A 72,089-nucleotide genomic window follows, 5' to 3' on the forward strand; every position below is an offset into this window, starting at 1 on the left:
CAATAGTTATAATTTCACTGGGCTCTGGGGCATAGGGCTGTTTTTAGTTGTCTGGTTCATGGCCCTGGGGTGATGAGGGCACAGTGACAGTGGCCCAGTGTAAGAGCCTGAAGGAGGTGGTGGTTGGGGATAGGGGCTTGGGATTGGCTGGTTTGCAGATGGAAGGTGCACTTGCAGGTGAGTCCCTTACTGTCTCTAGGAACTGGCTCCCCCCGGGTGGAGCAGTCTCTCCAGGATCAGCAAGGGCACAGCTGTCAAAACATCAGGAAATATAGGAAATGAAAAAGCATGATGAAAACACTCAGGGTGCTCTTGAAGGCATCAACCCGTGGCACGTATGTGGCTGGCAATACTGAGGGCCATGGGGACAGCACCAACAGTGTCTGCTGCACTATTCTTGTTTGAGAAAGAGTCTCCCTCGGTCACCCAAGCTGGAATGCAATGGTGCAATCTTGGCTCACTACCCCCTCTGCCTCCCAGGTTTGAGCAATTCTCCTGGCTCAGCTTCCCGGGACTACAAGCACACATCACCACGCATGGCTTATTTCTGTATTTTTAGAAGAGATAGGGTTTCACTATGTTAGCCAGACTGGTTTTGAACTCCTGAGCTCAGAAGTTCCTCTCACCTTAGCCTCCCAAAGTGCTGGGATTACAGGCGTGAGCCACCACGCCCGGCTTGCTACACTATTCTTGGCCCCTCAATGACTACATGAATTTTAGGATCAGCCTGTCAAGTTACACAAATGATTCTGTTGAAATTTGGGAATTGCTTGAATTTATAGATTAATTCAGTGGAATATGTTTATAGCATCGAGTCCTACCATTCATAATATATATGATAATTTCCATAGAGTCTGTTCTTCCTGTAAGTCCCTGGGTAATCTTTCTATTTGTCTTAGTCTTTTTGTAGTGCTGTAACAAAACACCTGAGACTGAGTAATTTACACACAACAGAAGTTCATCCTCTCAGTTCTGGAGGTTGGGAAGATGATCAAGGCTCCAGCAGGTACAGTGTCTAGTGAGGGCCTGGTCTCTGCTTCCAAGATAGTACCTTGAATGCTGGTTCCTCTGGAGAAGACAAATGCTATGTTCTCATGAGGCAGAAGGACCAGATTTACCAACTCCTCAAGCCCTTTATAAGGCACTAATGTCATGCATGGGAGCTCGTCTAATGACTTACTCTCTTCTTAAAGGCCCCACTTCCTAATACGATCATCCTGGCAATTAAGTTTTTTTTTTTCATTTATTTATTATTTTATTTTATCTGCAATTAAGTTTTAACAGGAATTTGGGGAGACACATTCCAGCTATAGCAGTACTCCTCATGAAAGGTCTGTGTACACTTTGCTAGATATATTCTCAGGGTTTTGTTCCTATTGTGAATAGAATCTCTTTTCTATTACATTTTCTAATTTGTTATTCCTGATGTACATGAATGCTAATAGTTTTTTAAAGTTAATCTTGAATTCAACAACCTTCCTAATTTTTTTACTAGGCTTATAGTTTATCTGTGTATTCTTCGGGATTTTTTTGTGAAGACATTCATATGGTCTATAAATACAGATAGTTCTTTACAATTTAAAATTTTTATTTTCATCGTATCTTTTTAAAAAAGTTTTATTACTTTATTTTGAAACACAGTCTTGCTCTGTCACCAAGATGGAGGGCAGTGGTGCGAACTCAGCCACTTTTTTAGTAGAGACGGCGTGCCACCATTTTGGCCAGGCTGGTCTCCAAATTCTGACCTCAGGTGATCTGCCCACCTCGGCCTCCCAAAGTGCTGGAGTACAGGCCTGAGCCACTGCGCCTGGCTGATTTATTTATTTATTTCAAGATGGGGTCTCACTCTGTCACCCAGGCTGGAGTGCAGTGGCATGATCTCCCCTCACTGCAACCTCCACCTCCTGGGTTCAAGTGATTCTCCTGCCTCAGCCTCCATGTAGCTGGGACTACAGGTGTTTGCGACCACACTCGGCTGATTATTGTATTTTTAGTAGAGATGAGGTTTCGCCATGTTGGCCAGGCTGGTCTCGAACTTCTAATCGTGGGTGATCCATCTGCCTCGGCCTCCCAAAGTGCTGGGATGACAGGAATGAGCCATCTGGCTCAGCTCACTGATTTCTATTACAGGTTGGATCACATACGTTTCTATGTTTGGCATCTCATAACCTAAAAAAAGAAATGGCAATTTTAATACGTATCAGCCAAATGCATTGCATAGGACCTTCAGGGCCATGTTCAATAGAGACAGTGATCGAAGCTACCCTTGTCTACATGCTAGGTTTGATGAAAATTGCTTCTAAAATTTTCCCATTAAGTATGATAATTACTACACATTCAGGAAGATAGGGCCAGGTGTGGTGGCGCACACCTGTAATCCCAACACTTCGGAAGGCTGTGGGGGGAGGACAATCACTTGAGCCAGGGAGGTGGAGGTTGCAGGGAGCCCAGATCTTGACATTGCACTTCAGCCTGGGTGACAGTAAGATCTCGTCTCAAGGAAAAAAAAAAAAAAAAAAAAGCTAGCTTGCTGGCAGTGCATTATCTGATGTCGACCCTGCCCTTGCTTTACTGTAATACAGTCTAATTCACCACGATGCATTATTTGTGTGTGTGAGTGTACATTGCTGTATTCAACTTGGTATTATTTTATATAAAATTTTGGAATTCACGTTCATAAAAATTAATAATAGCTAACATCTATTTGGTTTTCTGTGTTTTGGATATTGATAAGTTACTTTCCTTGAATAATTTCATTTCATCCTAGAAGGCTTATTGTAAAGGTTATTTCCCCTTTATATATGAGGAGGTTCAGGCGCAGTGAAGGCAAGTCATTTTCCCTGAGGTCACAGGGAAGCTAAGTAGTGGCAGCAGAAACAGAAATCCGGATTGCCTGGCTCCAGAGGCCGTCACTAAGCACTGCCCTGCGCCCTCTCCCTGTGACAAAGACCCATCATTCAGACTGTCCTATTGTGAACTTGCCTTGTACATCCTTGTTCCAGTTTTCTACCAAGATTATATCATTCTTGATAATTACATAGCTCTTCTTTTTTTTTTTACAAAAATACTCATCGAACTTTTATAAAAAACCTATTTCATCCTCTCACCTTTGCTAGTGTGACTTCTACAGTTTTTCAGTGGCCTCCAGGTTTTACGGTATTTGCAAGCTCCTGTCCTGGGGATACTGGGGAGGTATACACCCCATAAAGCCAGGGATACTGACCACGGATCAGCAGTCCTTTCTTTTCTTTCTTTCTTTTTTTTTTTTTTTCTGAGATAGAGTCTTGCTCTTGTTACCCAGGCTGTAGTGCAGTGGCACAATCTTGGTTCACTGCAACCTCAGCCTTTGGGGTTCAAGTGATTCTCCTGCCTCAGCCTCCTGAGTAGCTGGGACTGCGGGCATGTGCCACCACACCTAGATTAAATTTTTGTATTTTTAGTAGAGACAGGGTTTTGCCATGTTGGCCAGGCTGGTCTCAAACTCCTGGCCTCAGGTGATGTGTCTGTCTCAGCCTCTCAAAGTGCTGGGATTACAGGCATAAGCCATCAGGCCCAGTCTTTATTTACTTTATATATCTCACCTATTATTGCTACAGTCTGCACAGGAGAGGATGCCCTCAAACCTAACTTCTCCAAACTGTCCCCAAAGGGAAGTCTGCCCCACATCATCACTGTTGCTATTTATTTATCTATTTATTTATTTATTTATTGGAGACAGTTTCGCTCTTGTTACCCAGGCTGGAGTGCAATGGCGCGATCTCGGCTCACCGCAACCTCCGCCTCCTGGGTTCAGGCAATTCTCCTGCCTCAGCCTCCTGAGTAGCTGGGATTACAGGCACGCGCCACCATGCCCAGCTAATGTTTTGTATTTTTTTTAGTAGAGACGGGGTTTCACCATGTTGACCAGGTTGGTCTCGATCTCTCGACCTTGTGATCCACCCGCCTCGGCCTCCCAAAGTGCTGGGATTACAGGCTTGAGCCACCGCGCCCGGCCGACTGTTGCTATTTTTAAAGACCACATTTCAACATGTCAGATTCGAGCAAAGGGATGTGGAGGGAGCACTACGAGTCCTGGACAGAAGGTGGCAGAGTTGCCCTTTGAAGATGGTGACTCCCTCAGACCCTGCCCTTTCTGCCTGGTTCCTCCAGGTGTCAGAATTGCCTGTCGGGGCTCACACGGGGGAGGAGGGGGCTGGACTGAGATGGAGAAGCTGCCAGAGGCCCTTTTGGATCCAGAATTGAGGCAGCAGTTCAGCCAGGTCTAGAGGTGGGGGCTGCCCCCCAAACCCCCAGGGAATGAACTGATTCCAAAATGTGGCCAGAACTCCTGGCTGGGAGAGCAATGTGCTTGCTCCCTTGAATCACCTGAGCCCAGGCTGGAAGGCCCAAGTTGGAGGATGAGGCCAGCCCACTCCAGCCCCATCCCCTCCCTTTAACCCTGAGCTAGTCACCCTCCCAGACTCCACTCCTTTCCTGACTGCCCCCACTGCCAAGTCTGCAGAGAGCAGCGCCCCCTCGCGCCGGCTCACCCCGCACTGCCCTTTCATTCAGTGACCTTCCATGGTATCAATGTGAGATCATTTTCCTAAAAGCCTCTTTGGGGTGAGGGAAGGTGTGGGTGGCTCTGTGAGGTTTGGAGTGGGGGCCAGGGCCACTCTGGGATGGGGTCTGCGGGCTGGGCAACAGCGCTAGATAGCTCCGGCTTTGCAGGTCTGGGAGGCTGGGGGTGCATCGGCTCCCGCTCCTGACAGGGCCTAGGCTCCTAAGAGGTGATGTTCTTGAAGAGTGGGTGCAGAGGAGCCGCAACCTGGGAGGGTAGTCACCCAGGAGCGAATCTATGGCTCAGTCTCAGAGAGAAGTCTCCTCCAACACAGCTTTTGTTCAGGTGGGGAAATCGGCCACGAAGGAAAGGGCTTGCCCAAATACGCAGCCCTGGAACGTCTAGGCTTTGGGGGTGGATCTCCCAGCATATGCATTTTATGGCACTGCCTCCTCTGAGCACATCAGGTGGGCCTGGAACTGGAACGTGAGCCCCAGAGCCTGCAGAGCAGCCCAGACTCGAGAGCCCTCTTGCACCAGCCCAGTGGGACTTCAGAGATGTGGGGTGTGGAGGGCCCCGACAGCCAGCTAGACTGAAGACCAGGCCGGTGAAGTTGAACCTACCACTCAGGAAGGAGACCCAGCTCTTCTCCAGACAGAGTTCAAGCGTGAGTACTGCCTTCTTTGGGCCTCAGTTTCCCCACCTGAATTCCAAGGACCCTTCTAGCTCCTACACTCTGGGCCAAGCTTCTTCTCTGAGCCCGCATCAGCCTAGAGGACCAGGGCCACGTCTTCCTTGGACAGAGACCCACCATCGGGCATCAGGAGCTGGGGTGAGGTAGGCAAGGTTCCTGTAGGAAGGCAGAGCTGCGGGTGTATCGTGGCTCCATTGCTACTTGTCAGGTGACCCCGTGCCATTTCTTTGCCCACTCTGGACCTCAGTTTCCCCATCTGTTCTATGGAGATAACATGCCCGCCTACATATTTGGGGACTTGGATGCGTGCCAGCCAGTTGCAGTGTTTCTTAGGTGTGGTCCTGGGGCAGCCTGCACCGCCCTGTACAGATTTCTGGCCCCGCCCTAGGCTCACAGGATCAGAATCTCTGGGAATGAAGCCTGGGAATCTGCATTTACACACAGGCATCTGGGTGATGCAGACGTGACTGAAGCAGCACTGATAGTATATGGTGAGCTCTCTATAAAAGGTGAATTCATTACTGCCTTTTCACAAACATAAATTTCATCTTCCTTTCCTCGGTGGAGGACACACACCCCTGGTGAAAACCACTCTGCCTTTCCAGATGCAGAATCTTACCTTTCCAATGAGATTCTGTTCTTTCTGTATTTTGTTACTTTCTGTATTTTGTATTCCCAAACACTGGGAGTATCTTTCCATTTTTCAATGCAACTGTTTAGGTTAAATTTTCTTTTTAAAACTGGACACACACTCACACAATTTAGAATTTCAGCTATGGCTTCCTCTCACGCTCTTTTTGCCAGGGAGCAGTTTTTCCCAGACAAGACTCTGGACAGAGGCTGGTGGGGGCCCCTCCTTATCGGAATCGCTGGAACATGATTGACCCCTGGAGGCGGCTTCTCTGCTTTACTGTCAGCTCATGGGTTGGGATGTAACACCCCAAAGCTGCTGCAGTAAGCTTCCACCTGTCCTGGGCCACCCCTGCCATCTGTGGGGAAAAGACCCGTACCTTGTCTTCTTAGCCCAGCCAGTCTCACAGGCATTCAGCAGATTAAAAACTCTAAGCATGTGCTATCCTCGGCTAAGCTCCCGCAAGTCTTTTTTGGGGCATGAGCCGGAGTGCATTCCAGTCCCCAGCATCCCTGCACTTTATTCCCGCTAAAGAGGGCTCAGCAGTCAGGAAGGACCTCTGTAGGAAAGAGGTTCCTAGACCCGGTTCTGCCTCTGACTTGCTGGGAGTCCATGAGAAATTTGCTTCCGCCCTTCGGTCCCAGTTTCCCCAGCTGAGAAATGGGGGGTTGAGCCAAATGGTCTAAGGTTCTGGTGGTCAGGATGAGGGAGAGGCCCTCGGGGTGAGCCGAATACCTGAGAGGCAGGACAGGCCCTAAGCCTGAGCACATCAGGTGGGCCTGGAGCTGGAGCGTGAGCCCCACAGCCTGCAGAGCAGCCCTGGGCTCGGGAGCCCGCTCACACCAGCCCAGTGGGACTTCAGAGATGTGGGGTCCAGGCTTTGCTAATGTTGCAGGGCTGGGGGCTGGGAGCTGCAGATTCTGACCCCACAGCTGCTTTAGACATGCCAGATGAGCTGGGGCAAGACACACTCCTCTCTATGAAACGAGCAGTCAGTCCAAATAGATACATCATGAAGGGCTGTGGAAGGGACCCAGCTGTACCCTGGGGATAGACTGGCTTCCCGGGTACTCAAGCAGCTGGCTTCTGGGGGAGGGGCTCCAGGTATGAGAGGCAGGGCTCAAAATCTAGGCCCAGCCTCCACAGGAACCCCCTCTGGAGAGCCCAGGGCAGTACCGGAGGCACAGCAGGCAGCAGGTGCACTAGGAGCATGCGTGACCAGGCACCCAATATTGCATCTGCTCAGAGAGGGAGCCAGCTGGAAAGTGGGTGCAGTAGGCAGGGTGGCAACTGCTCCCCATGGCCAGGAGTCCAGCCCAGCACCCACCCAAGTCTGCCTCAGGCCTGCTCAATTGGGTCATCTGTGCTCTGGACCCTCTGGTCGCAGCCACAGAAAGAAGGCTTTGGAGCAACCAGGTGAGCTGACCCTTTAGGGAGGATGTAACCGACTCCTGAGCCTGGACAGCCAGGCAGCCCCTCGACAGCAGCCCCACTCTGCAGCCCCCTCATTCCCCAATCCTCCCACCTGCTCCCCTGCCCCGGCACGGGCCTCCGCTCACTCTCATCTTTTTTCCTGCTCCCAGGCTCTCTGCTGACATGTCCTGGATTCTCCGGTGAGTGTCTCTGTCCAAGCCACCGCCTCTACGTGACAGTCTCCCCGAAGCCACCAGAGTACACAAGCTCAAGCCCCTGCACTTCACCTTTACTCCCAGATATGGGAGATGACGTGAAGACCCAAACGCCGCTTGGCAAAAGATCTGGAGTATACAGAGGGGCAGATCTGAGACTGTGGAAGCTCTGGGGGTTCCCTGCAGGAGGCTGCATTTAAGCTGCCTCTTGAATGTGGCTCTGAACTGAGAACCCATCCTGAAGTGCCAGACCAGGAGAAAGCTGCCAGCTGGACCCCTCTATTTGGTGTCTCAGAGAAACCTTGTACTCCGGAGGTCTCTGAACCCAGAAAATCCCCTCGCAGCCATTTCTTCTTAGGGAAACCACCACCTCATACCCAGTTCTGCACCAAACCCACATTTCAGTAACAGGCTCCTACCCTGCACTGTGAGCGCTCTGCGTGAGCCAGTGCCCAGGGGGAAAGAGGTCTGAATGCCAAGCCAACACATGTGAGGCTTAACTCCACCTCCAGCTCCCAGAACTGTGAGTAGTGAAGGGCCCTAAACCAGTCTGCTGAAAGACCAGCCTGCCACTGTATGGTACATGGATGGCAGGGGCAGAGTATGGATGGAGAGATCAGAAGGTGGGCAGGGCTGGGGAGGTAGGGACATGGGTGTAGCGGTGGAGATGGGAGGACAGAGAGGACTCAGATGAACCACGGAAGGGGTCAGGACGAGACACTCAGTTTTGTACCAGATGTGTAGAGCGTGGCATGCCATTCATTGCTCAAGGGAAGAGAAGGAGAAAGAGCTATGGCATGGGAGGGTAGAGGTGAGCTGTGTCTTAAATGTCATTTGAAGTCCCCAGGGGGAGCCAGGCCTGCCAGTCCCTTCACTGCTCCCGCCCGCCCTCAGGGCACCTGTGCTACCTGGCCCTCTGGGCTCTCCCTTCGTAGCTGTCAGCTGCAGTGGGGTCAGTTGCAGGTGACAGCTATGAAGAGCCTACAGGTGACCTTACAGGCAGTCCCCTGGAAAAATAGACACAGGTCTGTTTTTCCAGGGGACCGACACGTGGCCAAAGCCAAGAAACTGATGGACAACCTTCTGAACAAAACCTGTTACCACCACCTGACCTTCCCAGCCACCAGCTCCTCACAGCTCGGCTCCATCGAGATGGAGCTCTCCCTGGCCCAGCGCATCAGCGTGGTAGGTGCAGAGGGCAGCTGTGGCCGACAGGCGAAGAGGCAGCTCATGCCCAAGCCCTAAGCAATCATTGTCCAGAGGAATGAAATGACCAGAGTTGACTTAGACTTACCGATACATGGCAGGGAGACGGCAGGACAGTCCATGAAGCTTGTAGGTGTCCAATATTTAATGAAGTCATGGTTTTATTAACAAAGAAGAAATGAGGGTGGGAGCGGGATGGCCACTGGGTGGGCAGCCAATGGGCCTGCACAGACTCCGCTCAGCTGAGTCTCCAGCACGACCATCAGCTTCTCATCCTCACAGCCCCACCCTATGCTGTCCTCCAGCTTGCAACACGTGACCTTACAGGCTCCCAACTTGTCGGAGAAAAAGACTGGGGAAACGGATGGATACAGAGGCCCAGGTGTAGGGGCAGGACCAGAGGCAGCGCAGCGCCTACTGAGACAGGTAGGTGAGGGTCTGGACGGTGGGCATGGCTGCTGCAGGCATGAAATGGACGCGCAGACGGCAGCACTCCCAGGGACCAATGTCAGGGTCTCCATATGTGGGTGTGTGCAGAGGTGGGGTGCTGAGGGCGGAGGTGCAGGGAATTTCTCCTCTCTAATGACTCTGAGTTGGAGATGTCCGAGGGACCCATGGCCCACTGTCAATTAACACAATGTCCCCACCCACAGGGTTAGAACCCCACCCCCGGACGCAGTTCTGAGGGGAGCACTGATATGGGGAGAGTGCAGGATCTGTGTCCAGAAGGGAGAAGGTCACCAAGGAGGCTGACCCTGCTCTGGCCAGGTGGCTGCCTTCTGACACACCAGCCTCTCTGTAGCACAGTGGGCCCATACACACCCAGCCTGTCAAACTACAGCCCTCAAGAAGGCTTTGGCCAAATTAATGAGCAGCGCCCTCTCCCGGGAGGAAGCACAGCTGACGTTTGGGGCGGGCAGTAGAGCTGTGTACACTCAGCTCCCTCTCGCCATGGTCAGGCAGGAAGGCAGGTGGCCTTCAGCCAGGCTCCCCCAGGCCGGGGTCTAAGTGTCAGTGTCTCGCCAAGGGCTCTGGCTTAAGGAGGGAGCCCAGCTGCTGCCATGCAGCTGCCACCCTAGTGAGGGTGAAGGAGCAGGAGGCTCCGCTGCACCTCCAGGCTCAGGCTGCCTGGCCAGATCTGGTCTGTGGGCCCTGTAGGCTGGTGGAAGCCATCAGGAGAAGGAGGGGATGCAGCTGCCAGGCCCCACCCCTGCGAGTTGAATTGTATTTCTGAAAGCTTGGGTATACAGTGAGCATTAGGCTGTGGGATGCTGGGCCGGGAAGGAGTGTTTGTTTTTCAGGGGTCATCTACTGAATTGATGGAGGAGGATTATAGGCACAACCAGCTGAGAGCTGGACAATTTGAGACAGCAGGCAGAAATGGAATTTAGCGCTGGGGAAGGAAGCAGGCTTGTGAAAGCAGCTCTCCTGGGGAGGCCAGAGTCCTGTGTCAGTGTCCTCAGCATGTTCAGCAGCTGCTGGGGGAGTGCAGGACAGGATTGAAGCCCAGGAGAACTTTCTGGATGATAGAAATATTCTATATCTTGAAAGGAGATGGGCTATATGATTAATGCATTTGTCAAAACTGATCCAAATGTATACTTCAGATCGAGGCATTTGTCTTAAAAACATTTTTTAAAAGACAGATGGGCCGCATGCAGTGGCACACACCTGTAATCCCAGCCCTTTTCGGCGGCTGAGGCAGGGAGATCACCTGAGAAGCTCGAGACCAGCCTGGCCAACATGGTGAAATCCCGTCTCTACTGAAAATGCAAAAATTAGCCAGGCATGGTGGCACACGCCTGTAATCCCAGCTACTTGGGAGGCTGAGGCAGAACCACTTGAACTCCAGGAGGCGGAGGTTACAGTGAGCTGAGATCACAACATTGTACTTGAGCCTGGGCTAAGCCTCCATCTCAAAAACAAAAGACACATGAAAGTTTTCAACTTTGATTAAAGGCAGAGTAGCTGGTTATGGATTAGCCTCCCCACAAGAACAGTCAGAAAAACTGGACAAAACTGTGCCACCCCCCGCCACCCAAAAACAATTGTTGGAAGTTAACTGGAGATCATGGCCAGGCCTAGAAGGTGACCCCAACAGTCTGTAGGGGTTTTCCCCACATTTGGTGATTGGTAAACAGCATAGGGCTAAGAAGCTAAGGAACTGACTATGAAGGGATAGTAAGAGGCTGGAAGGCCGAGCTGAATGTTTGGCACTTTCACAGGGCTGAAATGACATCATGAGAATTTGGGCCCCAGTAAAGAGATGAGACCTAGGTGGGGACCCTGGAAGGGCCACCCCTAGGAGTCCAAATAAAGAGACCAGCTGTCACAAAACCTAAAACCTGCTTTGAACCAGCTTAGTCCCAAACTCGATGATGGTGATCTGCCCTGACTCCGACTGTGTGCCACAGGGTCAAAGTCAATACTCTCTGGAGGCAGACACAGGTTTACTAGGCATGACATCAGACCAGACTAAAGGAGAAAGACTGAGAGAAAAAAAGACAATAGAAACCCACACAGATATGAGAGTCCTCAGGTAGAAACTTTAAAATAACTTTTATTGTCATAGTAAATTTTAACTATTTTACCATTATTATTATTATTATTATTATTATTTAAGACAATCTCTGTTGCCTAGGCTGAAGTGCAGTGGTGCGATCCCAGCTCATTTCAACCTCAGCCTTCAGGGTTCAAGCAATTCTCCTGCCTCAGTGATCACCCTACCTCAGCCTCCCAAAGTGCTGGGATTACAGGCATGAGCCACCACACCCAGCCAGTATTTTATAACAACTTAAATATTTTTTTCTTTTCAGGTTGGTGCTTGGAGCATATTTACAGTCCCATGGTGGCTTATAAATCTCTGGGCCTTGGTGACAGTACCTGCTTTTAGATGTTAATCATCTTGATCTTCCCGGCTCCATAGAAGAATGGCAGGCAGGGGTTGCTGCCTAAGCCTGCTTGCTCCTGAGGGTTCCGGATGGCAGCTTCCGCGTGCTCCTAAGGGGTCAGGAAAGAGAGTGAGAAGGTAGGAGGTTGCCAGGCTGCCCCCCTCAGGGCCCTGCCTTCAGCAACTCCCTCATTTAGGTCTCCTGCAACTGTTGGTGCCACCTTGGCCAGCGCTTTGCCCTGAGCTTCCTGCTGCTGCAGCTGGTCCACAAGCTGAACCTGCGGCAGTCACTGGCTGCGCAGCACCTCCCTGTCAAAGGTCAGCTGCTGAGAGGTGGCCACGAACTGCTGCAGGAGATGCAGGAACTAGTCTGGCTTCTGCTGATGTAGACTCTGAGCCTCTTCAGCTCCACCAACAGGATAGGCATCAGGGCAGGTAGTGGCTAGCTTCCAGATTCTGGGCCCATAACATAGCCACAACACTGTGGGGCTCTGTCACCTACACAAGCCCCTAGCCCAGGGGTGCCCAAACTTTTTACACAGGGGGCCAGTTCACTGTCCCTCAGACCGTTGGAGGGCCGGACTATGCAAGGTGTGACACCCTTCACAGCCAGCGCTGCTGCCTCCACTGTCCCAGACAGCGGTGTACAGTGTCACAGGCCCAGCACCGCCTCCAGTGCTGTATACAGGGATGGCGGTGATCAGCCTGTGACACTGTGTATACAGCGTCCTGGACATCTGCAGCAGCGGTGGGCCTCTTCTGTGGGAAGCCCACTGCTGCATGTTTCCCCCATTATAAGACACCTCCTAAAAATAAGACAGGCCCCATCTTTTGGGGGTAAAATTAATATAAGACAGGGTCCTATAATAGGGGAAACACGGTGTGTAGCAATGTGGGGGGAGACTTTTGGGCAAAGGGCGGTTATAGGGGCCATTATGTTGTTGTACATTTGGGGGAGTATGGGGCCATTATACTGTGTAGTAATGGTTATAGTGCTTTGCCTTTCTTCCTACTTCTGCTGTTATTTCACACTGCTTCCGGTGATGTGGGGGTGCCGCAGACCGGATGTGCGTCATGTGACGCGCTTCCGGAGCCGTGACGCGTGCGTCCTGCGTCACCGGAAGTAGTACTGTACATGAGTGACGCTGCCCCATCCTGTGCTCCTCTCACTGACCACCAACGCAAAGAGGTGCTCCTTCCTGAAGTGAGGCGGGGGCCGGATAAATGGCCTCAGGGGGCCGCAGTTTGGGGACCCCTGCCCTAGCCCCTTGCTCCAGGACCAAGTGACTCCCTCCCTTGCCTAGAGCACCGTCCCTTCCCAGGCTCAAATCTCACGCCCTTCTTCCCACCATTTAAACTGTAGGCCGCAGACTGGTGGAAAAGCAGAGGGAGCCAGCCACCACCTGCCAAGTTGTGATGAGGTCGACCTGCATGGTCTCCAGGGTTTGCACACGCCTGTGCCTGCTGCCTAGAGCTCGGCCTTCCACCGCAGTTCCCACAGCGTCTCCTTCAACTCCCGTAGCCTCACCTCCTGCTCCCGGATCTTCTGCTGCTGCTCCAGCGTCTTGTGCTCCTGTTCCTGCATCTTGTGCCCCTGCTCACCGATTTTGTGCTCCTGTTCCTGGATCTTTCCCTGCTGCTCCAGAATCCTGTACTCCTGGTACAGGCGCCTCCAGCATTTACTTTTATCCAGCTGGGTTTGGAGTTCTCCTGCCACTCTCTCAACCTCCTGTCTCAGGTGGCCTGCCTACTCCTGTAGCTGCTGCTGAAATAAATAGTGAAAGTGTTGGTTTAAACCTTAGAAGGAAATCGACTCATGAGCTAGTGATAGAAATGTCATCTATACAATAATGATTTTCATCCATGATGCTTAAAAAACTTTTTTTTCTAAGTCCTAACCCTGAGATTCTGAGTCCCCAGGCAGGGCTACAATTTGTAGATTTTTAGCACACTCTAGAGAATTCTATGGTGGGACCAGCACCAGGACCCAGATTTTCCAGCTCTGGGCTGCAGCCTCCCCATACCCGGCATGATCCCTAGACCATGGCCCCAGAAGCTTGGCCCTAGCCAGCTTTCTTTGCAGCTCCTGTACATTGAGCTGGACGCTGGACTTTTCAAACTGTAGGAGTTTAAGTTTTTCTTCCAGTTCGGTGTTTTTCCTCTGCAGCTCCTCAGTGATTATACTATGGCCAGAGGCAGTAGAGAAAGGCATGAACGAAGAACAGAAAGGACCGCTTTGCTCATCAACCCTCTACCCTCACCCCACAACCACCAAAGAACTGTGGCATTGGAAGGGACCCCAGGAATTAAAAGTCATAGGTGGCAGGCCAGAGAGAAGACATGAGTTGCCCGAGGCTACCCCATGAGTCAGTGGCACAGCCGGCACTAGAGCTTTGCTGGGCACACATGCAAACCTCTATGACCCCCTCACCATGCTCATCTGTACCCACCTCCCAGTACTCCACCCACGCTAAGGGCCCCCAGACTTCCCATCCTACCTTCCCCGGTCCTACGTGTTCCTGCACAGTTTCAGACTCGGGCCGTCCCTCTCCTTTGTTAATTCCCCGTTGCACTGCAAATACAGAAAGGTTAAGTCAGGATGCAGCAGACAGAGCAGCCGCCGGCCGACAGGAACAACGGCTGCAGTGACTACTCCACAGCAACACCTCCTCGCTCTCAGTCACACCTGGCACGTTCCCAAGGCATGCCCATGGTCTCCTTTGTTTTTCTTTTCTTTTTTGAGATGGAGTTTCGCTCTTGTTGCCCAGGCTGGAGGGCAATGGCGTGATCTCGGTTCACCACAACCTCCACCTGCCAGGTTCAAGTGATTCTCCTGCCTCAGCCTCCTGCCATGCACCATCATGCCTGGCTAATTTTGTATTTTTAGGAGAGACAGGGTTTCTCCATGTCGTTCAGGCTGGTCTCGAACTCCCAACCTCAGGTGATCTGCCCATCTCAGTCTCCCAAAGTGCTGGGATTACAGGTGTAAGCCAATGAGCCTGGCCCTCATTTGTGTTTCAAAGAACTCAGTAAGGATGGAAGGGACAGGGAAAGAGATTGAATTTACAGCTGGCTAATGATCCTGGAGAGATCAGATAATATTGCTATTGTTATGACTGTTATTATTACCACTGCTGGAATCTTCACTGAGTGCTTTACCAGGCACTATGCTAACAATCCCATTTAATCCTTACAACCACCAGGAGACGGTTACTATTATTACCTCTATCCCTCTATCATGCAGATGAAAAACATGGTGTATTAAAGGTTAAGTGCTTGCCTAAGATCACTGAGAGCGAGCTGGGATTTCAACCCCCAGGTATCTCTGATTCTCTAAGCCCATTCTTTCCTGGGGGTGGGGGCACAGATAAGGAGGAGGAAATTAATCTTGCTGACTTTTTGAAAGGACAGTATGTTCATATAGTCCAAAACTCAGAAGGTACAAAAGGGAAATATCTCCCACTCACTGTTCCCTTCTCCTCAGTTTTTAATGAATCCCTACAAACATGTTTTATGTATCTTACCATAATACACACACACACAAACACGTTACCTCTCTCTACACAAATGGTAACATACTACAGATACTCTTCCGCACCTTCATGGTACAAGTACCCTAACCCCCACCTAGGATTTGGCCAAGCCCACAGCCAGGTACGGGCAGGACGGGCACTTGGCCACCGAGCTCTGTGTCCTGTGCTCACTCCCTACAGCACCCGCAACTCACCCACAGCCTGCCTCTAACAACCACACACAAAAGCACCAAGAAATGGCCCGTGGTGCCTTCTGGGAAGGATGCTCCATCCTGCAGAAGGGACCTTTAGACTCACTCCTCCATCTGGGAAGCTGGGTTGCCAGGGGATGGGGCAGGTGGTTGGACTTACCCTGTCCGCCGCCTTTTTCTGTGTGGCGGTATCAGACAGAGCCCGCTTTAAGTCCTCCACGTGTTGGGAGGCACATTGCAGGAGTTCGGAGAGGTAACTGCCGTCTTCTGGAAGAAGAGAGGTTGAGAGGAGGCCCAAGGGACTCCCCCTAAAAGCCTGTCCAAGTGCCAGGTTGAAGGATGATGGGGTGCCCAGATTCCTACCTTCTAGCCACCTGGACACACTCTCCGTGAAATATACTTCTCTCTCCAGGGCACTGATTTTGTGAGCCTGAACCTGTGGGAGAAGAGCCAAAAACGTGCTGAAAGAGAAGCAAAGAAACCTTCTCCAGAGGACAGGTGGGAACTCCACACCCTCCACTCACCTCTCCCTGCCTCCTGAGCGCTGCCTGATGGTGGTGGCTGAGCTTGTTTTCCTACAGAAAGAGGAAGACAGAGCTCTTACTAGGGGGTAACAGAAATGGCACAGGGAGACATGCCCCCAAAATGCCACCAATGCCCCAGGACAGGACCACCCATGGGACCAGGTTATCAGGGACCCTGTGGGATGGGGTGGAATCTGGGAGGTGAGTCGTCTTCCCCAGGATCGGAGTGGGCGAGACAAGGCTGGGGCCTCTATATCTCAGTGCGACCCCAAACCCAGCAGTCATGTCAAGGGCAAATGATGAAATCACGTTACTTTATCCAGCTGAGCTCGGTTCTGTTGTTTCTATGGGGAGAGTCAAAGGAAGGTGACTGAGGGTGGCCCACTCGACTCTATTCCCCAGGTCAGGAAGCAGCAGGCAGGGGCCGGGAGTGGAGTTTAAAGTCAAAGTTCTCAGACCCAATGCGAACATAAACTAGTAAACTCTCCTCAAGCTCCCAAAGAAAGAGGATTTGGGTCTTTGTTGGTTTCACCCAGAGCCACAGAACTGAAAGTCTGAAACCAGATTCTCTCCGAAGGACAGTCACATCAATCTTCAGAGATGGAGCGTGAGAAAAGCCCACCCTTCTGCCAGCCTGTCATTTACAAAGGTGCATTCATTCAACAAACGCCGAGCACATACGGGTCAACTACGGCTCTTCAAGTGGGGATGTGGGACGGAAAAGGCAGGCAGGAGCCCTTGGCCCCGAGGTTTCCACCCTCATTGGCCTTGAAATCTTGGACTCTCAGAGCTAACAGAAACCTGCGATACTCTCTAACTCCACCTCCTCAGGAAACACAAGCCCAAGGAGGAGAGGTGTTCACAGCAGGCCCTGTACTAGGGATTAACATAAAAACAAGAACAAATCTCATAGAAACTTCACAAATGTTAAGTAAAACAATACCACCCCTATTTTACAGACATGAAAAGAGAGAGGCCCAAAGAGCTCAAGCAATTTGCCCTCAATCATATCCCTAGCAAATCTAGCAATAGGCTTTAAACCCAGGATTCTTAACCAGTACCCGGCAGTTCTTCCACAATCTTCACAGTTACCCTCTACTGTCCCTTGGACCCTCTGTCCCCTGGAGCCTGGCCAGGCAAGACTCACATCGTCAGGTGAGTGGCAGCCAGCAGAAGCAGTTCTCTCAGGGTCACCACCATTATTTATTTGCCTGTTGGTGTCAGTTACTCCTGGACCAATACCAGAGCTGTTGTGCTGATGATGATATTCTCTCAGCTGTGAAAAGAAGAGCAGTGATACTCATGAGAACTACAAGCCCCCACAGTCACATCCTACTTTACGGTTTTTGTTTTTTTTTTCTTGAAACAGAGTCTCACTCGTTCACCAGGCTGGAGTGCAGTGGTGCGATCTCGGCTCACTGCAACCTCCACCCCCGGATTCAAGTGATTCTCCTGCCTCAGCCTCCTTAGCTGGGACTACAGGTGCGTGCCACTGCACCTAGCTAATTTTTAGTTTTCGCAGACACCGAGTTTCATCATGTTGGCCAGGATGGTTTCGATCTCTTGACCTCATGATCTGCCCGCCTTGGCCTCCCAAAGTGCTGGGATTACAGGCGTGAGCCACTGCATCCGGCCCCTGCTTCACAGGTTTTACAAAATAATCTTATAGAGCATCTGATTTAATGCCACCAACAACTGTACGAGTGTTGTCTCAATCAGTGACTGAGAGGGACTGATACTGTGGCTAAAACCAAGGCAGTAACAGAACTTAAACTCAGTCTTCTGACTCCAGCCTCTGGGATTTTGCCACAAATCAGCAGCTGCCACAAACCAAAACCACAGAGGTAGAAAAGCAAATGTGACGGAGGCAGGAACGGTACACTGTGTGGTTCAGAGTCATACATCCTCACACGTCTGCTAGTGTTAAGAAGGCACCGGTACCTCTTCAACTTTTACATCACTGTATCCTCATGAGAGAAGGCAGCCTTTCTGCTAAACCTGAGAATGTAACAGAAGAAGTCAACCCAAGCCTCATTTCAGAGCGAAGTCTGGTATACTCTTAGAAATCGACGTGACTCTCATCCCTAAGTCCGTTAATGTTTTGTGTCTCTCAAGAGAATGAAGGGATACTGATGCTTCAGAAAGACGCCCCATATTTACCCTGCGGCACTCAAAGTACCCCAGCTTGAGATCAGATGAGGAAGATTCAAGCTGTCAACTTTAGTTTCTCAAGATCTGTTCACAGAAGAGAAGCAGATCTCACTCCAGAAACCACTGACTGGAAGGGCACTCTGGCCCCAGCACCATGGAGAATTCAAACGTGAGGTGGAGAACTCAGGAAAAATGTTAAAGTCTCTGGAGAGTAGAAGCCTAGGAGAAAACCAAACCAAACCAGTTCTCCCATTGCCACTCAGGGACACTGTCAACATTTTGAGCTCATGGGGGAGGTGTAGGCTTTTCACACTGTCAATGTCTGTGTTAAAAAGAGTAAGGCAGCCTGAAACCTTCACTCCTAGATCCAACGATCCCCATTTCTCTTTCAGCTGAAAATCTCTGCTGCAACCAGAGGAACCAGAAATAGGGCCAGAACACTGGGTCTTAACATCAAAGGCTGGTCTAGTGGCGGTAATGATAGTTCCTAGGGGGACTGTGGCATCACTACATCCCACTCCTCCATGGGGTGGTGGGAACACATCAGTGATGCCCGAGTTGCCACTTTGAGATGAAGGTGGTGCAGAGCCAGGACCCAGGTCCTTGGAGACACAAGCCCAAAGAGCCCAGGGAACTCAGGCATGGGGCAGCAGCAGGTGAGGGCCAAGTATTGAGTGGGGAGCCCCAAGAGTCACCTGCCCAAAGTTGCCCTAGGGAAACTGGTGAGGGCAGGCATTGGGGCACCCAGGTCCTTGGAGATGACAGTACAAAGAGCCCAGGGAGGTTGACCCTGGAGCAGCAGGAGGTGAGGGCAGAGTATGGAGTGAGGAGCCCCGGGAGTCACCCGGCTCAAAATCACCCTGGGGTGACTGGTGAGAGCAGGGGCAGGACTGCTAATGGGGTGGGGATGGCCGACAAGATTTTGGCGCACGGAGCCCAGAGGCACTGGGGGGGCCGGCCCGGTGTGTCTCAGAAGTGGAAAGGACTCTGGCAACAGTCCTGCCGTTACGGGGGGCCTGGGGCTGGGTTGGGGGTCCACCACCTGGTGTTTTACCTTTTCCTTGGTCCATTTGCGTTCTCTGCTTGCTTTGGACATCTCAGGGTGGGGAGGGAAGTGGGGTCGGGGAGGGACTTGGGGGTCAGACAGGGACATGGGCTTGGGGAGGGACGTGGGCTTGGGGGAGGGACATAGGATTGGGGAGGGACGTGGGCTTGGGGAGGGACGTAGGGTTGGGGAGGGAGGTAGGGTCAGGGAGGGACGTAGGGTTGGGGAGGGACTTGGGGGTCAGACAGGGATTCGAGGTCGGGGAGGGACGTGAGTTCGGGAAGGGACGCGGGATCGGGGAGGGACGCGGGGTCGGGGATGGACACGGGGTCGGGGAGGAACGAAGGGTTGGGGAGGGACACGGGATTGCGGGGGGACACGGGCTACGGGACGGACACAGGGTAGGGGCGGGACATCGGGTAGGGGAGGGATGTGGGGTGGGGAGGGACGGAGAGTTGGGGGAGGTGGGCTTGGGGAGGGAGGTAGGGTTGGGGAGGGACGGACACAGGGCTGGGGAGTGATGTAGGGTTGGGGAGGGAGGTAGGGTTGGGGAGGGACGCAGGCTTGGGGAGGGACGCAGGCTTGGGGAGGGAGGTAGGCTTGGGGAGGGAGGTAGGGTTGGGGAGGGACGTAGGGATGGGGAGGGACGTAGGGATGGGGAGGGACGTAGGGTTGGGGAGGGACGTAGGGTTGGGGAGGGACGTAGGGATGGGGAGGGACGTAGGGTTGGGGAGGGACGTAGGCTTGGGGAGGGACGTAGGCTTCGGGAGGGACGTAGGCTTGGGGAGGGACGTAGGCTTGGGGAGGGAGGTAGGCTTGAGGAGGGAGGTAGAGTTGGGGAGGGATGTAGGGTTGGGGAGGGATGTAGGGTTGGGGAGGGATGTAGGGTTGGGGAGGGATGTAGGGTTGGGGAGGGACGTGGGCTTGGGGCCACATCGTGGTGATAACAGAAGAGGACAGTGAGATGTGTCCTCTCACCTACCACGCAGCTGTGTGACTGAGCCAGAGGCAGCGTAACCAGGGCCTCACTAGAACAGAGAATAGGGGTGTGGCCTGAATGCTTCAAGCTCATTGGTCAATGAGAAAGATAAACGGGAATGGAGGCGTGGCCAGGCAGTGGTGTGTCCTGAGGGACCTGTGGTGTCACAATGAAAGCTGCCCATGTACCAGCTGCCCCCGGCCACTCCAGGAGAGGGGCAGGGCTGGGCTTCACTTGAGAAACTCTAAAACTTTATTACCTCAAATCTATAGCATGCTTGACGATGACCAGACTGTATTATCCAACATTCCAATGAGATGAAATAATCACAATGATTTTTTTATTTTGGAAAAGTTTCTTTTAGTCTCCTACAATTTTAAATTTTTTTTTTTTTTTTTTAAAAAAAGATACAAGTCTGCGGGGCCCAGTGGCTCACATCTGTAATCCCAGCACTTTGGGAGGCTGAGGTGGGAGAATAATGAGGTCAAGAGATTGAGACCATCCTGGCCAACATGGTGAAACCCCGTCTCTACTAAAATACAAAAATTAGCTGGGTGTGGTGGCACACACTTGTAGTCCCAGCTACTCGGGAGTCTGAGGCAGGAGAAATGCCTGAACCCAGGAGGCAGAGGTTGCAGTGAGCTAAGATTGCGCCACTGAACCCCAGCCTGGGGCCTAGTCACAGAGCAAGACTCTGTCTCAAAAAAAAAAAAAAAAAGTAAAGAAAGAAAAAAGAAAAAAAAGAAACACGTCTAACATCTTTAAAAACACAAAGCTTTTGAGCCGGGCATGGTGGCTCATGCCTGTAATCCCAGCACTTTGGGAGGCTGAGGTGTGTGGATCACCTGAGGTCAGGAGTTCAAGACCAGCCTGGCCAATATGATGAAACGCTATCTCTACTAAAAATAGAAAAACTAGGTGGGCATGGTGGCAGAAGCCTGTAATCCCAGCTGCTTGGGAGACTGAGGCAGGAGAACTGCTTGAACTCAAGAAGTGGGTGTTGCAGTGAGCCAAAATCGTGCCACTGCACTTCAGCCTGAGCAACAGAACGAGACTCTGTCTCAAAATAAATAAATACACAAAGCTTTCCACTGAATAAGTATTCAAAGCTCTTAACCAGTTTAAAACAAATACAAGACCCTCCTAAAGTGAGGCTGATTGCTAAGGAATGGGAGAGAGAAAAAGGACATAAATAACTCCTACTCTCATGCGGTTAATCACTAAATCCTATTTTTCCAGAATCACCTGGCCTAAGTCCTGTGAATAAACTGAATTTCTCACTTGATACTGGGCTATGACTTGCAATCATGAAAACCAAGAACTGTGTTATGTCACTGTATATTGCTTGTTACCTGAATTCCACATTAGGCTGGGATCAAGGGTTGACTTTTTCATGATTTGCTCCATTACCTGTGTGCTTTTATCCCAGACCAAACTAAGCTTTTTTCTGGAGTTCTATAATTTACAGCTAGTATCTAAGAGTGGTTCTCAAAAATGTAGACCAGCACCAGCAGCACCGGGGAACTTCTTAAAAATGCACATTCTCAGGCCCCACCCTAGACCTGATGAATTGCAAACTCTAAAGTAGGGCCCAGAAATCTGTGTTGCAATAGGCCCTCCAGGTGTTCAGGAACTGCTGGCATACAGCAGGTAGAAAACGGTGTTTCCTTCTGTAGATCCAAAGCCAGGGATACTGTATGTTCTGTCTCGGTATGAAACCATGACATAAAATGAAAAGACAGAAATCTCCTTCCTAGTCCCACACTCTAGCCAGTGTGTTTTATTTGTATGAATAAAATAAGAAAATGAGTAGCAATCAGCCTCATCTCACTGATTATCATTTACACCCTCTTACAGCTAAGGTTTTAGGAAAGGATCCTGACAATGGAAGACTCGGGCACACTAGGAGTTCTACCACAGAAGACCAAGGACATCTGAATGTCCAATCTTACTCGAGAAGAAAAGTGGAATCATTGCCTGTATTTCACACTGCATTGCCTATATATATCACACTGCATTCAACAGGAAATTGAAGTTTTAAATTTTTATCACCATCATTCTTCCCAGTTAATAGCATTAAACCAGAATACTCCATTCTTCCAAAGCCTCTAGCCAGGCAAAGTTTTACTGCATTGCTTCCTGCTTTTCAGTGGTTATAAAGCAGAGTCCCGGTAGGCACACTTTATGTACCTGCAAAGACCCAGAACTAAACAGTTCCATCTGTTCAAACAAAAGTCCCATAAACCTCAGATGGTGAGTGGAATACGTCAGCACTAGCACCAAGGCCTCAAATAGAAAAAGATACCAAGAACACCACCAGCGAACAGAAGCAAGCTCTCGGCTGGGAGCAGTAGTTCACACCTGTGAGCCCAGCACATTGGCAAGCTAAGCTGGGAGGATTACTCGAAGTCAGGAGTTCAAGACCAGCCTAGGCAGCAGAGAAAATTCACATCTCTATACAAATTTTTTTAAAGTAGCTGGGCGTGGCAGCACTCATCTGTAGTCCTAGCTACTTGGGAGGCTGAGGTGGGAAAAATCACTTGAGCCCAGGAGTTCGAGGTTGCAGTAGCTACGATCATGCCACTGCACTCCAGTCAGGGTGACAGAGCGAGACCTAGATCATTACATTCTGTCCTGCTCCACTAAAATCACTAAGTTAAAACACTTTCAGTCAGCAGGATAAAAATTAAGTGAAATGTGACTTCGGTGCTTGGCTAGCAAATCAATCAGTAAAAAAATAAAGCGAAATGAGAAATTCTCCCAATAAATAAAGTCTTTGTAACTTCAGTGACAAAGGGTTTCTATCCTTAGCCTGTAAAGAAATCTTTAAAATTTCTCAGAAAAGAATGAATTATTTCCAACAGAAAATAAGCAACAGAGAAATAGGCACTTCCCACAATAACATAAATGGCCAAAGAGTCATATGAAAAAGATTCAAAACCACTAGAAATCAAAGAAATGCAATGAAAACAGTGAAATTTTCTGCTTAAAGACCATCAAAGAGGACAATGGATAGGGGAGCCTGGAGCTCTGCCCCTGTTGGGGACAAACTGAACCCATTTTCCTCCTGGATAATTTGAACATTTCTATTAAAAAACCCCAAAGCTGTTTTATATTATTTTCCTCCAGAAATTCTACTTCTATGAATTCATTCCAGTAATACTTGCTCGAGTCCAATAAATGTATATAGAAAGAAATTCACCTCTGGGGTGGCAATGATTCACTACATATACATCCAACTATTAAAAATCATAATGTCGGGATTTATTTCTGCCATAAAAATATGCCCAAAATGTAGAAAGTGACAAAAGACTATATATTATGATTCTTTTTAAAATGTTTATATGCATAGAAGTGTAAAAAGCAAAAAACTATAATGTTTTGAGTGACAAAATTAGATTTTTCTTTATATTTTGTCATCCAAAATATTACAAAAGGAAGGTGATTTCCTTTCTAACCAGGGAGAAGTGTTCATTTCTTTTACTTATATTTATGTTTCTTTTCCTTCTCTTTTTTCTCCTGCACATATCCCATGTAGGCTAGAGAGCTTGAATCCCTGCTTCATAAGGTTAGTCAGCCCATTTTCAGGAGCTGCAGCACACAAAGGTGCCCCATCTTCTATTTTAGTTTTTTATTTTATTTTTTATTTATTTTATTTTATTTGAGATGGAGTTTTGCTCTTGTTGCCCAAGCTGAAATGCAATGCTGCAATCTTGGCTCAATGCAAACTCCGCCCCACCTCCTGGTTTCAGGCAATTCTCCTGCCTCAGCCTCCGAACTAGCTGGGATCACAGGCACCCACCACCACACCTTGCTAAGTGGAGCAAATTTATAGGTCAGTATATGACACACTTTGAATATTAACGGAAAACACATTGTATTATGTTTATACTGTATTTCTAATCTGGCAGCCCTGAGTTTAATTTAGAAAATGCCTCTATTTAAAATTCACCTTTGTTTTGATATATTTTACTACTAGGGATCACAGAAAGGATTCTCCTGTTTTTCTTCACTTCCTTGTCAACTACTATGTTTTTGAAAATTTCTCCTTAACTTCTAGTTTTAGGTAAATTCTGTTTTCTCTTTGCTTAACAAGCTCATTGACATTCTATTTGCAAGCACTATTCTCCCATCAAATGGAAGGTAACTAATGGAACCTATGTGTGTTGTGGTCAATATAGGAAAGCTTAGCAGAGTGATTACTTTTTTGATTTCTGTTAACGTCCATGCAGCTTTTCTGGGAATAAATGAAGTACAGGGGACAAAATCACTCTAATTAGAGATTTACCTGGAACCTTCAAACAAATTTTTATATGCAGGTCCTACTTCGCCTCACCCCTGCCCCCCATTTTCCTCGATGCACCACCAATGGAGAAAATCTGATGGGTTTATTAATTTAGTAAAAGAAAACCTTGTAAAACAAGGAGACAGAGAACTCACTTTAATGCAAAGTATAACACGCTATCTATGCTATCTAAAAATATGCTCTCCATGACTTTAACAGGCTCTATACAATTATTTCTTGTCTCGCTGTTTATAACATTATTTCTGGTCTAGTTGTTTTTTTTTTTTGTTGTTGTTGTTGTTTTTTAAATCTCACTGTTAGAGACAAAAACTCAAAATATGTGCACTGTGAATACAGTATAAACAAAATTTAAAGACCACTAAAGCTTATGAAGGATATTTTAAGAAAGATTTAACTTTAAAACAAATTGACAACTCAATATTCACGTCTAAACTGAAATGACAACTATTCTTATTGAATAGGCACATATAGGCACATATATCAGATTGTGTCGAGCATTAAGTATATAGTCTGAAGGTGTTTCAGAAATGGCAGGTCATGATCCTGATTGCATTTACCCAGTTGTAACAACAACTCTATCTATAAAGAGTTGCCTCAGTTCCTAACCTAAGACCATTGATTTCAAGTAAGTAGAGTGAGCCATTCACTAATATGCTGAACAAAAATCATCTTGATTCTGACTCCAAGATACCTAGGCCAAGTGCACAGGACACAAAGATTTTTGATTGAAGCACAGTATTAAGGATTCATTAAAAGATTTTGTATGCAGCATAATTTTTTTTTCACTATAACATAAACCAAAAACAAAAAAAAACAAATCAGGGTAAATATCAAAACATTATATAAAACTTCTTAAATGGCAATAAACACATTGAATTAAACTTAGCATTTTTCTTATGTATCTGTACAATGGAATTATAGGATTGTTGGGCTCTTGCCAGATTATATTGACTCTAAAAGTAATTACACATTTCAGATCAAAACTAGGTGAAAATTATCACAATAAATTTATAAATGGATCACACCTGTGCCTAATGGTACACTGGACAGGATAGTTACGGTGGCTTACACCTGTAATCCCAGCACTGTGAGAGGCTAAGGTGAGTGGATCACCTGAGGTCAGAAGTTCGAGACCAGCCTGGCCAACATGGTGAAAACCCTGTCTATACAAAAATCAGCTGGACGTGGTGGCGCACGGCTGTAGTCCTGGCTACTTGAGAGGCTGAGGCGGGAGAATAGCTTCAACTCAGGAGATGTAGGCTGCAGTGAGCTGAGACAGCGCCACTGCACTCCCGCCTGGAAGAAACAGAGAGACTCTGTCTCAAAAAAAAAAAAAAAAAAAAAAAAAAAAAGTACACAGGACACTGAATATTTCCATTCCAGAAACAACTTTAACTTAATAACCTCATTTCTCAATTTCGTTATTCTCTACAATTCTGTAAGAACAACCTAACCAAAACTGTACCCCAGTAAACATCAACAAGCCTCACAGTTCATTATTATACGTCTTCCTACTACTGGACAAGTACAAAGCCTTCAGGTTCTAGAGTCCATCTCCATGTTGATGAATCAAGTGAAAGAACACTGTCTGGATGTTAATAAAACTCAAACTCTCTTCCTCATCACCTCTATCAAGAAGAAAAAAAACCCTACAAAATATTACTTGAAGATGAGAAAATATTAAGCTTCCACAACTACACATATGAATGACATTTTAAGTTAGAGATCTAAAGAATGCCCATAACTGGCACCAAGCCATTTACTAAAGGAGTCCTCTTCTAGTAAAAATACACAATCTTTCTAAGAAGCCAAATCTAGGATTAATTTTTACCCCATAGGTACAACCAACCTATTATCTTAACTTCCAATTAATATACCATCAGCATTCTCTGTAGTGGTGCACATCTATCTACTAGGTCACAGATTTGTTTTTTACATAATAAATTTCACACAGCACAACACTCAAAAATGTCTATATCCTAAGCACAAACTCTTCCCACTTGTCCCCTAAACACGAAGTTTCCTCCTATTCATCCCCTTCCTCCACAAAAGTCAACCACTATTACGAATTTCTTGTATGTTCTTCTTTAAACAACAGTGTTCTCTGTGGGCGCACATGGAACTCCATCATGCCTACAAGGCGGCTCAGTTTAAGAAGACAAGATTTTGTCAACAGTGGGACTGCCAAAGCCTACCACTCCCTTAAAGACTGAGGAAAATGAAAAAGTATTCTAAGCTGCAAAAATCCCCAAAGGAAAACACCTATTTTCCTACTACCAAGCCCAAGGAACCTCAAAAGCATGCCTTGTTTCTGTGCTTTTCTATTTCCATGGTCCCCCGAATCCAGAAAACAAATAGAACGTAATTTTATGAGTCTTCCAGAAGAGTTTTTCCACCAGGAGATATTGGCCACAGGCTCTGTTTTGCCCTCTAGAAATAGTGGTCTTTGTTATTAGGGCTTATGGTGCATGGCCTCCTGGAACCAAAGTGTGAATTCATGTGGAATGGACATTAATCAGTAAATAAGGAAAGAGGCTGTTGCATTATTAGGATCTTACAAGTTTGATTTATCTTTATATTCTTTCTCCCGTTCCCATGTTTTGTCCCTCGTGTGCACATTGCTTCACCATTGGGCCACGAGGGTATTGTTCTGCAGCGTTGAAACAGAATGGAAATGACAGGAAATATCTGCAGTTATCCAGGAGAAAGTGTAACGGCAAAGCTGTCTGTTTATTTTGCGCTTGTTTTTAACATTTAATTTTAATAAACTCTCTGGTAGCAGCACTGCAGTAACAGGTGGTTGAGAGTTTGTCCCTAAAGCTATGGCATCAGTCTTCTAACGGACTCAGCCTGTATTCAGCCTGTGTAATCCTGGCAGATTCTTTCTCTATTTCAGAATGGGACAACAGAATAAGTGACTTGAGAGGAAGAGGAAGAAGCGGAGATGGCGGAAGTAGGTATTTTAGATAAGAATGACATTTCCTAAATATCTTCGTTTGTGAACATTTGAATAATTTTCTAATCTCCTTTGTAAACTGCTATTAATGTGGAACAATTGAAAGCACAGTGTATTTGGAACGGAATATAATTTCTCAACTCTGGCTTTACCTGACGACACACCTTTGAGCAAATTGCTTTATCTGAATTCTTTGGATTTGGTTTCCTGGCAAACAAGAGCTGTTTACTTTTAGCACCAACATGGTATTATATTTAATACTGATCAGTCTTTAACCTGGTTTTGGTTATTTTTTGTAAGAGGAACTGCTAAGTTTTAAAAATTTTATGTTTGCATAAAACAATTTGAGAAGATTTGAGGGACTACTCACCAGAAGTAGTGAAACTCCCTCTTGTTGAAAAATCATCAAGGAGTTTTATCTTAGTCTGTTTTACATTATGACAGAATACCAAAGACTGGGTAATTTATAAAGGACAGACATTTATTTTCTCACAGTTCTTGAGACTGGGAAGTCCAAGATGCAAATACCAGTATTTAGTGTCTGAGGGCCTTCTTGTATCCTTACATGGTAGAAGGCAGAAGGGCAGGAGAGCAAGAGGTGGGCAGATCACTTGAGATCAGGAGTTGGAGACCAGCCTGGCCAATATGGTGAAACCCCATCTCTACTAACAATACAAAAAAATTAGCTGGCATGTTGGTGGACGTGTGTAAATCCCAGCTACTTGGGAGACTGAGGCACAAGAATCACTTGAACCGGGGAGGCCGAGGTTGTAATGACTTGAGATCGTACCACTGTACTCCAGCCTGGGCAATGGAGACAGATTCCATGTGAGTGAATGAATGAATTAATGAATATATGTATGTTGGCTTATTTGGTAATGGGACTTCACAAAACTTTTAATCTGCTTTACCCAAACTCTAGCTTTTAAATACAAGATGGGATATAAAAGGAAGAAACCTCTTGAACTGAATGTGGGGGCTTTTTCTCTCCCCCATAGTACAGACATATTCTGGTTCTTGTATCCCACTGAGCCAAGAATAATTTAACTTTTGACTTAAGAAACTACGAAGAATAACACCTTTAACAAGGTAATATTTTTCTTCTTTTGAGCAGGATATAGAAGACTTAGATCACTATGATATGAAGGAAGAAGAGCCTGTTAGTGGGAAAAAGTCAGAGGATGGTGGACTTGAAAAAGAAAATTTAGCAATATTAGAAAAAATTAGGAAGACTCAGAGGCAAGACCCATTTAAATATGTGTGTGTGTAAATCTCTAGAACCTGGACTTTTGTGGTTATGTAATTATAGTTTATACCAGCAATTCATTAACATGCTGATCTCAGCTGCTCTTCTCCTCCATTCCTGCCTTAGTGGTGGATTCAGTCACGTTTGTTGGTATTGAGACAGGGTCTTTGCTCTGTCAACTGGACTAGAGTGCAGTAGCACAATCGTAATTCACTGTCTCCTAGGCCCCAAGGATCCTCCTAAGTGGCTTGGACTATAGGCATGTGCCACCACGCCAGGGTAATCTTTTTGATTTTTGGTAGATATGAGGGCTCACTATGTTTCCCAGGTTGATCTTGAACACCTGAGTTCTAGGGATCCTCCCATTACAGTGTGCCAAAGTGCTGGGATTACAGGCATGAGCCACCATGCATATGTAGCCTCAGTTATATGTTTCATTGTTCTAGATTACCTTTCCCATCAACTGATAGCCACTTTTTAACCCTGCTCATCAGCTCGTCACATCCTGGAACCACCTTTTGATTCTTGTGCCATCGTCAGAGGAAAAACTCTTGACTGTAACGTGATGGTCGAGAAAGTTTCAGAGGTAAAAAAGACTCTAATGTCATTTAAGGAAACTAGTTCTTCTGCCTCTATTCTTTGGAATATTTAGGGCTAAGTTCTTAGTTTCTGACATGATAAAAATTTGAAAGTATCCTGTTCTAGGAGCCATTTGAAAAAACTGACTAGAATTTAAGAGTGATTAGAGTAATAGCATTAGAATTTTTAAATTATCCGGTAGTCCACCGGATGGGGTGGCTCGCGCCTGTAATCCCAGCATTTTGGGAGGCCAAGGCCGGTGGATCACTTGAGGTCAGGAGTTTGAAACTAGCCTGGCCAACATAGTGAAACCCTGTGTCTACTAAAAATACAGCAATTAGACGGATGTGGTGCCATGTGCCTGTAATCCCAACTGCTCTGGAGGCTGAGGCAGGAGAATCCCCTGAACCTGGGTGGCAGAGGTTGCAGTGAGCCTAGATCGTGCCACTGCACTGCAGCCTGGGCAACAGAGTAAGACTCTACTAATAAAGAAATAACTTAATACATACCCATAGTCGTGTATCCCTCACAACTATTTTATGTTTGCATGTTCTCATCTTTACTTGTGTGCTTACTTTCTAGTAATGCCACTTAGAAATAGTTTCCAGAGAGATAATTCCTGAGAGAATTTTGTATGATTCCTTCTTTTTTTTAAGGTATGTATTGGGTAGAGGAGCATTTCATATGGAACTTCTAACAAAACAGGTGACGATTTTCTTAAAATTTTAAATTTTCACCCTTAATAATGTGTTTTGATGATGTAAGTCAGGTTGTAAGGAGAAAGTTCTTAAGTAATAGCTCCTACTCTTAAAGAAATTTTAGTTGCTTTTTTCTTTTAAATACCTCCTACTTTCAAAAATGAAAATGGTAAACCAGTAAAGTGGTTTTGTAGTTGGTGCTGAATCTATGCTAGTACACGCATTAAGAGTAACCTTTATTTGCCGGGCGCGGTGGCTCAAGCCTGTAATCCCAGCACTTTGGGAGGCCGAGGCGGGTGGATCACAAGGTCGAGAGATCGAGACCAACCTGGTCAACATGGTGAAACCCCGTCTCTACTAAAAATACAAAAAATTAGCTGGGCATGGTGGCGCGTGCCTATAATCCCAGCTACTCAGGAGGCTGAGGCAGGAGAATTGCCTGAACCCAGGAGGCGGAGGTTGCGGTGAGCCGAGATCGCGCCATTGCACTCCAGCCTGGGTAACAAGAGCGAAACTCCGTCTCGAAAAAAAAAAAAAAAAGAGTAACCTTTATTTAAGGTTCTAATTTGCTCATGTTAGGCACTTAGAACATAGGTTTGTTGTTCTTTGTGAGATTCTGGAAATGGTCCAGTTTTACCTTTCCCCGTGACTACAGACTTTTTAATACTGATTTGCTGCTGTTGAGTTATATGCCATTTTGTTAGGCCTTCCCAAGTGGGAATTAGGAACGTTGCTATATTCTAGAGATGTTTTGTTCTTCCTGTAGGGCTGGAGCAGTGCCTACTGAATGGAATGGGTCATGATGCAAATGAATGCCACCTTAGTTGAAGGCAAAATCAGAATGCAGTTTGGAGCAAATAAGGTAATTTTATTAAGAATTTTACCTAAACCCTAAAACATATTTTATATTACTTTATGAGCCTTCTTTTTGTCTTGACTTCTTTTTGAGAGAATGAATTTCATTTTCATTTGCTTTGTTTTCTTGTTACAAAAGTGATCTATAGAAAATACAGAAGTATAAGAAAATCAAAGATATGAATTAATTACCATTTAATGATTTAGGGTCTGTTTTTTTAGTCTGTGTTAGATGTACTGTAGATAAACATGTCTACTGCTGTATATTATTGGTATGTATCCTGCTGAGACCAGCTGGGGCGTGGAGTCCTATTCCTTTGGCGGTGCTGAAGGAGTTAAGGAACAGACAGTATAAAGCGCAAAAGTGGGATCAGAGTGGGATGTTAGGGGGCCAACAGCATTTCCCAGCTGAAAGCCCAGAGCAGACTCTGACCCACGTATTGATTCTTTGTGAACAAGTGATTCTCTTTAATAAGCAGGTGCTCAATGTTTCTTCATAGAATAAAGACACAGGCAGATAATGCCTGTTCACTAGTAAAATAGGAATAAGCTAGGAAGCACTCTTTGCAAGTCAGCGAGGGGGACAATGTCAGATATCCTGTGATTTGCAAACTGGTTTAACTAGTGCATAACCAATACATATTGTTTACAATTCTAGCAGTTTTCTCCCTGGGGATGGCTCAGTGTTCCTTCCCATTGCCTCTCAGCAAACAACATACTCCATCACACATGTGTCAAGACCTTCTCCCAGCAGTATACCCTAGTAAGTTAAAAATTACATGTACTTGGAAGTTTTGCAAAATTGAGTTTCTATATAGAACTAATAACAGGTGAGCTTTTATGTGCTAGGCTCTAGTCTTTAATTCATTTAACTTTTTTTTCTCTGTACCTATAGTTCTAGCTACTACAGGCATGCACTGAGGAGGCTGACGTGGGAGGATCACTTGAACCCAGGGGGCTGAAGCTGCACTAAGAAAGTTCGTGCCAGCCTGGGTGACAGTGAGACTCTGTCTTAATATAAAGTAAAATCAAATCAATACAAAATGTAATTGCTAAAATAAGAAACTCAGTAGATGGATTAGATATCAGAAGAGGGGATTAACTGATGAGACGATTATCTCCAAAAACATAAGGCAGAATGTTACACAGAGACAATGAGGATAGATGATAGGGCAGAAGTATGTGTGGTGGTGGGGAAGAGAGATCAAAATGAGGTCTAAAATATGTCTCAGTGGACCCAGAAGGAAATATTAAAATTATATTAGAAAGTGAGAGAAAGGCCGGACACAGTAGCTCACGCCTGTAATGCCAACACTTTCAGAGGCTGAGGCAGGTGGATCACTTGAGGCCAGGAGTTCGAGACTAGCCTGTCCAACATGGTGAAACCCTATCTCTACTAAAAATACAAAAATTAACTGGGCCCACTGGTGGCAGGCAGCTGTAATTCCAGCTACTGGGGAGGCTGAGGCATGAGAATTGCTTGAACCTGGGAGGTGGAGTTTGCAGTGAGCCGAGATCACCACTGCACTCCAGCTTGGGTAATAAGAGTGAAGCTCCATCTCAAAACCAAACAGAAACGCAAAGTGAGAGAAATAGAAGTTCTTAAGGTATAGAAGCCCTAAAAGTCATAGAAGCACTCCACATAAATCAATCATAACAAATATAAATGGACTAAAGTTACTCTGATTTAATTGATAAAATCCAGCTGTTTTAATCCATCATATATAAAGTATGAGGATATGAAAAGATGGAAAGTTTTTATAAAGGAGAGAGATTGATAAAGATATGCCAGTATACATTAAGCAAAAACAAGGGATCTGGCCAGGCACGGTGACTCACGCCTATAATCCCAGAGAGGGTGTCAGGGAGCTCACTTGAGGTGAGGCAGATCACTTGAGGTCAGGAGTTTGAGACCAGCCTGACTAACATGGTGAATGAAACCTTGTCTCTTCTAAAAGTACCGATATTAGCTGGGCATGGTGGCATGTGCCTGGAATTTCAACTACTGGGTAGGCTGAGGCAGGAGACTCCCTTGAACCCGTGAGGGGCAGGTTGCATTCAGCTGAGATCACACCACTGCACTCCAGGCTAAGCAACAGAGCGAGACTCCGTCTCAAACAAACAACTGATGTAGCTTTCTTATCAAAGAAACTAGGATTTTGAAACAGTGTCTGTAGCATGCATCTGTCTTCGAGGAAAAGCAGGGGACAGTGGCTCATAATAGTGTTTACTAGAATGCATGCTGACTCTGCTATAATTAAAAGAAAACACAGCTATGCTGACATCCACGGCCCTCATTAGCATGTGTTTCTTCCCCAAGGTTTTGTCAAACTTTCAAAAAACCCTTTTCCAAATAGTTATTCACAGCGAATTGCCCATCAGACCAAGGTCCGCAGGCTTTCAGAGACACTTCCATTGTGAAATGCACAGCGGCCCCCACCCTAGCCACCAGGCTACCCACCACTGGCCACGGAAGTGTGTGAGCAGCAGCGCCCCCACGTCTTTGCCACTGCCCTGCTGGTCTGAGTACACCCCTGAGGATTGACGGGCTCTCCCACAGACACTGCCCCACCATGAGCAGACCCAGGGCAGCCGGAGAGAAATGGACTCTCTTCTAGGGTGGCAGTAGGGGCGTCTTCTGTGAAACACCAGTGGCCCATCAGCCCTCGAAGAGACTTTACCCCTCAGTCTGAGGGGTAAGCATAAGAGTGGCCAGAGCATTCACACAACATGCTTCGTAACTGGACCAGTGAAGGGCTCGGCCACCATTAGAACTGCAAGGCACCCACCCCTGCCACCCCCTCGCTTCAGCATCTGCGAGGGCTGTACCAGGAGGTTTCTTGCTCTCAGGCCCCTCTGCTCCCTTCTCTGGGACAGCCAGAGTCCTACCTGCTCGTGGAGCCACTTCGGCCTCTCGTCTGGGGTCCTGGTGTTGGACTTGAAGCCTCTCTGGGGATCTCTGTGGTACTTGGCCTTGGAAGGGAGGTTCAGTGACTTGGCTGGGAAGGCAGGCCTCCGCAGAGTCCCCAGGCTCGGGCTCAGGCCCATGCTCAGGGCTGGCCTCACTGGCGCCGGTGATGCTCGTCATGCTCAGGCTCATCTTGATCTCGGCCACGATCTGGTCGATGTCCTCCTCCTGGTCCTCCAGGTCCCCGTCCCCATACCTCAGGCAATAGGGGGAGGCACCAGTGTCCTGGTAGCCCTCTTTGCTGGGACAGTGGGGGCCATCTTCTTCCTGGTCATGGGCCTCTAGGAAGGAGGGCTCAAACTCCAGGATGGGCAGGTAGCCCTCTAGGTAGTCCTGGCTGCCTTCAGCCCTGTGGTCCTGGGGTTGTCAGCCTGCCAAGCCTGTCCACTCCTCCACTGATGGCCTCCTGGCACTCGTTGGTGTCCACGGGGTGCACGCTGCATGGGCCAGGTACTTCTCCCCGTTGCAGTCCATGCCCTCCAAGTAGCCATCGTCCTTCGGGCAGTAGCGGATGTAGTAATTGATGCCCTCCTCCTCCTCAGAGAGGTCCTCGTCATAGTCCTTCTCCTTGGAGGTGCTGTTCACATAGTTGGAGCTGGAGTCCCCATCGGGGCTGTGGTTGTGGCACTCCTGTTCTTCAGGCACGGGGCTCTCTGGCCACAGGGCAGCCAGCTCCAGGCCCTCAGGTACATGGCCTCCAATGGCAGCTCCATGTCCTCGCTCTTGGGCTCCTGGCAGTGCGGGACAGTGCGTGGCCTTGCCCTGTGGTCCAACGTGCCGCTCCCCAAACTCTCACACTTCTGGTGGGCCATGGTGGGCACTCACACAGTTGTCATCTCCCAGAGGAACCACTGTAGAAAGGAACATTGGGAAGAACATAGTCAGAACCACACAAAGCCTGGCCATGCACCAGGCCACTCTACCACCACAGCATCTCCCACCACATTCTCCCACAGCAAGATGAAAAATGACAGCTAAAGGTTTTCATTGCAGCAATCTTTTTGTGTGTGTGAGACAGAGTCTCACTCTGTCACCCAGGCTAGAGGGCAGTGGCGTGATCTCAGCTCACTACAACCTCCACCTCCCGGGTTCAAGCAATTCTCCTGCCTCAGCCTCCCAAGTAGCTGGGACTACAAGCTCACAACACCATGCCTGGCTAATTTTTGTATTTTTAGTAGAGACGGGGTTTCACCATATTGGTCAGGCTGGTCTTGAACTCCTGACTTCGTTATCTACCCGTGTCCGCCTCCCAAAGCGGTGGGATTACAGGAGTGAGCCCTCGCGCCCAGCCAGCAATCTTCTAAAAAACTAGAAACAACCAAAGTACCCATAAATAAGGGAGTGGTTAAATAAATGATGAAAGAGTTCACGTGCTGCAAGAGTCGATGACATTTTTAAAGAGGCAGGACAACAAGCACTACAGCGAGGGATCTTAAAGGGAAAATGGCAAGTGAGCTAGTCAGCACACGTGTGTAGATCCCAGTTCCAGCTCCGTTAGGATGGCTAGAGAATACACACACACTCCCCAGCCCATACACGGACGCAAAGGCACACAGAAAGGGGGAAGCACCCAATGGCTTTTCAGCCATGTCCTCTGGGGAGGGGAGGGGAGAAAGGTGGGAGCAGAGGGGGCTTGCACATTTTACTTTATTGAAGATCTATGTACTGGTTATGAGTTTTTTACCAAAACGCACTGATTATTCACCAGCATTATAATCAAACCCACCTGTGCGCCTTTGAGGGTCTCTCTTCTAGCTGGGGAGATGTCAGACCTGAGACAAAATGTCCCGTGGGGAAGGGCAGACACCGAGGGAAGGAAGCAGAACTTCCTGCACCAGCCGCTGCTCTGGGCATCAGGAGTGGTGGCCAACAGGCCAGCCTCCTCCAGGAAAGTAGCCACTGGGGCAGAGGGGGCCAGCCTCCCATGTAATCAGGATGTGAGCACACCACAGGGCACAGCCAGAGATACCCGAAACACAGGAGGTGGCGCTGACCGAAAGAAGGGCAGGACCAGGGATGGACAAGCCAGGACAGCCGGGGCACGCAGACGAGCAGTATTAATTTGGGGAAGACTAAACCATTCAGTTTCATTCTAGTAGTCTGAATGCAAAATGAGTAGCTTGCATGCAAATGTGTGTGGTGGTGGTGTGTGCTGTGTGTGTGACATACAGTGTTCATGGTGTAGTACAGGGGTCCCCAAACTATGGCCCGCAGGCTGCATGTGGCTCCCTGAGGCCATTTATCCGGCCCCCGCCGCACTTCAGTAAGGGGCACCTCTTTCATTGGTGGTCACTGAGAGGAGCACTGTATGGGGCGGTGCCACAAAGCGTGGCGTCGCTCACGTACAGTACTACTTCCAGTGATGCCGGACGCACGCGTCACGGCTCCGGAAGTGCGTCATATGACGTACATCTGGTCTGCGGCTGCGGAGCCCATCACCGGAAGCAGTGTGAAACAACAGCAGAAGTAGGAAGAAAGGCAAAGCACTATAACCATTACTACACAGTACATTGGCCCCATACTCCCCCAAATGTACAACAACATAATGGCCCCTATAACCGCCCTTTGCCCAAAAGTCTCCCCCGACATTACTACACACCGTGTTTCCCCTATTATAAGACCCCGTCTTATATTAATTTTACCCCCAAAGACGGGGCCTGTCTTATTTTTAGGAGGTGTCTTATAATAGGGGAAACATGCAGCAGTGGGCTTCCCACAGAAGAGGCCCACCGCTGCTGCAGATGTCCAGGACACTGTATACACAGTGTCACAGGCTGATCCCCGCCATCCCTGTATACAGCACTGGAGGCGGTGCTGGGCCTGTGACACTGTATACCGCTGTCTGGGATAGTGGAGGCAGCAGCGCTGGCTGTGAAGGGTGTCACACCTTGCATAGTCCGGCCCTCCAACGGTCTGAGGGACAGTGAACTGGCCCCCTGTGTAAAAAGTTTGGGGACCCCTGGTGTAGTAGGTAGGGAGTGTGTGGGGTGTGTGTATTTGTGTATGGTGGTGGGGCATTCTGGAGAGTGTGGTAAGTGTGTGGAGTGTTCTGTGTATGGTGTGTGGTATGTGGTATGCGTGATGTGAATGTGATATGTGTGTGTGGTGTGTGTGAAGTATGATATAGTGTGGAAGCGTTGTGTATGTTTTGTGTGCATGGTGTAGTGTTTGTGGTGTATAGTACATATGAGGTGGGTGTAATATGTGTGATTGTATGAGGGGTGTGCGGTGTGTATCAGATGTGCATGGTATATGTATGTATGATATTGTATGGTGTGTGTGGTATCTTTGTAGTGTGAATAAGTTGTCTGTGTGGAATGTGCTGTGCTGTACGGGTGATGTAGTATATATCTGGAGTGTGGTGTGGTGTATATGTGGTATTTATGAAGTGTGTGTGGTATATATGAAATGCGTATGGTGTGTGTATGTGTGGTATTATGTGGTGAGTGTGCTATGTGTGGTGTGTGTATATAAGGTGTGTGGTGGGTATGGTGTGTGTGGTGTGTATGGGGTATATGTGTGGTGATTGGTAACTTAAGAGTGCATGGTGTGTATGAAGTATGTGTGTGGTGTGTGCAGGGTGGGCATGATGTGTGTGTGGTGTATATGGGGAATGTGTGAGGTATATGTGTGGTGTGTGATAGTGTATGAAGTACGTGTGTAGTATGTGTGGGGTGTGGGAAGTGAGCATGGTGTATATGTAGTGTGTATGGGGTATGTGTGTGAGGTGGGTATGATATGTGTGTAGTGTATATGGGTTAAGTGTGTGGTGTATGTGAGGTGGGTATGCTATGTGAATGGTGTGTGTGAGGTAGGTATGATGTGTGTGGTGTGTGTGATGCATATGGGTTAAGTGTGTGAGGTATGTGAGGTGAGCACAGTACATATGTGGTGAGGTGGGTATGTGTGGTGTATATGGGGTATGTGTGTGAGGTGGGTTTGATATGTGTACAGGGTATGGGTGTGAGGTGGGAAGGATATGTGTGCGGTATATATGGGTTAAATGTGTGGGGTGTGTGAGGTGGGCATGGTGTTTATGTGGTGTGTATATGCGGTGAGGTGGTGTTTCTGATGTATGTGCAGTGTGTGAGGTGGGTATGATGTGTGTGTAGTGTATATGGGTTAAGTATGTGGTGTGGGTGAGGTGGGTATATGTGTGTAGTGTATATGGGTTAAGAGTGTGGTGTGTGTGAGGTGGGTATGTCATGTGTGTGGTGTATCTAAGGTGGGTATATGTGTGTGGTGTGTGTGTAGTGTATATGGGTTAAGAGTGTCGTGTGTATGGGGAGTATGATGTGTATGTGGTATGTGGTGTGTGTGAGGTGGGTATGGTATATATGTGGTGTGTAGTGTGAGGTGGGTATGATATGTGTATGGTATATGTGTGGTGTATATGGGGTGTCTGTGGTGTGTGTGAGGTGGGTATAATGTGTGTGGTGTACATGGGTTAAGTATGTGGTGTTTGTGGGGTGGGCATGGTATATATTTAGTGTGTGGTGTGTGTGAGGTGGGTAAGATATGTATTGGGGTGTGTGTGGTGCATATGGGTGAAGAGTGTGGTCTGTGAGGTGAGTATGATATGTGTATTGTGTCTGCAAGCTGGGCATGGTATATATGTGGTAAGTGGTGTGTGAGGTGGGTATGATATGTGTGTGGTATATGTGTGGTGTATATGGGGTGTGTGTGGTGTGTGTGAGGTGGGTATGATATGTGTGTGGTGTGTGTGTGTGGTATATTTGGATTAAGTGTATGGTGTACCTGAAGTAGGTATAATATGTGTATGGTGTGTGTGAGGTGGGCAGGGTATGTCTGCTGTGTGTGGCACATATGAGTTAAGCGTGTGGTGTGTGTGAGGTGGGCATACTATTTATGTGGTATGTGAGATGAGTATGTGCAGTGTGTATAGGGTATGTGTGTGAAGTGGGTTTGATATGTGTATGGGGTATGTTTGTGAGGAGGGAATGATATGTGTGGTGTACATGGGTTGAATGTGTGGGATGTGTGAGGTAGGTGTGGTGTGTATGTGGTGTGTGGTGTGTGAGAGAGATTTATGATATGTGTGCAGCGTGCACGAGGTTGGTATGCTATGTGTGTGGTGTGTGTGTACTGTATATGGGTTAAGGGTGTGGTGTGTGTGAGGTGGGTATGATGTATATGTGGTATGTGGTATGTGTGAGGTGGTTATATGTGTATGGTGTATATGGGGTGTGTGTGAGGTGTGTGAGGTTGGTAGGATATGTGTGTGGTGTGTGTAGTGTATAAGGGTTAAGTGTGTTGTGTGTGAGGTGGGTATGATGTGTGTGTGTGTGAGGTGGGTATGATATGTGTGTGGTGTATATAGGCTGTGTGAGAGGTCGGTAGGATGTGTGTGGTGTGTGTAGTGTATAAGGGTTAAGTGTGTTGTGTGTGAGGTAGGTATGATATGTCTGTGGTGTATGTGAGGTGGGCATGGTATATATGTGGTGTGTGGTGAGGTGGATATGATGTGTGTGGTGTGTGTGTGGTGGGTATGGTGTGTGTGTGTGAGGTGGGTAGGATATGTGTGTGGTGTGTGTGTGGTGTATATGGGTATGTGTGGTGTGTATGAGGTGGGCATGATGTGTGTGGTGTGTGTGAGGTGGGCAGGTTGCTGAAAAATGCTAGTCCCATCTGACTGAGGCAGCACTCTCATTTATTGCACACTATTAAGTTTTTGTTTGGTGGTGTGTGGTGTGTGAGAGGTGGGTATAATATGTGTGTGGTGTGTGTGAGGTGGGCATGGTATACATGTGGTGTGTGGTGAGGTGGATATGATGTGTGTGCTGTGTGTGTGGTGTATATGGTGTATGTGTGAGGTGGGTATGATATGTGTGTGGTGTGTGTGTGGTGTATATGGGTATGTGTGGTGTGTGTGAGGTGGGCAGGTTGCTGAAAAATGCTAGTCCCATCTGACTGAGGCAGCACTCTCATTTACTGCACACCATTAAGTTTTTGTTTGGTGGTGTGTGGTGTGTGAGAGGTGAGTATGTGTGTGGTGTGTGTGAGGGGGTTATGGTATGTGTGTAGTGTGTGGTGTATATGGGTTAAATGTGTGGGATGTGTGAGGTGGGCATGGTGTATACGTGGTGTGTAGTGTGTGAGGTATGTATGTTGTGTGTGGTGTGTATGGGGTACGTGTGTGGTTTGTGTAAGCTGGATATGACATGTGCCTGGGGTGTGAGATGGGTATGATATGTGTATATTGTGTGTGAGGTGGATATGGTATGTCTGTGGTATACATGGGCTAAATTTGTGGGGTGTGTGAGGTGGGCATGGTATATACGCAGTGTGTGGTGTGTGAGATGGGTATGATACGTGTGTTGTGTGTGGTGTATATGGGTTAAGTGTGTGGGTTGTCTGAGGTGGCCATGGTATGTGTGCGTTGTGTGTGGTGTGTATGGGGTATGTGTGTGAGGTGAGTATGGTATGTGTGTGGTGTGTGTGTGCTATATATGGGTTAAGTGTGTGGGGTGTGTGAGGTGGGTGTGGTGTATATGTGGTGTTTAGTGTGTGAGGTGTGTATGATATGTGTGTTGTTTGTGGTGTGTATGGGGTATGTGTGTGGTGTGTGTGAGGTGGGCACGGCATGCATGTGGTGTGTGTGAGGTGGGTATGACATGTGCATGGTGTGTGGTGTGTATGGGATATGAGTGTGGTGTGTGCGAGGTGGGCATGGTACATGTGTGGTGTGTGTATGCTGTATATGGGTTAAGTGTGTGGGTTGTGTGAGGTGGGCATGGTATATATGTAGTAGTATGTGGTATGTGAGGTGGGTATGATATGCGTGTTGTGTGTGGCATGTATGGGACGTGTGTGTGGGTTGTGTGAGGTGGGCATGATATATATGTAGTAGTATGTAGTATGTAAGGTGGGTATGACGTGTATTGTGTGTGGTGTGTGTAAAGTGGGCATGGTATATATGTAGTAGTATGTGGTATGTGAGGGGGGTGTGATATGCATGTTGTGTGTGGTGGGTATGGGGTGTGTGTGGTGTGTGTGAGGTGGACCTGGTACGTGTGTGGTGCATGCACATATGCACACACATGCATACCTGTGCACTGCAGATGATAGGCAGGCTGGCAGCCTGAGACACCCAGCAGTGACCAGCTCAGCCAAGGCAAGGCTCCGGGCAGGAGTGGCCAGGCCCCTGGCAGCTCAGAATCCTGGATGCACTGAGTCCAGGAGGAGAGAACAAAGTGTATCCCCATCTCTACCCAAGTTCATCCCTAACATGAACCTATAATCCGCACTGAAACTGTTCCATTTCTAATAACAACAAGAAACACTCCAGATGGGCTCAGCACAGCCAACGGAGACTGTCCTACAAGGCCACAGTGTAGGCAGGCACCAAGAAATCATGGAGGCAGCTACCTTTTGTTTTTTCAAATGTGAAACATTTCTGAATGGCCTAACCAACACGTATTTATTTTAAAAGCTCACTTGAAGTGAAGAAAGAAAAATAATACACGCTCAGCTCCAGGGACATGCAAATGAGACTGGGAGACAGAGGGAAGTGCACTGATTCCTTCCATGATCCCTGAATAGCAGCAGTGGGTCTCAGCATCTTATTACCACCAAACAGGGTGGCAGGCAAGCCAGCTGCCACCTTGTCCTGTGCAAACCACAGGCACCATCCCCAAAACCAGGCAAATGACTATCTTATATGTTCAGGGATAGCAAAATGGTCCAGGGTTGGAAGCCATGTTTCCTTCCCAACAAGACCTAACTGCTGTGTGTACACCACACACAACACACATATCAAGACCAACTGATGGAACTCCTTCATCAACCCCCTCCATGAGTGGGAAATGCGGATCTTCATTCCTGTGACACAAGATCCTGAAGGTTGCTGAAAAATGCTAGTCCCAGCTGACTGAGGCAGCACTTTGATTCACTGCACACCATTAAGTTTTTGTTCGTTTGTTTTTCTGAGATAGAGTCTTGCTCCGTCCCCCAGGCTGGAGAGCAGTGGCACCATCTCGGCTAACAGCAACCTCTGCCTACTAGGTTCAAGCAATTCTCCTGCCTCAGCCTCCTGAGTAGCTGGGATCACAGGTCCATGCCACCGTGTTCGGCTAATTTTTGTATACTTTTTTTTTTTTTAGTAGAGATGGGGTTTCACCATGTTGGCCAGGCTGGTCTTGAACTCCTGACCTCAAGTGATCCACCTGCCTTGGCCTCCCAAACTGCTGGGATTACAGGCATGAGCCACCATGCCCAGCCACCATTAGATTTTGGCAGGAATCCTTGTGCTAGATGCCACTATCCCACCAATCACTGAGCACTTCTCCCTTCCTGCCCCTGGTGCTGCTGGATCCTCTATGGCAAGCCGCCGTTCCTGCCCACCCACCTGAGGACAGAAGCCTCCAACTCTGCCTTGCCAGGAGACTGACCAGTGTGTCTGACAGATGGTGAGTCCTCTGCTGTTCATGGCCCTAAAAAACATGAGACAATTATTTCACTCAGACCACAGTAAGCTAATGCTGAAAGAGGTTATAATGAAATAACACATTCCCTAGTCAGGACTTACCCACCCTGGGGGCCATCCTTGTCATTATTTCTGATTTTAATTCTACTGGTGGCCATTTTCCACCTCTCTAAATAATTTTTAAACTCTCTTTCTGGGTATCAACTTTGGATAATATTTATTGGCATCCCAGTATGAGAGGTGAGTTTGGTAGGCCACAAACTCCCAGGCTCTGGTGCAAGTGACCAGATGATGGCACCAGCTACTGCAGTCACACTCACACCGAGGGGATCCATTCTTAGCGAGAGCACTGGGATAAAAGAGATCCTTCCAAGAGCTCCCACCTAACTCTGGGAATACAGAAGCATCCATTAGAAAGCCGGTGGTCACACAGCCTTCGGGATGGACACAGGCTCTTTTCTTAACTTTATAAAGCCCCGGATAGGCTGGCACTAACGTGGCATGTCACTGCCGCACGTTGAGGGCAGGAACTGGCTCCTGCTCCAGTCTGCCTCCTCTGCGCCCAGCACTAGGCCCGTCTGCTCCATGCAGGATGAGCAAGTAGCTGAGGCCTGTCCACCCAACCCGCGCAAAGGGTGGAGCGGCAGAGAGCACGAGCGGCCAAGATGAAGTCCTCGCAGGCTTCTTTGATTCTTTCTACTACTGTATATGAGATATTCTCGATATCTGAGGGATGAAGAGCAAACAAAATGTGCTCTATCCACACAATGGGGATGGGAATCAACCCTAAGGGGAAAGGAAATTCTGATGCATGCTACAACACAGATGAGGCCTGAGGACTTCAGGCCCAGTGAAAGAAAGCCAGCTGCAAAAACACAAATGACTGTATGATTCCACTTAGATGTGGCACCTGGAGTCGTCAAATTCACTGAGACAGAAAGTAGAGGCCGGCAACGATGGCTCACACCTGTAATCTCAGCACTTTGGGAGGCCTAGGCGGGTGGATAGCCTGAGGTCAGGAGTTCGAGACTAGCCTGACCAACGTAGTGAAATCCCATCTCTACTAAAATTACAAAAAATCAGCGAGCCGTGGTGGCAGGTGCCTGTAATCCAAGCTACTTGGGAAACTGAGGCAGGAGAATCACTTGAACCAGGGAGGTGGAAGCTGCGATGAGCTGAGATCACGCCATTGCACTGCAGCCTGGGCAACAAGAGCAAGACTACCTCTGGAAAAAGAGAAAAAAAAAAAAAAAAAGAACCCACTAGGGTAGGGCTGCCAGCACACAGCCGCAAGCTCCAGCTTTATCCACTTATGCCCTGGACACTGCCCAGACCCCCGCAGGTTCACGTCAGTGTCACCCCAGCCCTCCTGCCCAGGAGATCCTAAGTTCAGGAGACCCTCTCCAGCCCAGGATGCAGGGGGAGGCAGCCCCCAAGATCACCTAGGAGTGAGTACAGAGGGCAGGGCATGCTGGACGCTCCGGACTGGGAAACCCAGATCATGGCCCCTGCGTCGTGGCCACATCTCCTGGGAGAGGAGAAAGGCCTGCCTCACCTCATTGGAGGGACCCTGACCCAGAGGCCTGAGAAAAAGTCACCTGCATGATCCAGACTCCTGCCAAGCTGCGCCTTAGGAAAACTTGTCCCACTTCAACCTCCAAAGCCCTCAGGTCGTTATTTCTAAAACCACTGTCCTTTCTCAAAGAGGACGGAAAATAGAAAAACAACAACCACTATCACCACCAGGAAAATACACACACACACACACACACACACAGAATGAGGCACAGAAGGTTGAAGAGGTCAAAGGCAGTTTAGGCCCCACCCTCCCCCAAAAAAGTGCCAGACGCATGATGCCGAGTTTGGAGTTTGGAGTGCTTCACCCTCCGCGTGCCCATTTAGGAACTGACTGCACTCACCCATAGATTTATGTCTAGTCCCTAACTGGTCGCATCTGAATAGATCTGAAAAAAAAAATAATAATAATAAGCCTTTCTCCTGCCAGTAAATACTGAGTTAAGGCTGGCAGCCCACCTCTAAGGCTCTGCTGTCCACCCGGGTCCTGCAGGGCACGCCCATAGCTAGTGTCCTCCCACCATGCTTCCTCCGTATCAGCTCGGGAAAGGAAGTTCGGCCTCCTACCTGGGCACACCAAGGCCCGCTGCCCGGCCTGTGGAGCCCTGCTTGGGGACCGGGGGCCTCAATGTTCTCCTTCACCATCTGCGGCCAGATCTCCCGCCAGCAGCCTTGCCAGGCAGTGCCTGCGGTGGGAAAGGGGCCTGGCCGAGGGGCAGGCCCGCCCCGCGCCCCCAACCCGGCGCCTGCAGCCAGGGCAACCAGGTGTGGGGTTTTTAATTGACAAGTTATTCCCTCCGAGCCTTATAAAGGGAAAGGGAAAGGGGCGAAGATCCGGGGTCGGGTTCTCCGGGGGAAGCGAACCCAGAGGCAACACCAACCCAACTGCCGCCAGACACTGGGACTTGAAGCCAGCGCCAAGCGGGGCCTCGGAGCGCACGGGCGGCCCGGCCAGCCCGGCGGACTCCAGCGGGCGCCCCGCCCCGGCGTGAGACAGCGCCTCCAGCGGGCACCCGGCGGCCGTTCGCTGCGGCGTCCCGCCCGGGGTGCGAGAGCCGCCACCAGGTCCCCGCCGCACTCGCCCGCCGGTCGTGGGAGGGGAAAGCGGCCAGTAGGAGAGGAGTGTGGAGCCAAGTGCATCCCCAGATCCCAGCAACCACCGCCCAGCAACCCCGCGGTCCCGGCGACCCCAGAAAGCAGCGCTCGGCAACACTCTGGCCGCAACCTCCGCTCCGCCCCCCACGCGTCCGGGTCCCTGCGGCGCCGCGCGACGCCCCAGGCTGCCAACGCCAGCGACTCAGGCAGCCCGGGTCCCCCAGCTTACCTGGCCGGGGCGCGGGGCTGCCTCAGCGCGCTGCTGTCCTGCCCCGTGGCCGCCCGCTGGGCCGCGAAGCCGAGCTCCTGGGAACCCGCGCCGAGCCGCACACACCTACCGCCCAGCAGCCGCGCAGCCGCAGAACGGCGGGCGCGTCCCGGAAGCGGCCTACGGCGAGCCCGCAGGGCCCCTCCACCGCGCGCACGCGCACGCGCACTCGCCGGAGGCTGCCGGGCCCGCCGCCCAGCTGGCCGCTACACCCCGCAGCCTTTGGGATCACGGGGGCGTGAAACGCTTCCCGGTGACACCGCACGGCACGAAGAGAGGGAAGACAAAGATGCCTCCGCGGCGGGCGTGCGCGAGCACCTGCGCCCCTGGAGCCCAGACTCTGGAAGGCGCGGCACCCCGAACGCCCCGGGCCCTGGAGAGCGCGCGGATTCGCCAGGCGCTACCCGGCCCTGCGTGCTGGGGGGCTGCAGGGGTCCGGTCCCGCGGGTAGAGCCGGTGAACCGGGGGCTCCCGCCCTGCCCCGGCCGCCACGCTGCGCCCTGCTCACTCGACCCCGCGCAGCTGTAAGCGGGACCCTAGAGCAAGGAACGCTCGGGGATCGCGGCCTCCCAAAGCCCCATCCCGCAGGCGAGGCCCCCTGCTGCCTCCCCACCGCCGCTCCCCCTGGCGTGTGCAAGACTCCTAGTCTTCCCTACCCGTCCCCTGTAACCACCCCAGCACCCCGTTTCCGATACCTGTGCTGCTTTAGCCCCCAACCCTAGGGCCTCACTCCAGGCCATTCTCTCCTTGCAGTCCTCATTGGAGAGGACCCTGACCTACGAGGGGCCCTGGAGAGCACACACTCACATCCCCAGAGGAGCCAGCCTTCTGCCCCCACAGCGCGAGAAATTCCTTGGAGGCCCTGGAAGGTCGCGCTGGGGACTCCAGTGCCACCTTCGGCCCTCTGGCCCTTCCGTCGAGTCCCAGGTAGATGTGGTTAGCCGTGGGAGACGCACAGGTGCCTTGTCTGGGCAGAGCGGGGGCCCAGGTGCCTCCCTCCCTGAGTGATTTGCCCTCTTCTTGTGGCTGGATTAGGTGAAGCTTTGTCTGAAGAAGGCGGTAAAGAAGGACAGGGGTCCTGGCGGGTGAGGAGAGCCCATCTTCCCGCTGCCCTGAGGGCCCGAGCTGAGACCCTGAGGAGAAGTGACTGGGAGAAGTCGAATCCTGAGCTGCACTAGGGTTAGATACATTGCGGACTTGGCCTCTCCACACCATGAGCCTGAGTTTAGAGAGCAACTGCAGAAATGAATGGGATTCAAGATGAGGACTGAGGAGGCACATTTGCATCCTCTCCTTTGATTAAACGGATGGATCCGTGTTAATGGATCCGTGTTTTTAAGTCGAAGCCACAACAACAAAGAGGGCAGAAGGAAATCGTTAGCAGATGAACGATTTCATCTGGAGGATGAAACAGATTTAGAGACCTGTGGGGTAGATTAGAGGGCACAAGCCCAGAAAATATGCAGAGGGTGTGGAGCGCAGGGAAGCTGACCCATCCACCTGTGAGATCCTCAGGGAGCTTCCAGGCTCTGGTGCAGGTATCACGGAGGGCAAAGTGGAAATGGGGCCAGAACAGGCAGAATAAATGGAGATCCAGTATGGATAGTGAATGCTCCTTCCCCAATATCATGGATGCAGCCAAGGCACTTACCCAACCCCCCCCCCCCCCCACCAAATCAGAGATTCTCTTCAGAGAGAATTGCGTACCCTGCCTGGTGAGAGTGGGTGCTGCTAATATAGTTTTCAGTCCTCTGGAGGAAGTCCTCACCATGGCATTTAGAGGTACACTAGTGTAATGACTGGTTCCCACTCCAAGCTCTCCCCACATGCACATAACCCCCTCAGCCTGTCCATAAAACTCTTTTAGATACAAAAGTACAGGACGGAAGGTAACCCCATATATTTTAGAAAAGCTTCCAAAGTGAAGGAGAAAGAACCAAAGAAGTCCTCAGATAACATTCAGAGAATAAAAGATTAAAAGAAAGAAAATGTGTATTCTCAGGAAAGTTCAAGAAAATACTATAATATAATACATCTTAAAAAAGACACAGGAAAAAGGAACAGACAAACAATTATCTTTTCAAAGGCTGTGGTAAATACATAATAGATTTACCATTTCAACCATTTTTTAAGTGTACAGTTCAGTGGCTGTATTAGTCTATTTCACACTGCTAAAAAGATACTACTGCAGACTAGGTAATTTACAAAGGAAAGAGGTTTAATTGACTCACAGTTCCACAGGACTGGGGAGGCCTTAGGAAACACAGTCATGGCCGAAGGTGAAGGGGAAGCAAGTACCTTCTTCATGTGGTGGCAGGAGAGAGTCTGCGTCAGTGCAGGAAAAGGTACCAGTTATAAAACTATCGTATCTAGTGAGAATTCACTCACTATTAAGAGAGCAACATGGGGTAAACCACCCCCATAAGCCAATCACTTCCCATCGGGTCTCTCCCTAAACACTGGGGATTATAATTTGAGATTTGGGTAGGGACACAAAGCCTAACCATATCAGTAGCATTAAGGATATTCACACATTTTTCTAAAACTATCATGGACAACCCTCCCCAGAACTCTTTAATCTTGCAAAATGGAAACTGTGTACCCACAAAGAAATAACTACCCATCCCCCAGTGCCACCCATCTTGGCAACCACCGTTCTACTTTCTGTCTCCATGAATTTGACTACTCAGGCTGGTCTTGAACTCTAGGGCTGAAATGATCCACCTGCCTCAGCCTCCTAAGGTGCTGGAACTACCTATCTCTATCAGCTTTACAGTAGCCTTGAAAACCAAGTATCACACAGTGATGTTATCTGTTCAAACAAATCACAAACAAAAACAATAACAAACCACCGGAGAGCTCAGAATGTGATTGGAGCCACCTCAAAGCCCATCTCCAGAGGACTGTGGCTAACATTAATGAATTATTAAAAGTTTCTTTGTTTCCAGGTTCATCCATGCCCCAACAAAGGACACAAACTCATTGTTTTTGATGGCTGCATAATATTCTATGGTGTATATGTACCACATTTTCCCTGTCCAGTCTATCATCGATGGGCATTTGGGTTGGTTCCAGGTCTTTGCTATTGTAAACAGTGCTGCAATGAACATTCGTGTGCATGTGTCCTTATAGTAGAACGATCTATAATCCTTTGGATATATACCCAGTAACGGGATTGCTGGGTCAAATGGAATTTCTATTTCTAGGTCCTTAAGGAATTGCCACACTGTGTTCCACAATGGTTGAACTAATTTACACTCCCACCAACAGTGTAAAAGTGTTCCTATTTCTCCACAGCCTCTCCAGCATCTATTGTCTCCAGATTTTTTAATGATCACCATTCGAACTAGCGTGAGCAAACAGACACAAGAGCAGAAAATCAAACACTGCATATTCTCACTCATAGTTGGGTGTTGAACAATGAGAACACATGGACACAGGGAGGGGAGCACTACACACTGGGGTCTATTGGGGGGAAATGGGAGAGGGACGGTGGGGTGGGGAGGTGGGGAGAGAGAGCATGGGGAGAAATGCCAGATGTAGCTGAAGGGCAGGAAGACAGCAAATCACACTGCCATGTGTGTACCTATGCAACAATATTGCGTGTTCTTCATATGTACCCCAAAACCTAAAATGCAATTTTTAAAAAGTTTCTTTGTGAGATCAAGAATGAGACATAAATGCCTAATACTATGGTTTCTCTTCAATATTGTAATAAATGCCTTAGAAAGTGCAGGTAGACATGAAAAACAAGGGAAAGAACTGGGTTAGAAAAGAAATAAAACTGTCCCTGGTCCCAAATGATGCAATAGGATATCTAACAAAATACTGAAAAAAAAAAAAAATCTGAAAAAAACACTATTTGCCCTGTGTGGATGCTTGCTTAAAAGCTCCATTCTTGGGATTTGTCTTTATTTTACCTGACTTAGTGCTTTCTCTGGATAAACAACGTATCTCCTGAGGGCCTCTGTGCAAAAATAAAATAAAATAAGGTCAGAAGATAATTGTTTCCTATTTCCACCTCCTGAGGTAGTGCTGCCAGCTGGGCAGACAAGTGGCTGACCAAAAACTTAAAATGAAAAACTGGGGAATGAGCTTTCTCTTGGCTATTTGATAAAGCTTAGATATAATCTTGGGAGTTGAGGGGGTCAGTTGCCATTCTGTGCCAGGCTATGGGCATGTGTGGGATTGTGTGTGCTGTTTTATCTCAAGAAGATCTGAGAAGGCCCCATGCTTTCACTTCTGGATGGTTTAGAAGCTCTAGGTAAGAAAGAATTAAAGGTAAAGTAGTAAACAGCCTGTCAGAGAATCAGAGCATTGACCGTGTGCCCTGACACACACACAGACACACACACACACACACACACACACACACTAGCACACACACACAATGATTCCATCAACAAAGGCTGCGAGATCTACTGAAACAAGATCTCATTGAGGGAAGTCCCTGAATAAACATCGGCAATAACCATTAGTAAAAACAAATTTTGAGAATGAAACCATTAGTAAAAACAAAATTTGAGAATGAAATGATTTCCATTATATCATGCAAGTCAATTCATAGCATGTAACATTGACAATGTTCAACAATAAGTTACAAGATGTGGAGAAACAGAAAATTATGCTCTGTCCACAGGGAAACCTGCAGTCAATAGAAATTGTTCCTGAGAAAGCCCAGAATCAGACTTAATGAACACTTTCGATCAGCTACACCTGTCCATAAAACTAAAATAAAACTCCATGCCTAAATAACCAAACAGAAACATAAGAAGGATATCTCAACAGGAGATAATATCAATTAATTGATATATATTATTTTAAGAACATACATTTTGAATATAATAAGTATAATCACCAGAATGAAGTATTTACTAAAAGGGCTTAATAGCAGATTTGAAGTGGCAGTAGAAAGAATCAAGTAACTTTAAGACAATTGAGATTATTCGGTCTATGGAACAGAAAGATAAAACTTCAGTAATGATGCAAAAACTAGGCATAAGATCAACAAGCTCCGAACTTAAAAAAAATAATAAGGAAAAGAATTTGAAAAAACTCTGAAAATCAATCAGACCTAATATACATCTACAGAATATTTCCACTCAAGAACACAAGAATATACAATCATCCTAAGTGTATATTAATGTCAATAAACCACAAGTTAGGCCACAAGACAAGTCTCAATAAATTTTAAAGTATTTACATTATGCATATCTCCCACCACAAGGGAATGAAATTTGAGAGGTGATGGATGTGTAAATGAGCTTGATTTGTGCAATCATTTCACAATGTATGTGCATATCAAAACATCACATTGTACATCTTAAATATGTACTTCAAAAATTTTTTTCTTGAGGCAGGGTCTTGCCATGTTGCCCAGGCTGGTCTTGAATTCCTGAACTCAAGTCATCCACCTGCCTTAGCCTCCCAAAGTGCTGGGATTACAGGTATAAGCCACCATGCCTGACCTGAATACAGACATCTTTTATTTGTCAATTATACCTCAATAATACTGGGAGCAACAGCCAACAAAAGAAAAAGAAAATTTAAATAAGCCAGTATTTATTACACAAATCAAAACTATTACTTTAAAACCTTCCCCCCAAAAAACGTGCAGATCTAGTGAGCTAAAGAAAACTCCCTGATAATTGACAAACTGCTCTGGAAAATAAAAAAGAGGAAAGACTTCCCAACTTGTTGATACCAAAACAAGAAAGACAATATCAGTACCAAAAACCAACTTACAAACTAATTGCTTTTATGTGTACATAAAAATTTCTGAATAAATTAGCCAATAGGATAGACAATAAAGAAATAACATATTATGGTCAAGTGTCATTGAGTCTAGGAAAGCAAAAGTGTTCTAACATTCAGAAATCAGTTGATATAATTTACCACATAGAGGAGTTTGAGACCAGCCTGCTGGCCAACATGATGAAACCCTGTCTCTACTAAAAATACAAAAATTAGCTGGGAACAGATCCAAGATGGCCAAATAGGAACAGCTCTGAAGTGCAGTTCCCAGTGAGAATGAAGAGGGCGAGGGATCACCGCATTTCCTAACGAGTTTTTACTGCCCACAGACCAGGGGATTCCTAGTCGGAAAATCACCACGAGTCTCCAGCATGGCTGTTTCAGCTGGCGCAGCAGGTCTCCGCACAAAAACTCACACAAATCTGGGCGGCCTTTTCAACTGGCACCTGGAATGTCTGGGAGACAGAGTTGCCCATTCAACTGATCAAAAGGGGGCTGAAACAGGGAGCCAGGTGATCTGGTTCAGTGGCACCCACCTCCACAAAGACCAGCAATCTGAAATGCTCTGAATTTAGAGTTTCACAGCAAGGACAGCTGGACGTGGGACAGTCCAGCTCTGTTAGGGGAAGGGCATCTGCCATTAACAAGGCAGTTCAGCATTAACAAGGCGGTCCATGATTACCAAGGGAATCCACCATTACCGAGGCAGTCCGCCATTACTGAGGCAGACGTCCATTACTGAGGCAGACGTCCATTACTGAGGCAGTTCTAACTATAACTCTATAAACAAAACCACAAGGAAGTTCACACAGCAGCTGCGCAGAGCCCACGGCAGCTCAGCAACACCACTGCCGGCAGACTGTGACTAGGCTACCTCCTTGCTGGGCACGGCATCTCTGAAAAAAGGCAGCAGCACATTAGGAACTTATAAATAACGCCCCACCTTACCAGGATAGAGCACCAGGAAAAAAAGGCAGTTATGAGTTCTGTTCCAGCAGTTCTGAGTTCTGTTCCAGCAGTTCTGAACGGAACAACAGAACTCACAGCTCAGCACTGGAGCTCCTGTAAGGGACAGACTGTCTCCTCAAGCAGCTCCCTGACTGCTTGAGGTAAAGACCATCAAAACAATGAAGAAACTGCATCAACTCATGGGCAAAACAACCAGCTAGCAACAAAATGGCAGGATCAAATTCACACATAACAATATTAACCTTAAATGTAAATGGGCTAAATGCCCCAATCAAAAGACACAGACTGGTAAATTGGATAAAAAGTCAAGACCCATCAGTGTACTGTATCTGGGAAACCCATTTCATGGGCAAGGATACACAGAGGCTCAATACAAAGGGATGGAGGAAGATTTACCAAGCAAATGGAGAGAAAAAAAAAAAGGCAGCAGGAGTTGCAATCCCAGTCAAATAGACTTTAAACCAACAAAGATCCAAAGAGACGAAGAAGGTCGTACCATAACGGTAAAAGGATCAATGCAACAAGAAGAGCTAATGATCCTAAATGTGTACACACCCAGTACAGGAGAACCCAGATACATAAAGCAAGTTCTTAACGACCGACAAAGAGACTTAGACTCCCACGCAGTAATAGTGGGAGACTTTAACACTCCACTGTCAATATTAGACAGAGCAACGAGACACAAAATTAACAAGGATATCCAAGACTTGAACTCAAATCTGGACCAAGCAATCCTAATGGACATTTACAGAACTCTCCACCCCAAATCCACAGAATATACATTCTTCTCAGCACCACATAGCACCTAGTCTAAAATTGACCACATAATTGGAAGTAAATCACTCCTCAGGAAATGCAAAAGAATGGAAATCGTAAGAAACATTCTCTCAGACCACAGTGCAATCAAATTAGAACTCAGGATTAGGAAACTGACTTAGAACCTCACAACTTTATGGAAACTGAACAACCGACTCTTGAATGTTGACTGGATAAACAATGAAATGAAAGCAGAAATAAAAATGTTCTTTGAAACCCATGAGAACAAAGACACAATGTACCAGAATCTCTGGGACACATTTAAAGTAGTGTCTAGAGGAAAATTTATAGCAATAAATGCCCACATGAGAAACAAGGAAAGATCTAAAATCAACATCCTATCGTCAAAATTGAAAGAGCTAGAGGAGCAAGATCAAAAAAGCTCAAAAGCTAGCAGAAAACAACAAATAACTAAGATCGTAGGAGAACTGAAGTAGATGGAGACACAAAAAACCCTTCAAAATATCAATAAATCCAGGAGCTGTTTTTTTGAAAAGATCAACAAAATAGACCCCTAGCCTAGCCAGATTAATAAAAAAAAGAAAAGAGAGAAGAATCAAATATATGCAATAAAAAAGACAAAGGGGATATCACCACCGATTCCACAGAAACACAAACGACCATCAGAGATGACTACAAACAACTCTGTGGACATAAAGCAGTAAACCTGGAAGAAATGGATAAATTCCTGGATACTTGCACCCTCCTGAGCCTAAACCAAGAGGAGTCGAAACCCTGAATAGACCAATAGCAGAGGCTGAAGTTGAGGTAGCAATTAATAGCCTACCAACCAAAAAAGCCCAGGTTGAGATGGATTCACAGCTGAATTCTACCTGACATACAAGGAGGAGCTGGTACCATGCCTTCTGAAACTATTCCAACAATCCAAAAAGACGGAATCCTTCCCATATCATTTTATGAGACCAACATCATCCTGATACCAAAACCCGGCAGAGACTCAACAAAAAAAGAAAACTTCAGGCCTATATCCACGATGAACATAGAGGCAAAAATCTTCAATAAAATACTAGCAAACCAATTGCAACAGCACACCTAAAAGCTTATCCATCATGATCAAGTAGGCATCATCAAAGCTGGTTCAACATATGCAAGTCTGTAGATGTAATTCACCACAAAGACAGAACCAAAGACAAAAACCACATGATTATCTCAATAGATACAGAGAAGGCCTTCAACAAAATTCAACAGCCCTTTATGCTAAAAACTCTCAATAAACTAGGTATTGATGGAATATATCTCAAAATAATAAAAGCTATTTATGACAAACCCACAGCCAATATCATACTGAATGGTCAAATACTAGAAGCATTCCATTTGAAATCTGGCACTAGACAAGGATGCCCTGTCTCACCACTCCTATTCACTACAGTATTGGAAGTTCTAACCAGAGCAATCAGGCAAGAAAAATAAATAAAGGGTCCTCAATTAGGAAAGGAGGAAGTCAAATTGTCTCTATTTACAGATGACATGATTGTATATTTAGAAGACCCCATTGTCTCTGCCCAAAATCTCCTGAAACTGATAAGCAACTTCAGCAAAGTCTGAATCAATGTTCGGAAATCACAAGCATTCCTATACACCAACAACAGATTTAAAGATAGTCAAATCTAGAATGAACAGCCATTCACAACTGCTATAAAGAGAATCAGATACCTAGGAATACAACTAACAAAGGATGTAAAGGACCTCTTCAAGGAGAACTACAAACCACTGCTCAAGGAAATCAGAGAGGACACAAACAAATGGAAAAACATTCCATGCTCATGGTTAGGAAGAATCAATATTTTGAAAAATGGCCATACTGCCTAAAGCAATTTATAGATTCAACACTATCCCCATCAAGCTACCTATGATCCTCTTCACAGAACTGGAAAGAACCACCTTAAACTTCGTATGGAGGCAAAAAAGAGCCTGCATAGCCGTGTCAATTCTAATAAAAAAGAACAAAGATGGAGGCATCACACTACTTGACTTCAAACTATACTACAAGGCTACAGTAATCAAAACAGCATGGTACTGGTACCAAAACAGATATAGACCAATGGAACAGAACAGAGGCCTCAGAGGCAATGCCACACATCTACAACCATCTGATCTTTGTAGATACCTGACAAAAACAGGCAATGGGGAAAGGATTCCCTGTTGAATAAATGGTGTTAGGAAAACTGGCTAGCCATGTGCAGAAAGCAGAAACTGGACCCCTTCCTGACACCTTACACTAAACCTAACTCCAGATGGATTAAAAACTTAAACATAAGACCTAACACCATAAAAACCTTAGAAGAAAACCTAGGCAAGACTATTCAGGACACAGACATAGGCAAGGACTCCATGACTAAAACATCAAAAGCATTGGCAACAGAAGCCAAAATAGACAAATGGGATCTAATTAAACTCCAGAGTTTCTGCACAGCAAAAAAAGAAACAATCATTAGAGCGAACTGGCAACCAACAGAATGGGAAAAATTTTTGCCATCTACCTATCTGACAACGGGCTAATATCCAGAATCCACAAAGAACCAAAACAGATTTACAAGGAAAAAAACACACAAACCCATTCAAAAGTGGGCAAAAGATATAAACAGACACTTTTCAAAAGTAGACATATATGAGGCCAACAAACCTGTGAAAAAATGCTCATCATCGCTGGTCATTAGAGAAATGCAAATCAAAACCACATTGAGATACTGTCTCACACCAGTTAGAATGGTCATCATTAAAAAATCTGAAGACAACAGACGCTGGAGAGGATGTGGAGAAATAGGAACACTTTTACACTGTTGGTGGGAGTGTAAACTAGTTCAACCATTGTGGAAGACAGTGTGGTGCTTCCTCAAGGACCTAGAAATAGAAATTCCATTTGACCCAGCAATCCCATTACTGGGTATATATCTGAAGGATTATGAATCATTCTGTTATAAAGACACATGCACACGTATGTTTGTTGCAGCACTGTTTGCAATAGCAGAGACCTGAAACCAATCCGAACGCCCATCGATGATAGACTGGACAAGGAAAATATGGCACACATACACCATGGAATAGTATGCAGCCATAATATATCGATGACTTTGTATCCTTTTTAGGGACAGGGGTGAATCTGGAAACCATCATTCTCAGCGAACTGACACAAGAATAGAAAATCAAACACTGCATGTTCTCACTCATAGGTGGGTGTTGAACAGTGAGAACACATGGACACAGGGAGTGGAGCAACACACACTGGTGTCTGTTGAGGGAGACTAGGGGAGGTACAGCAGGGGGTAGGGAGTTGGAGAGGTATAACATGGGGAGAAATGCCAGATATAGGTGACGGGGATGGAGGCAGCAAACCACATTGCCATGTATGTACCTATGCAACAATCCTTCATGTTCTGTACATGTACCCCAGAACCTAACATGCAATTATATATATATATATATATATGTATATATATACATATATATATATATATATATATATAAAGTCACAGTCATCTTAAGCACAGCAAAAGATTTCCCAAAGTTCAACAATCATACAAAATAAAAATGCCTATCAAACTGTAACTAAAAGCCAATTTAATTAATGTGATTTTCAAATGGTACAAAAATCATACAGCAAACATCATACTTAGTGGTGAATTATTGAAAGTTTCTTTTTGAGATCAAGAATGAGACATGGATGCCTAATACTGTGCTTTCTATTCAATATCATAATCAATGTCTTAGAAAGCATAAAAAGACATGAAAAACAAAGTGAAAGGATTGAGTTAGAAAAGAAGAAATAAAACTGTCCCTAGTCCCAGATAAAACAAGTCAATATCTAATAAAACGCTGAAAAAATTATCAGGACCACTGGAGACAAGTGAAATATGCAAAATGCAATTGCATTTCTATACACCAGTGGCAAACAACTGGAAAATATATTTTCAATGTTACTATTAACAACAGCATTAAAACATATTACATATCTAGGGGAAAAGATCTAGCAATTTATATGTGAAACCTATACACAGAAAACTACAAGTGATTAAAAGTCTGAAATCGGTGAAGGGATATACAATGTTCTTTGAGTGAAAGTCTCAATGTTGTAAAGATGTTAGTTTCTTTCCAATTAATCTGCAGATTCCACATGATCACAGTCAATCCCAGCTAGATTTTTGGAGCACACAGTGACAACTTGTTTTCAGGAATTTCTTAAGAACGAAAAAGAATCAAAAGAGCCAAGGCAATTCTTCTTGCATAACATCACTATCAGAGGGTTTATAATACCTGCTATCATAATCTGTTATAAAACTATAGTGATTAATATGGTGTGGTTGTGGTACAAGAATAGACTACTAACCAATGGAAAAAAACGGAGTCCAGAAACAGACTTACACATAGAAACTCAACCAGTTCTTGACAAAAGGGATATTACACTTCACTGGAAAGTAATGGCCTTATCAACACATGTTGCTGAGTCATCTGGATAATCATACTGAAAAAATGTACTTTAATCTCACACTGTACTCAAAAAACTTGTGAAGGTAGATTTCAGTTACAGTCTTGGATTAAGCAAAGACTTCTTAAACTGAACACAAAAAGGAATAGTATAAAGGAAAAAAGGATATATAAACTATATTAAAATTAAGAAGTTCAGCTTATGATATATAGATTCCATTAAAAGAGCGAAAATAAAATCTACAGATTGAAAGAAATTATTTGTAATATATATTGCAAAAAATAATTTCTGATATATTATTTATGTCTAGTATATAAAAAGAAATACTACATTACAAATAAGAAAAGAGAGACAATTCAATTTAAAAATATTCAAACAATTTGAACTGAGTTCAAAAACTATGTTGGTCAATATACATATAAAAATGCACTACACTCCATTAGCTGTCAAAAAGTTGTATATTAAAACCACAGTGCATATTCACCAGAATGGCTGTAATGAAAAGGAAAAAGAAAAATGCCAAATGCTGGCAGGGATTTAGAGCAACTGGGACTCTCAGAGCCTGTTAGTGGGAAAATAAAATAAAATTGCATAATCATTTTGGAAAATTATTTGTGATTATTATCTAAAACTGAACAAATGCGGGATCCAGCAATTCTATCTTTAGTTGTATATCCAACATAAATGTATGCCTACATTCAATAAAATGTATATGAGAATGTTCATAGCAGCACTATTTTTAGTAATCCAAAACTTGAAAGTACCCAAATGTCCATTAAAAATTGAATAAATGGGTAAATACACTGTGATGTATTTACAAAATATGCTACTATATGCAGCTATAAGGATTAAGAAACTGTAACTGTTCACTCACAATAATGACTCTCAGACACTTAATATTAATCAAAGGAAGCCAAATACAAAAAGTACATTCTACGTGATACAAATTATATTAAGGGTAGTTACTGGGCTGCTGTTAATTTTTATAGAGCTATACATTTATGATGCATACAGTTTTCTGCATGTTTATTACACATCAATTACAAAGTTCAGTAAACAGCAAAGTAACCCTCAATATCATCTTCAACCCTCCCCTCCCTGCTTTTCTTCTCTCTTTCCTTTTCTCTCTGCTTCCTCTCTCTCTCCGTGAAAAACGACCTGTTTCTCAACTTTAACTTAATGAAACAAAACTCACATTTCAAGGAGAGTGGCTTCAGGAATAGATACAGGGTTTTCCCTCTAAAACTCTTTGGATTAACCAGATAGAAGCACACACAGAGTTTCCATCAAGATAATCTGTTTTGCCTTAGATATTGCTAGACTTAAAGAGATAAAACAAAATTGGCTTGGTTTGAGAATAGGATGCTCAGAGCAGCAGATATTATTTTGCAATTAAAAAAACCTCTAAATGTTATTTTTCCTGAAAGTCATGCTGTTTAGCATTCAAATATAGCTAATATATGAATCTGGCTGTGGGAAAAGGTGAAGTTCCTATATAACAAGCAAATGTTTTTTTTTTTAAAAAGTGATGTCAGAAAACAAACCTAAATTTATTAATTTACTACAATTAATGATTCTGAGTGAGCTGGTAACAGTTCTCTGTGACGATTGGCCCATATTCTAGAGAAATACACGAGACATATAGTCCTGCTTTCAGACTGTTTTACATATTCTGTGTAAATTATCATGCAAAATTTTTTTGGTCAATGACAGTCAACAGCCTGGATTTTTTATTTATGTATGTATTTATTTAATTTTTAAATTTTTAAAAAATTTTTAATTTTTTATTATTTATTTTTATTTTTTAATAATTAGCTTATCTCAGAAAGCGGTGGGGACAGAGTGAAGTGTGGGCTCCACCTCATGGTACCCTAGGTAAAACGCAAGGATGGGTCCAGGAGCATGGGTTCTGTCTGTTAAGGACCATCCTCACACCACCTCTGTAGAGACAGGGAGTCCCATTCCATCCTGAAGACACGAGTGTGTGTGTCTACAGCTTCATCCTTGAGGGGTGTGTGTGTGTGTGTGTGTGTGTGTGTGTGTGTGTGTGTGTTTCTTTGCTGGACTATTTTTTTCTCCTGACTTTTAGAAGCATGTGTTTTGTGCTTGGAACAGATCTAACTATTCTCATTGTTTCTAGTATAATTTCTATGCAGAAAATTCTTGAATCCAAATATTAACCTTTCTCGTGGACAGATGTCTCAGGCACACGTCTCCTTTTGCATTCACCACTTCAATGTCAAACTCCACAGTCCAAAGTCAAACGTCCTCTTCAACACAAACCTGCTTCCTCAGCTCCAATATCTTCCCACTTAAGCATCTGGGTGGCAGCACACAGGGCATTGCTTTGTTTTTTGTTTTTTGTTTTTTGCCTATTTTTCCTTCCAATAGGCCCCTTCTTAGTCCATAACTTGTCTCTTTGTTATTACATTGGTATATTAATTGATTTTCTTTGCTTTTGTGACATGTCCCATCTACAATCCCATCATAAAGAGTTATTCTAAAATACTCCATTCTAATAGTATTCTAAAATACTCCTCTTATCAACACATTCTCCCTAACTTTCAATGATTATTTAGCCCCTTTTAAATACTTGCTCTGTGCCAGGCACTGTGCCCATTGTTTTAGATTGATTGACTCTAATCTTCACAACTTGGCAAAAAAGGGCATCCTTAATTTTAAGGGAAAAAATTAATTCAGAAAAGTAGAACCAGCTGTATATCACATGAGAAATTCATCTCAGAGCCAAAGTAAAGACCCAGGGTGAGCATGTTAACAGTCTTGGTTTCTGTTTGAAGGCACCAGGGTAACTACTTCTCCACAAGGCAAATTCACACTTCGTTAACTCTGCATCCAAGGAATTCCAGGTCACAGCTCCCACCTTCCTTCCAAGCCTGAACTTGTACCATCTTCAGTGGAAACCATTTGCTCCTTTCTCTCTTTAGAAGATAAAGCCACAGCCCTAGAGAGCCATAAATGTCTACCCCAACTATGCAATAAAATTCTAAAGCTAGTTTCTCCTATCTCACTTTAACTCTGTACTCATTGATCAATCTCTCCCTATTCATCTACCCACTACTCTCCCAGCCTCTGGTAACCATGATTCTATTGTTTACTTCTTAGATTCCACATATGAGTGAGATTAGTGGCATTTGCCCTTCTGTTCTTAGCTTATTCCACATGATGGACTGTATTCTATGTTCATCCATGTTGTCACAAATGACAAAATTTTATTCTTTTTATGATGGCATAGTATTCCATTGTGTATACATACACCATTGTTAAAATCCATTCCTTCACTGATGGACACTTACCTTGATTTGTATCTTGGCTATTGTGAATATTCTGCAATAAACATAGGAGAGCAGATATGTCTTCATCATACGGATTTACTTCCTTTGAATATATACACAGTAGTGAGAATAGTGTTAACCATTTTTAGAGTCCACATGTAAGTGAGATCCTAAAGCGTCTTTCCATGCCATGCCAGGCTTATTTCACTTAGCGTGTGTCCTCTGGTTCATTCGCATTGTTACAAATGACAGAATTTCCTTCTTTTTAAAGGCTGAATACTATCACGTTGTATGAATACACCACGATGTCTTTATCCATTTGTCTACAGGTGGACATTTGCATTGTTTCCATATCTTGGCTGTTGTGAATAATGTACAATGGATATGGCAGTACAGATCTCTATGAGGCGCTGGTTTCCTTTCTTTTGAAACATACACCCAAATGGGATGCTGGATCCTATGGTAGTTCTATTTTTTATTTTTTTGAGTAATCTCCATACTATTTTCCATAATGATTGTACCAGTTCACACTAAAGAATAAAAATGAGTACTTTTACCTTACTTTATGAATTTTATTACTATATTTAAGGAATACCACGTGATGTTAATGAGATACATATGTAAAAATGATCGTTACGGAGAAACAGGCTAACATATCCATCATCTCAGAGAGTTACTCCTTTTTCTCCCTGTAGCAAGTGCAGTTATAATGTACAAATTTAACAAAAGTCCTGATTATTATACAGGAACATTTATTAGAGTCTCCACCTTAAACATTCAGTCTTTTCACTTGTTCATTCTACGTCTCTGCTGCTTTGTATCCTTGGACCTAGTCACTTCATTTTCTCCTCCACCACTCTCCCGCTAACCATTGTTTTATTCTCTGTCTCTTTATATTTGAACTTTAAAATTTTTTCAGTTCCACATAAAAATGAGATCATAAAATGTTTTTCTTTTTGTGTTTGGCTTATTTTGCTTAGAACAGTATCACCCAGATCCATCCATGTTGTGGCAAATGGCAGAATCGCTCCCATTTTTAAGGCTGAATATACTCCATCGTGTGTGTGTGTGTGTGTGTGTGTGTGTGTGTGTGTGTGTGTCTGCCACATATCCATTAGTCCATTGATAGCCACCCAGGTTGTTGACATGCGGAACTATAAGTTCAATTAAACCTCTTTTTCTTCCCAGTCCTGGGTATGTCTTTATTAGCAGTGTGAAAATGGACTAGTACAGTGCTCAGCGCTAAGAATTTTTCTCTGATTTCTACATTAAATGGAATCATAGATACTGATCTGTAATATTTTAATTATCATTGTTTTCAGAATTTTTCTGTTTCCCATCTTACTCCATAATTAAATTTTTAAAAAATTTCCATGGGAGTCTTCGTGTTTTATGACTTTGCTAATATTTTCTAATTTCATTGCATTGTTACTAGAAAGTGTTGTTTATAATGTTTGTACTTAATGAAACTTACAGATATGTCTTTGTGATCTATTCTATGATAATTTCTTGTGACTATTCTACGTGTTCTGACAAAGTATATTCTCTAGGCTGGTGCGGTGGCTCATGCCTGTAATCCCAGCACTTTAAGAGGCTGAAGTGGGCAGATCACTTGAGGTCAAGAATTCCTGACCAGCCTGGCCAACATGGTGAAACCCTGTCTGTACTAAAAATACAAAAATTAGTCGGGTGTGGTAGCATACGACTGAGTCCCAGCTACTTGAGAGGCTGAAGCAGGACAATTGCTTGAACCCAGGAGGTGGAGGTCCCAGTGAGCTGAAATCGTGCCACTGCCCTCCAACCTGGGAGGCACAGTGAGACTGTGTCTCAAAAAAAAAAAAAAAAAAATTATATTTTCTAAGGAAGTAATGTTTTTATTTATTTGTAAGATTTCCCTTATTGATTTTATGATGTTTAAGTCTTCTTTATCCTTAGTTATTTTTTTCCACTTGATCTGTGTTGTATTGAGAGTAGTGATTGAAAGTTCCTAATAATGGGAGCATTCCTAACTATTCCTTAGTGCCTCTGTGGTTTCTATTTATGGTGACTGTTGTAAGCCGACATTCAAAAGTATTATATCTTCACTGCGAATTGGGTTTTAGCAGTGAAAGCTTTCTTTTTTGTCATGCTTAATATTTTGTGGCCTGAAGGATTGCTATCCCTCGCTTCTTTAATTTTTTTCATTTGCCTAGTATGCCTTTGTGCGTAATTTTTTTTTTTTTTTTTTTGAGACAGCCTCACTCTAGTCACCCAGGACGGAGTGCAATGGCATGATCTCAGGTCATTGCAACCTCTACCAGGTTCAAGTGATTCTCCTGCCTCAGCCTCCTGAGGAGCTGGGATTACAGGCACCCGCCACCACACCTGGCTAATTTTTATATATTTAAGTAAAAATAGGGTTTCACCATGTTGGTCAGGCTGGTCTCAAACTCCTGATCTCAGGTGATCTGCCCAACTCAGCCTCCCCTCCAAAGTGCTGGGATTACAGGCATGAACCATTGTGCCTGGCCTCGTGCATATATTTTTAACCTTTCGTAATCACTTTGTTTTATGTATGTCTCTTATATTCTGCAAATATTTGGGCTGTGTTTTGTTATTCAAGGTGACATCTTTTTTTGGAAGTTAAGCCATTCATATTGATAACTATGACTGTTGATAGATTTGGTCTCAACTGTTTCACAATATTTTATGGCTATGTTTATATAATTGCTGCATTTCCTTTTCTACAAGTCCTGTATTAATTGCTTCTATATTTTAAAAAATTTAATTAACTTACTCTACCTCCTTCTTTCCCTTTCTCTTCTCCTCCATGTTATTTTTGAAAGGTCCGATAGGCCGGGCATAGAGGCTCATGCCTGTAAATCCCAGCACTTTGGGAGGCCAAGGCATGCAGATCACCTAAGGTCAGGAGTTTGAGACCAGCCTGGCCAACATGGTGAAACCATGTGTCTACTAAAAATAAAAAATTAGCAGGGTGTGATGGTGCATGCCTGTGGTCCCAGCTACTCTGAAGGCTGAGGCAGGAGAATTGCTTGAATCTGGGAGGCAGAGTTTGCAGTGAGCCGAGATTGGGCCACTGCACTCCAGCCTGGATGACAGAGCAAGAGTCCGTCTTAATAAATAAATAAAAAGGAAAGAAAAAGAACAAAGAAGGTCTGATAACAGTTTAATTCTTTTGTTCTTGTCATTTATTTATGTGATCTTTTCCCTTGAAGACCAGGAAGAGTTTATCTTTAAATATCCTATTTTACTTCATGTGCTCTTCACCGCACAATTTTAAATTATGCTTCACCTTTTAAAAATCCTAATACACACATAGTTACATTGATACATTTGTTTTTAGCCATAACAAGTTTGATGTGCATTCTTGTCAATATTGTTTGGTTCAAAATCTTTAAAGGCTAATGATTTTACAAGCTTATGACTTACAGTTTACTGTTTCAGGAGAATTTTTCCTAATACTCAATTGACTCAAGTTTCTTTCAGCATAAATTTCTTGTGACATACTTTTAAATATTCGTTCTTATCAGTTGATTCCATTGTTTTGTTATTTTTCCAGGGACTCCAACTTTGTGAAGTGCACTTGCTTAACTTTGATTTCTACCACTTTTCTGTGAACTCTTTTTTCCTTCTGTCATTTTGATTCTCCAGGTTGTTTTTCTACTTTTCTTCAAGGTTAGTCATTATATTTTCATTTGAGTCTATTCTCTTTTTTGATCTTGTGGTTCCCTTTTTCTTTTGGAGATAACTTTTTCTTCCTGTCATTTCTCTTCTGGTTTTAATTAACCATATTTTCATTTCCTTATGGTTTTGCCTGCTTTTGTTCTTATTTTTTAGATATCTGACTCAGCTGGCTTTTCATATCCACAAACGCTTATTTGAATAAATTTTATTCTATTTGAAGTGTCAGCTTCGAATTTTATTCTGATTCACAGTTATTTTATTTGGGGACATTTGAATTAGTCAGAGTATATTGGATTTGATTTTTTTTATATAGTAACCACGATAACATACAGAATTTTCATTTTTGTGGATTTTTTTGGTGAGTTTTCAAGATTCGCAGTACAATGGCGCCCTCTGCTGTCAGTATAGCAAATTACAGCTCTATAGCAAATTGGTTCTTTGTGAAAGGTTAATGTCCTCTAATTGGTTTTCTTTAGTCTCTCAGTCTAAAATGTCCCTTTCTCCCCGACTCTTTTTTTTGAGATGGAGTCTCGCTCTGTCCCATTTTTTTTAGAGAATTAAATCATTTATTAATTACACGTGATAATGTATGATACACAAGCCTTATTCCCATCTATAATTTTATCCGATATTATTATTTAATTTATATATAGTGCATAGGATGTGCCAACGACTATTTCTATAACCAATAATCCCATGATTTTGCTTGGGTAATCCCTTTTAATGGTGAACTTCAGGTCACAACAATAACTATCAGTTCAACTACACCAAGGTTTCTGAAGACAATGGCATCTCCACCCAAGCAGGTCATAAATAAATTTCAGATAGAACCTGGCATCACCCTGGAGGAATTCTAACTTCACAGTGTTGGGGAAATTTACCAAGATGGCTTCCGAGTAGATCAGCTTTACACAGCACATATTCCAAAAAAAGACATTTATTCAGGGTCATGATCAGACTATTATATTTAGCAAGCAACAACATGGGCGCCAAAACAAAAAGAAATCTACATTAAAACCCTTTGTTGGAATGTTTTACACTTTCCACAGAATAGAAACTAAAATAACCTGTTTTACAATTAGTTGCAAATACAGTCTTCGAGTTTTTGCTCATGCACACGAATATTTGTCTAAAACATGTCTTAACATGGACATAAAACATGTCTTAACATGGACAGCTTAACCTCAGTTTAAAAAGCCTGAGTCAAAAGGTGAAACCGGCAGAAGACTCTGGGAGGGAACGGTGCAAAAATAGGTACAAATTACCTTTGAAGGCAGGCAGGTAAGTGGGGAAAACAACGGGCTTAGCAAATTTTTTGCGGGTTTTCAAGATTCTCAGTACAATGGCCCCCTCTTGTGGCAGTATAGCAAATTACAGCTAGATAGCAAATGTGTTCTTTGCGATTCTCAGTACAATGGCCCCCTCTTGTGGCATTACAGCAAATTACAGCTATATAGCAAATGTGTTCTTTGTGATTCTCAGTGCAATGGCCCCCTCTTGTGGCAGTATAGCAAATTACAGCTATATAGCAAATCACAGCTATATAGCAAATTACAGCTAAGTAGCAAATGTGTTCTTTGTGAGATGTTTAAGTCCTCTAGCTGGTTTTCTTTAGTCTCTCAGTCTAAAATGTCCCTTCGTGGGGGGCTGAAGGGCTCAGTGGATTCAAATGTTCACTTTATTCCTGAAACCCAGACTGGCTGCTGTGAGTTGGCCTGGTGCTTCGGTCCCTCGTGGCTTCTTTCTTCTCTGCCAGCTCTGTCTTCTCTTAGACATCCTATGGAGGAGGAGGCCTTGACCTAATCACACGTGAGTTGATTTTTTTTTTCTCCTGAAATTCTATCTTACTTACTCAGAGTTAGCTCATCTGTGCTCCTTTTTAGGAAAGGGAAAACGGATTCGCATTTGATAAGCACCTAATGTTGGGTGATTTTAGACACTATCAATTCCTGTATTTACATCGTAGGGAACTGTAAAAAGTTAATTGATTGTTACTTCTGTTTCAAAGGTGAGGGAAAACTTAGAGCTATTAAGTGTTCATGGTCACAAGATGTTAAGTTGTAATTGGTAAGTAATTTGTGGGAAAATATTTTGAGGATATTTAAATTTTTTGTTATCAAAATTTTAACGACTATCTATGGCATTCATTGATGATTCTTACATAAGCTGGTTATTTCAATGAAGACTGAAAATGGTGACTTTGAAAGTACTATTCTTTCTACATTTGTAATTATTTCTTCTATGAGTAAGAACTTTCCCTTCCACTTCATTATTTATTTTTTATATCAGTAGGAACTCATGTATCTTTATTTTATTCAATAAGTTATAACATGTTATTATTATTGATTTTAATGCTGAAATTATTCAGATTTCTTAGTCCATTCAAATTGGCTTCTGTATCCTTTTGACATATGCCTATCATTTATTTTTATTTTTATTTTTGGCACAACAAGATATTTTATGCTTATTTTGTCTTTCCCTGTCCCAGCCCTGGAACCAGCCATTTCTCTAAGGAGCTTTGGTTCCTTTTTGTGGTAAACGGAATTGTTAAAACCGAATCTGGGTGCCCGGTGAACACATGGCTACTGGGGTATCATTGCTTATAGACTGTCCCTGGGGAAAAGGCTGTACAAACATGCATACGCACAACGTATGTATACACACATACCTCTATCAGTTTAGAAAAACATGAATTCATACTGAGACTAGTCTAGTTCCATGGAGTTCATTCCTGCCTTCTTCCTGGATGCATGTGTTAGTCCTTTCTTCAAAATGAAGAACCTGGCTCCCATTATCCCAAATATATTTACTCATTTGCTCAATCTTAGAATCCTAGTTTTTTTTGTTTTTTTTTTTTAAACTCATATGCCTGGCCTATGGAAAGCAAACCGATTAACTATAATTCAGTATTTGTGTATGAGTCTTATCATCTTAAGATTGAAGGCTTATAGTCAAGAGGCTGGTTCAAAAGTTACTGGGGTAAGTTATTTTCTTCTCCTTCGCTGTGTATATGTAATTCATTCAAAATATAGTTTTATTGTTGTTGTTGTTGTTGTTGTTGTTGTTGTTTGAAGGTGAGTCTTGCTCTGTTGCCCAGGCTGGAGTTCAGGGTGCAATCTCAGCTCATTGCAGCCTATGCCTCCCGGGTTCAAGCAATTCTCCTGCCTCCCGAGTAGCTGGGATTACAGACATGCACTACCTTGCCTGGCTAATTTTTGTATTTTTAGTAGACATGGGGTTTCACCATGTTGGCCAGGCTGGTCTTGAACTCCTGACCTCAGGTGATCCACCCACCTAAGCCTCGCAAAGTGATAGAATTACAGGTGTGAGCCACCGCACGTGACCTGAAATACAGTTTTGTTCATATTCTCGTTATAGGCTGGATTGCATTCCCCCAATATTCATATGATACAGCCCTAAATGTTAATACCACAAAATGTGACTGCATTTAGAGAGAGGGTTTTAATGAGGTGAGTAAATTAAAAGGAGGCTGGTAGGGTGGGCCCTAGTCCAGTCTGACATGTATCCTTATAGGAGGAAATCTGGACACAGACACACACAGAGGGAAGACCATCTGCAAACCAAGGAGAGACCCCCTCGAAGAAACCGAACCTGCCAGCACCCTAGCTGCCACTCCCAGCTTCCCGAACTGTGACACAAAAAATGTCTGCTATTTCAGCTACCCAGGCTGTGGTGGTGTGTTATATAGCAGCAACAGCCTAAGCCACTAATACAATTCTATTTAGAAATGTCCTTCTAAAAAAAAAAAAAAAGACAAAAATAAATTTAAAAGAATAGAAATGTCCTTCTGTACTTCATAATTTTAAAAATTATAACTGACATTAATAAGGTTCCACAATTCAAAATTATACAAAAATAATTTTTATGGAGTTATAATTCACCCTTTCTCCCTCCATTTCTTTCTCATCCAATCCACTTCTACAGGTAACCAGTCTCATTAGATTCAATTTCAGTTTTAAATTTTTCTTTGCAAAAATTAGTTAATACATGTAAATTTTATTTCCTTTTTGTTTCATACAAAAGGTAGCATACTGTATATTTTTTTGCAAAAGGTATTTTTTTGCATTTTACTTATTTCACCTAACTATATCCTGGAAACCACTGCATATCAATTCCATGAAATTATCTTTGCTTATTCATTTTTATAGCATCATAGTGGGCACTGAGTATGATACTAGTTTGCTAGGGCTGCCATCTCTAAGTACCACACACTGGGCTGCTTAGCAGAAATTTATTCTATCCTAATTCTGGAGCTAGAAGTCTGAGACCAGAGTGTTAGCAGGGTTGGTTTGTTCTGAGGTCCTTCTGAGGGAGAATGTGTTCTGTGCCGCTGTCCTAGCTTATGGTTGTTTGTTGACAGCACCATTCTTTGGGTTTTTTTTTTTTTTTTTTTTTTTTTTTTTTTTTTTTTTGAGACGGAGTTTCGCTCTTGTTACCCAGGCTGGAGTGCAATGGCACGATCTCGGCTTACCGCAACCTCCACCTCCTGGGTTCAAGCAATTCTCCTGCCTCAGCCTCCTGAGTAGCTGGGATTACAGGCACGTGCCGCCATGCCCAGCTAATGTTTTGTATTTTTAGTAGAGACGGGGTTTCACCATGTTGACCAGGATGGTCTTGATCTCTCGACCTGGTGATCCACCCGCCTCGGCCTCCCAAAGTGCTGGGATTACAGGCTTGAGCCACCGCGCCCGGCCCATTCTTTGGGTTTTAGACACATCACTCCAGTCTTTGCCTTTATCTTCATGTGACATTTTTTCCCTGTGCATGGCTGTCTCTGTGTCCAGTTTTCCCTTTTTTTTTTTTTTTTTTTTGAGACGGAGTTTCGCTCTTGTTACCCAGGCTGGAGTGCAATGGTGCAATCTCGGCTCACCGCAACCTCCGCCTCCTGGGTTCAGGCAATTCTCCTGCCTCAGCGTCCTGAGTAGCTGGGATTACAGGCACACACCACCATGCCCAGCTATTTTTTTTGTATTTTTAGTAGAGACGGGGTTTCACCATGTTGACCAAGATGGTCTCGATCTCTTGACCTTGTGATCCACCCGCCTCGGCCTCCCAAAGTGCTGGGATTACAGGCTTGAGCCACCGCGCCCGGCCCAGTTTTCCCCTTCTTATAAGGATACCAGTCATACTGGATTAGGGCCCTCCCTGAGCACTTCCTCTTAACTTGACCATCTATCTGCAAAGACCCTGTTTCCAGACAAGGTCACATTTACAGGTACTGGGTGTTAGGACTTCAGTATCCTTTTGGAAGACACAGTCTACCCATAACAAGCATCTACAACACCTTATTCAACAATTCTATAGAAAAGCATTTAGGTTATTTTCAATATTTTGAAATTCTAAAGAGCACTGCAATGAGTAATGTTGTCCACTTCTATTTTCATATTATTTGATGTTTGCCTTTCTGCTTCTGTATCTCTCAGAAGGGTGAGGTTTTCATCATATAGTTTTTGAAGATTCATTTCTAATTCACCTTTTTCCCAAATTATTTTTTTGCTACTGTAATAGGATTTTTTATTGTCGTGTTATTTTCTCTAACTTATTTATTATGTGTTTGAAAACTATTGATTTCTGTTGGTTAGCTTTATTTCATTTTACCTTACTAAACTTACTGTTTGAGCAAGTTTAATCTTTTTATTGTTAGGGCTTCTGGAAACGCTGTCACATCACTTGCAAAAAGAGGCTGCTTTACGTTATGTTTTTCAATTCATATGTGCCTTAAATCGATTTCTCCAGGTTTGTTATTTCCATGTTGATCTTGTATGCTTGTATTGCTGGAATCAATTATTAGTTGAAGGAATTATTTTGAACATCCTTTGGGATTTTCGCCACAGTTCTTTATATTATTTCCAAATAGGGATAGTTTTATAGATTACCTTCTTTAACAACTTATGTATATTTTTTTCTTGACCTACCATGGTTGCTATAAATTCCAGTACCCTATTAAATAACAGCGGTAAAAAGTGGACAGCTTTCTCCTTTCCTTAACATTGTTTCTTTAAAGATTGTGTTACCTATAGGTTTAGGGTAGATGCTTTTTATCAAGTTGTGGAAGTTCTGCACTGTTCATAATATTCTAAGTGATTCTTATGAATAAACATTGAGTTTTATCAAATGTTTTTGTACATCGAGTATGATCATGTAATTTTTCTTCTTTGACATGTTCCGATGGTAGATTACATTGATTTTAAAAATAGTGAACCAGCTTTGAATGTATGGAAGGAATCCCCCTTGGTCATGCCATTCGATTCTTTTATATAATGTTGAACTATTTATATTTGCTCGCATTTTGCTAAGAGATTTTACATCTAAATATACAGAGATACTGGTCTGTAGTTTTGTGGGATTTTTTTTGTCTTTGTTGAATTTTGGTGTTAAGGTTACTGGCTTCATTAAACACATGGGAAGCACTATTTATTTATTCCACTATTTCCAGAAAGACATCGTGTAGAACTGGTGTTAGTTCATCTTTAAGCATTTGGTACAGTTTGGCAGTCATCTGTCTGTGTCTGGAGGTTTCCTTTCGGGAATTTTTAAATTACGAATTTTATGTGCTTTTTTATTTTTGTTTTTTGAGATGAAGTCTCACTCTGTCACCCAGGCTGGAGTGCAGTGGTGCAATCTCGGCTCACTGCAACCTCTACCTCCCAGGCTCAAGTGATTCTCCTACCTCAGCCTCCAGAGTAGCTGGAATTACAGGCACCTGCCACCATACCCGGCCAATTTTTATGTTTTTAGTAGAGACAAGGTTTTGTCATTTTGTCCAGGCTGATCTCGAATTCCTGACCTCAGGTGATCCACCCACCTTAGCCTCCCAAAATGCTGGAATTACAGGTGCAACTATTTCATGTTTTTTCCTAAAATTATTTGACTTTTCTTTATGTCTTCTATTTTACCTCTGTTTTTCTACCTTTTCTTTTGATTCAAGCATTTGTGTAATTGCTCACTGGAGACTTTTAATGGGATCTGCTTTCAAAGTATCTTGTTAGAGAGCTCTCTAGGTGGTGGCATGAGCATGGACATCTACTTCCCTGCCCCTTCCTTCGCTGAAGGTGGTGAGAATGGAGCTGCATTTTTTTTTTTCCCCCTGCGGTGATTTCCTAAAGTTGAGTGGTTACCGTCTAAAAGTTTTCTGGCTTGTTAGGCTGATCTTTAATGGGGCTATTTTTTTCCCGTCTGTTCTCATTACTATTTCTGGGTTGATGCTTCTTCATCTCCAACAACAGCATACATGAGACTACAAAACCACCCAAGTCCCAGGGGCCCTGGCCAGTCTGCCTTTTCTCCACCTTTCACATTCATCTTACGTATGGCTGTTATTTCTAAGTATAATAATAATGACATAATGTATATCATCACATCTCACTTCTTAAAAGTAACATTGGTTAAAACTTCCTGAAAAGGAGTTTAGCGGCATGTGTTAAAACTTTTAATAATACGCTTTTAGTCACTCTTCTGACAGGACCCGTGTCTAGTAGATATCACAGAGGTCAACAATGAGTCATGAACAGTTCTGTTCCCTTGGCATTATAAGTAATTGATTTCAATATCATGGCATTTTTTTGTGTAAATTATGGAATATCTAAATAATGAAAAACTATAATGTTACTAGAAATATGATATTCACAGAATTTTTGAGTGATGGGGATAGTGCATTATGCCAAGAAAGTGACCTATGAAATTTTAACTACACTTAGACTTAACAATTGAGGGAAATATTTAAATCAAATATCACTTATTACACATTTACTCTCCTCCCACCTTTGAATGCAGTTATGATGATATGCTATTAAGTGGGATTTTTCTTCTTATTTTGCACCCAGGCATTTCCTAAGACTTGCTATTTCTGTCCCTCCTTCCTACTTCAGTGTACTGACATCCCTGTGTACCTTGGTTCTTTAGTACCCATTTGTTCAACAAACACTTACTGGGCACCATTCAGGAAAGAACCCGAAGGGAGCACTCCAAGATGCTGAGGATTGGGATTGCCGGTGTTGGAGCCGCAAGTGATTTTTCTTTCCTTCTTCATTCTCTTTCATTTCTTCTAAACTTTCCACAGTGGGCATATTTTCATTTAAAAATCTAACAGAAAGGAACACTCTGT

At 45.1% G+C, this 72,089-nt stretch overlaps 1 protein-coding gene across 7 annotated transcripts; it reads right to left on the reverse strand.

Annotated features, from left to right (window-relative positions):
- Positions 1-11,161: 11,161 nt before the first annotated feature.
- On the reverse strand, positions 11,162-45,092 carry LOC101029850 (golgin subfamily A member 6-like protein 2). 7 transcript variants are annotated; one of them, XM_074400137.1, is made up of 9 exons: positions 44,966-45,092; positions 41,989-42,073; positions 33,542-34,471; positions 16,985-17,113; positions 15,838-15,888; positions 15,677-15,749; positions 14,088-15,577; positions 13,118-13,351; positions 11,162-11,699 (listed from the first exon to the last, which is right to left on the reverse strand). In XM_074400137.1, exons 3-7 carry the CDS (start codon positions 33,698-33,700, stop codon positions 15,330-15,332), a joined length of 660 nt encoding a protein of 219 aa, XP_074256238.1. In that variant the 5' UTR covers positions 33,701-34,471; positions 41,989-42,073; positions 44,966-45,092; the 3' UTR covers positions 11,162-11,699; positions 13,118-13,351; positions 14,088-15,329. The 7 variants fall into 7 exon arrangements, with proteins under 7 accessions (XP_074256238.1, XP_074256237.1, XP_039335911.2 ...); XM_074400136.1 differs by having other exon boundaries at positions 14,088-15,580; XM_039479977.2 differs by having other exon boundaries at positions 14,088-14,161; positions 15,474-15,749.
- Positions 45,093-72,089: the final 26,997 nt, after the last annotated feature.

This window comes from Saimiri boliviensis, chromosome 5 (genome assembly GCF_048565385.1).
Source record: "Saimiri boliviensis isolate mSaiBol1 chromosome 5, mSaiBol1.pri, whole genome shotgun sequence".
NCBI lineage: Eukaryota > Metazoa > Chordata > Mammalia > Primates > Cebidae > Saimiri > Saimiri boliviensis.

Excerpts from the sequence above, each read along its gene's own strand:
- LOC101029850 (XM_074400135.1), bottom strand. The coding sequence starts at position 33,700 with ATGGGCCTGAGCCCGAGCCTGGGGACTCTGCGGAGGCCTGCCTTCCCA. Across the intron at positions 17,114-33,541 it reads CGAAGTGGCTCCACGAGCAG|CTGAGAGAATATCATCATCA; the intron begins GTAGGACTCTGG and ends TTCTTTTCACAG. Across the intron at positions 15,889-16,984 it reads GCTGCCACTCACCTGACGAT|GAAAACAAGCTCAGCCACCA; the intron begins GTGAGTCTTGCC and ends CTCTTTCTGTAG.